This window comes from Danio rerio, chromosome 8 (assembly GCF_049306965.1).
Source record: "Danio rerio strain Tuebingen ecotype United States chromosome 8, GRCz12tu, whole genome shotgun sequence".
NCBI lineage: Eukaryota > Metazoa > Chordata > Actinopteri > Cypriniformes > Danionidae > Danio > Danio rerio.
The window spans coordinates 55227828-55299916 of NC_133183.1; the positions used below are offsets into that span (position 1 = coordinate 55227828).

The 72089-nt window shown below is 38.0% G+C and overlaps 1 protein-coding gene and 2 long non-coding RNA genes across 22 annotated transcripts in view; 1 reads left to right on the top strand and 2 right to left on the bottom strand.

Annotated features, from left to right (window-relative positions):
* Nucleotides 1-13176: 13176 nt before the first annotated feature.
* Nucleotides 13177-52575, top strand: LOC141375921 (uncharacterized). 19 transcript variants are annotated; one of them, XM_073911151.1, is made up of 5 exons: nt 28376-28650; nt 31198-31284; nt 33674-33741; nt 33873-34361; nt 34464-38512. In XM_073911151.1, the coding sequence occupies exons 2-5, from the start codon at nt 31207-31209 to the stop codon at nt 34549-34551; spliced, it is 723 nt and encodes a 240-aa protein (XP_073767252.1). In that variant the 5' UTR covers nt 28376-28650; nt 31198-31206; the 3' UTR covers nt 34552-38512. The 19 variants fall into 19 exon arrangements, 16 of the variants coding, with proteins under 16 accessions (XP_073767238.1, XP_073767236.1, XP_073767250.1 ...); XM_073911150.1 differs by having other exon boundaries at nt 28388-28650; nt 33674-34361; nt 34464-34558; nt 37740-38327; XR_012384740.1 differs by lacking the exons at nt 28376-28650; nt 31198-31284 and adding exons at nt 13177-13319; nt 46765-48009; nt 48885-52575 and having other exon boundaries at nt 33674-34558.
* LOC141375924 (uncharacterized) lies at nt 18585-25117 on the bottom strand. The gene is made up of 3 exons (XR_012384745.1): nt 20686-25117; nt 18831-18996; nt 18585-18721 (listed from the first exon to the last, which is right to left on the bottom strand). It is a non-coding gene; the product is annotated as an uncharacterized lncRNA (long non-coding RNA).
* An 18820-nt stretch (nt 52576-71395) lies between the features above and the next one.
* Nucleotides 71396-72089, bottom strand: part of LOC141375555 (uncharacterized) — a 6212-nt gene continuing 5518 nt past the window's right edge. For both annotated transcript variants that reach the window (XR_012383980.1, XR_012383979.1), the window contains one exon: nt 71396-72089. This exon is cut by the window's right edge and continues 1256 nt beyond it. This is a non-coding gene — a long non-coding RNA (uncharacterized lncRNA).

Genomic DNA, 72089 nt, shown 5'->3' on the forward strand with positions numbered 1-72089 from the left:
CCGTACACTGTTTGCTCCTGCTCCACTCCTTTTCCTCTCTGCCTCTTTTTGGAGACTTCCATCTTTTTCTGCACTCATCCACTAGAGAAAAGACAATAGAAAATGCACAATAAACATAAACACCTAATTTCTGAATAACTTGTTTGCTAGCTGTCTGAGAGAGTGTAGCTGTAGGTAAAATTGCATCACCGACTGTATGTATTGAAACCTAATGACGTTCACTTTATTACGTTTACTTTTTTTACTATAAATGTCTTTTTTCTAAAACACACACACACACATTAGTATTTTAAATATAGTATTTTCTGATAATATATAATATATATATATATGTGTGTGTGTGTATATATATATATATATATATATATATATATATATATATATATATATATGTATGTATATGTATATATATATATATATATATATATATATATATATATATATATATATATATATATGTATGTATATATACACACACACACACACATATATATATATATATATATATATATATATATATATATATATATATATATATATACACACACATATATATATATACATGTGTGTGTGTGTATATATATATATATATATATATATATATATATATATATATATATATATATATATATATGTGTGTGTGTGTGTGTGTGTGTGTGTGTGTAAATAATTTGTAATAGTACAATTTTGCTGCAGCTCTGTCAACACCTATTACCCATTTAATCCAATATAGGTTCTTGTCTGAAATATTCTGAAGCAGCAGTACTGTTTTGTACTGTCATTATAGTTATCATAAGATTCCCGCTTTTTTAATTAAAACATTTTTTAACATTATTGCACATGCTTCTTCATTTTTGCTAAGGAAACAGGGACACGTCGTAAATTATTGGAAATCTGGCGACCTCAATAATCAATGTCTACTCCATTTCGCTTAGGAACAACTGTGGTCGAAACCAAGGTTCAGGTCTGTGTTTTCTGAGATCCACTCAAGCGGTGGACTTCTACATTCCGATTGTTTGCCGCCGAACTGCATTATAGCTCATTACCATAAAGCTGACTTAATTTCAACTCTCCCTGACGCCCACACTAGCAAAGACGCGCTGCGCTGCTTCTTGCCACTGGCTCCCATTGAAAATGAAAGACTTCCGGGTACTTTGACGTTCTTGCCGCATTCGGTGTAAACTTACAGTTACCCTTACAGATTCCTTTGGGGCGTGGATGGCTTTTTCAGGATCCTCTGGGGTGGTCCTCATTTTACCTGGGTACTTTTAGGGTGACCATTTGTGATCCTCTGAGGTGACTATTATTTATAAAATAAGGTAAACGTTATTGTCCCAGGTGAGGGTGAGGGTTGGGGTTGTCTTGGGTTCATAACCTCCACTGCTGTCATCATATTGTAGGGAATTAACCTACTTTAAATGAAGTCAAGATTTTATTAGCTCTTTTTCTTTTTAAGAAATCAAATTCAAAGTTTTAATCAATTTAATTGACTCACATGACTGAATGAAATCCAAAGATTACACTGGTATCATTCATTCAGCAAATAGACTCTGTATTTTACCATTCTCATTCATATATTATTGCCATGGTCAATGATAATTACACAACACTAGAATTGGGTTAAATCTAGCAAAGTACCAAAATCTACAGATTGCGTACTTACAAATTGAAACAAAACCTTAATAGGGTAAACTATGATACATGAAAAAAACTACCTGATAAACAAAAAAAACAAAAAAAAACAACAACGCACACACGGATCGAAATTTTGCAGGATCGCCCAGCCCTAATGTATTTAAGTAGTTTAAAAAATAATAATAATTTTGAGAGGATCATGTGATTATGATTGAACACGGCTGGTTCTTCATTAACTGATGTATGATTTGCCAATCAGACGAATCCTTACCCCCTATAAAGAGCCAGGGTTTCTCACTGCATCCTTTTTGATATGAAGAATCCTCCTTCCACACCTTACTCCTCCATCTTTCCCTTCAAAGGGCTACACTGTGGCACAGTGTTTAACACTGTTGCCTCACAGCAAGAATGTCACCAGTTCTAATTCCTAAAAAAAATCTGTCATCAGCTTTTATCAAAATAAGGAGGGGTTGTCAAGCCCTACCTGGGCTCAGAGCTTCATTCTCGCCCTGCAAATGGGAGGGAGCTCCGGGGTCTCTCTTGGGAATGCATGCCAAACTTGTTTTAATCAATCTTCACCTAAGTGTGAACTCTTAAAAACGCTTGCAAAAGCAAACATTTTAAAATTTATTTTTTTTTTAAATAAATTGAATCAAATATATAAAAATTAATGCTGAAAAGATATATTGTGCAGCCCTAGTGGAAACTTAAAGATAAACATGCAGTGTTACAAAATCCGTAATTTACTTTAAGTGCTAGGGGAAAACTAAAAATAAACACACCTTTTTTTGTAAAAAAATTTTTATTTTAACATATTGCATAAATATAAAAGAGTTAAGTAAACAATTTAAAAAATTAAGTGGAGTTTAGATTATAATGTGAGATAAATACTGCTTAAAAGTGCAGATATGGCAATTTTGCTGCACAAAAAAAGATGCAAAAAAAACAAACAATTTGAACTATTTACAAAATAAATTGACAACAGCACTTTAAAGTATTTCCTTTGCTGTCACTAAAATAATACTTTGTAATAGTAGAATATGGCCAGACTTGTACTCCTCCGACTCCCGTCGCAGCATATCTATATCCGTATGTAACCCCGCCGGTCCCACACCACCCAACCCCCTGAGCTGGGATCGAACCGGCAAGCTTCCACATGGGAGTCAGTTGCTTTACCAAGAAGGCTAAAGACCATGGCCTGTAGCATCTGTCGCTAGAGCACCTTTAGAGGTCAGGAGGGAGGTTTCCTTGCACAGCACTTCACTAGCAGGCCTCTGTTACACGTGCCTCCAAACCTGTTGCTCTCATCACTTTCTTGGGCCAGTTTCTGTTGCAGCTCCATCATGCGTTTCTCCAACTTGACCTCCAACTCCCCCACTTTCAGCTGTAACCAGTCATCCTTTTTCTTCCTTTTTATTTTCTCTGCCATCCCTGGATTTTGGGATAGAGGAGATGGCTGAAGAGAAAGAGGTGGTGACGGTGGCAATGTAGATGAGGACTTCTGGGATAGTGACGATGACTGCGTCGATGTAGATGAGGACTGCGTGGACAGTGGTGATGACTGCTTGGATGTAGAGAAGGACTGTGCGGACTGAGTCGATAATTAGTCGTTGGCTGGAGGTCTCACCAATTTGTGCCAGAATCACTTTTGTCCTGTTATGAGATAAAAATATTGTAAATTTGTAGCGTATTATTCATACAGCTGATGCATTCAGTGTTTATGAACAGAGCTATGAATATGGTTTTCCAATAATGAAAACAATATACAGTTTTTTTTATGCTCTAAAAACTACATACATTTAACTTGATTTTACATGTATATTACCATTGCATACCATTTACACATGCATACATCCTTGTTTAAAAAGAAATGTAATCTTTGGATGTAACAAATGCCATTTACAATGTGGAAAAGTTGCTAATTCTTTCAGTTTAATGCTCGATTAAAATGATATGTAGGATAAAAACAAGGAACATGCTTAAATTATATTTCCTCTTTTTAAATAATCAGAATTTCAAAGTACCTTATATAGCTGGCTAGCTCACATAAAAGAAAGGTTAATAAGCAAGGTGCTATAACATTATTCACCCTAATATTTATGCTTATATTTACTATTTAGCCTCATTAGCTAATTGTATATAGACTGATACGTTAGCTAGCCTAAACATGACAAAGGACTTCAGGAAGGGCATGCTATGTTTACAAATACATTCTTATATTTTCTATGTTGCTTTGCTGGATATATTGCTAGGATAAACCAAATATAATGGATTTTTGTTTTTTACTCATATAGGTTTTAGCATAGCTAACTGCTGGCTTTTGTTGTTAGTACATAAATAGATAGCTAACCTAAACACTACACAGGGGTTCACAAAGAACAAGTTACCTTATCATTGTAGTCTGACTGTATGTCCCGGTGTTTCATGTGAGGTGACGGCCACCAAAGAAAGTAATAAAATGCAGGGAGCTTTTTTTCCTCTAGGATCACCGCAACTCGATCGTGGCCATTTTTCTCTGGAGGCAAACGTATTTATCTCTGGTACTCTTGCATCACCTCATACATTCAGTGACTTCCAAACCTACGTTAGAAGAAATTTCTTTCCATGAATTTGCTTTGTATTCAGCTGATGATGAGTCATACAGATGGCTGTATTTCCTAACCGCTTCTATAATTCTTTCTGTCAGCTGATCCATATTTGTCTTCGTGGAATTTCAGATTTTTAAAAATGTGGGTAGATATGCGCCAGCCGGAAATGTGTGCGATGCTACAGCGGAAATGCAGGTGACGATACCAGACTGACCAAATCCCAGAGCGTACTCTGTGTTGTTGCAACTTGTAGTTACATTTTTTGAGAGGTGCACAAACGCGTGTAGGCTGTGCCAGACCATACCAGTGCGCTTGATTCAGAAGTGTAAATCAGGCTTAAATTTTTAGCACACACAATCTTCAGCTTCTTACAAAACATAAAAGTGTCTGTTTAACTAGGAGAGGAATAAAGTAAACTTTTTAGTTTCTAAACAGTGTGTGCCTGTTGTGAATAGCACACATCACACAAACATTAGTATCTGACATCTCATATGTCATGGGGCCTGTTTCAGTAAGCAGGTTCAACCAACTTGGAGTTTAAACTTGAACTCTGTGTTGATTTACCGAGAGATTAAAAACTCTTGAGTTTTCGGTTTCAGAATAGCTGATCTGCGTTAGGTCAATCAACTTTGAGTAGACCAACTCAGAGTTAAGCTGCGGTCACATTAGAGTTTGAGCATGTAATATTCTGTTGAGCGGCGCTGCGAAAAGGGGTGGGCTTAAACAAGATTATTAGACATTTAAAAAAGCGAGCGATTTTGCTCCATGTTTTAAATTTCTGTCCAGAGATGTCATGTTTTGATCCTCGATTAGTCTCACGCAGTCAAGTGATGCGATTTCACAGGTCAGAGTTCACCAAGCCTGAACTTTGCAACGCAGCCACCTGCGAAACTTGACGCATGACCCTGCGTTTCCGGTCTTGCGCATTCGCTTGCGTATGAATGGAAGTCTATCGCAGTGGTCCCACTGGGCTTTTCCTCCCATAGACTTCCATTCATACGGTCTCGTAGCTTTAAGCACACACACCACGACTATAAAACTATGAGTGACCTTGCCAACAACCTAAAAAAAAAACCATTTCTTACTCCAGCTGACCTTTATATGTTCATGCAAAGTTATAGCAAATATGACCATATATTTTAAAAAGACAACATCTTTGCATTAGTGAAACAGAGATAGTTAGTGCGGGAAAACGGCTGCTCAAGTTAATGCGTAAGTGATAGAGGTTGATATGACATTTATAATGTAAGCAGAACTAAACAATAGCTTTTACAAACAATAAAAATTCCATTAATCTAGATACAGTACATGTCCCTGTCGAAGGTCAGTGAATTTCAGCTAATTATTCATTAAAAAAGGACAAGCCATTCTCGTATGTGACTTTGTTCTTTGTGTGACTGAAATGTAGGCAATAGCTGTTTACATCAAAATATTTTAATTCAATTTATGTGCAAAACTATAATAACAAAGAAAATATGTGCGAATAAAGCAGCGCTTCCATCCAACGAGTCAAAGAGAACAAGATCGTCACTTCCTGATTAAACGGGCACCAAATATCAAAAGTAAAAACAGAATTTACAGTGGTAGAAGAAGCTGCGTCAATCTTTTCTTTATTTAATAAATGTACTTGCGCCTCAGAAGACAATGCTGACACGCAATGAACGCGTGGGGGTGTTTGAAGCCATTAGATGCAGAGAACAGACGCTCTTAACACGCTCCAGATGCTCTGAAGGTCATTAATAAAATAACATTAATATTGAAATGGTTCAGGCATTTTAGAATGAATGATCAAAACACCACTTAAGATGTGTACAGTGCGCTCAGCCTGCTGGTTTGCCCATTCACACACATTTTCATCATGATATGATCTCTTATAACAAACCTTTTTTAATGCACACTAATTTGTTCAGTAAAAGTGTTTCCATTGTAGTTTAGGCACATCTTTTTTTATCGAATAAAGGTTTATCCTCCCCAGTTATGCGAGTGTTTTTTTTTATGCTTATTTTCAAAAGTTATGTGCATCATGACATTTCCATTAATCGTTTTTATGCGCATCTCTAAAATGCTCATTAAAATAGGTGGGTGGAAACGTAAGGCTTAGGCGAGAAATACAGCTTCCTCTTTAAAAAAGGGGAGGAGACCAACAAACAGAGTTTAAAAAATAAAACCTGCTCCTGACCATGTTAGGTTCACAGAGTTACCACAGTAACTGACTCTGAGTTAAAGTTACCTCTCTTTCAGAAACAGTAATGACTTAGCCTGCTTTCTCGAGTTTAACAAACCTGCCATTTTGAAACAGAAAACCCAGTTTCTCTCATGTCAGGGTTATATTACTCTGAGTTTTCACTTCAGGCCCCTGGAAGCTCCAGTCTCTAGACATGTACAATGACATGTTGAAGCGTCTTGTTTTATAATTGTTCTGACACGCGGCTGTGCTGATAAAGTAAATCTGAAGTAAATCGCTGTAATTTATTACAAACACACACTGTTTTAAAACATTTTAAACTTGTAAAACTCACTCTTGATCACATCCTAGCAAACTGAACAAACATTTTATTCTCGGTTGCGTTGCGCACGTCCATCCTGTCTTGTTGATATGATTAGTGATGTTTTATTAACACAATTCGGGAGGAGCACGATCAGTTTTTGATGAGGCTAATTCATCACACACAATCATTCTATTATCCAATCAGCTCAAGAGCAACCCCTATAAATAGTCAAACATTTCATACCTCTGTTTTCTCTTGACTTCACCGTCCCTCCACCACCCTAACTCCACACTATTAAACCCGATGCCTATTTAAATTTGAGAGGAGAGCATTCTGGAGCCGGGCTAGACACTGCACTCGGACCCTATCTCTCTTATCCTGATAAGGAGAATAATATGAGTTACGCCTGGTTTATACTTCTGCGTCAAGTGACTGGCGTAACTCACGGCGCAGGCAACGCACACAGCTGTGCATTTATACTTCTGCGCCCTGTCTCTGTTGGTCTGCATTAACACTTCCGAAACACTAGTTGGCAGTGAGGTGTAAATGTTCCTCTGTGTCGAGTTTCTTCGCTGCTGTTTTGCTTTTCCTGAACACTTCCTGGATGTACAAGTGACTCAAAGTCGCTCAATTTGAGGCAGGAACCGGCGGACGTGCAACAACTTTAACTATGACGTAAACACAAAACATAACTTTCCATCCGGAGCTCCTTCATGGGACTCCACACTTGTAAACAATCGCTCGCGCCATTTGTGCGGCTCTCGGTCCCGCCCAGACTCGTCAGCGATACCAAGCTGACCAATCACAGAGCTTGCGCTACGTGTTGTTGCGACGTGTAGTTAAATTTTTTGAGAGGTGCATGTCAGTGACGCCAACGGCCACGGCGAAGGGCTATGCGTCAGCGCCATAGCATACGTCGGCGTTTGACACAGAAGTATTAATCAGCCTTTAGGGTGTCTTCCCGAGCTCAGAGCCCTCTCCCTAGACAGCATGCCAAATACGCATATTATATTCAGTCAAATATCTGTGAGTGTGAACTTGTGAATAAATGTTACTACAGAGATTGTTAACATGCAGTTGTCAAACAATTCGGTGGGTAGGGAGACCGTACTCCTACGTCAAGTTGCGGTCTGTCTCAAAACCACTCCAATTGGTCCACCATTTTATGTTATTAAATTGAAAATATTTTTTAACATTTTATGTTGTTAAAAAAAAAAAAAAAAAGCACTGGGTGTGTTTATAGTAGATTTTTCACCAAAGGTGCTCTTTAAGTGAAACTGAAACCACAACACAACTGGACACCGTCCCCAAAATTAATACTGAATAATATATACCTGCTAGTGGAAATCCACCACACCCGCTGATGGTGTGCAAAATCCTCTCACTTAACTATTTCAGTCTACTGCTCCCCAAGTCACAATCGATTCAATTCTTTCATTTTTTTTCTCAACTTAGTCCCTTATTAATCTGGGGTCGCTACAGCAGAGTGAACTTATCCAGCATATGTTTTATGCAGCGGATGCCCTTCCAGCTGCAACCCATCTCTGTGAACCTTATTTACACACACACACACTACGGTCAATTTTAGCATACCCAATTTTACTGTACTGTACATGTCTGTGGACTTGCAGGGGAAACCAGAGGAAAACCACACGAACATGGGGAGAACATACAAACTCCACACAGAAAAGGCCAACTGACCCAGCCGAGGCTCGACTTAGTGACCTTATTGCTGTGAGGCGAACTTGCTATCCACTGCGCCACCTTAATTCAATTCAATTTTATTTATTTAGTGCTTTTCACAATATAGATTGTGTTAAAGCAGCTTAACATAGTTCTAGTAAACTCCTGGGGCCTCATGTATCAACACTGCGTACGCCAGGTTTCACGCTCAAGTTTGGATTTACTAGCAATGAAATGAACGTGGGAATGTTCGCAGGTCCACGCCAACTCCATGCCTGGCGTACGCACATTTCCTGTGTGTGTGTGTGTTTTATTTCCATTGGCGACTCCTAGTGGCAATTATGTCAAAATGCACACTACAAAGTATAGCACTAACACATGTGAAAAACATTGCTACTAATGTATAATTGATAAAATGGGTTAATTGCCACAATATTATCATACTAATTATGTGATTTAGAACATATAAAAGCATTTCGAAATGCATACAACCTTTTAAGTCAATGGCAGTGTTGGCCTTATTAAAGGACATTGTCAATGGGCGAATCCGAAGGGAACGCGTTTTTAGAGATCACTCTGATTTTCTGGCCCACGATGATGACTGGCTTATTAGCCGTTTCAGATTTCCAAGAGCTATTGTCTTGGAGCTCTGTGCTGAGTTGGGTCCACATTTGGAAAGAAAGACAGCGAGGAGCCATGCATTACCCGTTCCCTTACAGGTGCTGACAACACTTGGTTTCCTGGCAACTGGTTCTTTCCAAAGGGAACTGGCAGACCACTCAGGGTTAAGCCAGTCATCTTTGAGCCGTGCAATGCCAGCTGTATGGGACGGGATCATCCCCATGTCTAGCAGGTGTATAAGGTATCCTCACCATGCAGTTGACCAAATAAATATTAAAGCGCAATTTGCAGAGATAGTCGGTTTTTCTAATGTAATCGGAGCGATCAACTGCACGCACATTGCTATAAAGGCGCCATCTGAAGACGAATTTGCATATGTGAATCGGAAACATTTCCATTCAATAAATGTGCAAATAATATGTGATGCTCAAACGTGCTTAACAAATATTGTGGCAAGATGGCCTGGGTCAACCCATGATTCATTTATCCTTACAAACAGCACGATTGAGATGAGGCTCCAAGGTGGCAAGGTGCGTGATGGGTGGCTTCTTGGTGAGTGAGGTATTTAAAGATATTATTCTAGCTAAGTTTTTTTTTTTTTTTTGAGCGTGATTATGTAACTGTATATCAGGAAACCATGGTTATTCATTAAAGAAATTGTTGTTAACCCCCCTTAACAACTTACAAACTGGCCAAGAGCGCAGATACAATGATGCCTATTCTCACACTCGGTCAGTTGTAGAGCGGGCAATTGGGCAGCTGAAATGCCGGTGGCGCTGCCTTGATAAGCTATACCGTGGTGGTGCTATACCCCCCTAACAAAGTGTGCCGCATCGTGCTGGCCTGTGGTTTGCTGCACAATGTTGCGCACAGACATGGCATACCTATTGGTGAGGCAGTGGCACCGCCAGATGACCCAGGACCAGTGTGTATACAAGCCAACCAACAAGCCATTCAAGCCCGCCAGCGTGTGCTTGCGGCAATATAAAAAAGGTAATCAGAGACGAAGTTTATTTTTTGACCAATTCTTTTAATGACTGGCTTATGTCTGTGAGTGCATTACTTATGTTTTTAGGTGACTGTTAATATCACCGATGGCCCTATCAATTTGCTGTTGTGACACTCAGAACAGCATGCATCAGGAAACGGCCTGACGGACAGCCTAAGCACTGGGAGTTGCACCGGAGACACTGGGTCCTGATTGCTCAGGAGGGACGAAGTCCGTGCCAGTAGATGTTCCTGCACCATCTAAGTGTAAATAAAAACAAGCACGTTAACTGATATTTGAGTCCATTTCTTATCGGTACACACATATTTATAAATGCAATGGATAGGGGAGTGCGGGGCACAAAGTAACGCGGGGTTGAATGTAACACAGAGTGAAGAAAAAGTTTGGCAAAATTTGGATGAGAAACACCAATTTTTGCAGCATAAAAGTATTTTTTATTATGATCTATCTATCTTTGTGTTATATATTAATATATATATATATATATATATATATATATATATATATATATATATATATATATCTTAAGGGCATATATATCTACATATATGTTTTTTTTGTTTATCTGTGAAAGTGTACGTAAAATCTTACAATGTTGTAATTACCGTCTTCTAGTCTATTTTGAAAGATGTAAGAAACTCCGTGACTGCCAGTTTTGAGGAATACATGACACAACGAGGTTAGTTGTAATAGGATGTTACAATTAAGCCACACACTGTTGGACACCTACTAAACTAACAAAATATATTTTTTTTTAATTTTGAGTGTACTGTTAAACTTTATAATAACATGTTTTTTGTTAGAAAATATTTTTTAAATAGAAAAACATTTATTGCTAATAATGCAAATAAATGCATTTTATAATAATGGATAATAATGCAAATAGTTTTAAATGTGTTTATTCAAAGAAATAAATATACTGTACTGTGCTACTGTATGTAAAATAAAAAAATAAATGAGCCAATTACTGAGGAAATATGGCTACATTTTAAATGTAAACTGAATTTAAATTAATCGTGTGAAATCTTCCTTTTTAAGCATGTGTTACAACTAACCCCCTGTCTGTTGCAATCTGCCCCACAGGTGTAAATGGTAACATTTTTACTCCTGGCACTTTTGGCAATACTGCACAGAAACTATAGTTCTGGCGATCATACTTTCAGTGCTCATTTGTAGGAGAGGCTTTGTTTGTTTGTTGTGTTGTTGGTTAAAAAAATGGTTTGTTTAACCCTATTACTTTGTTCATTATTTGACCAAAAACAAAAAGTGTTAGCCCACTTTGTGCCCCGCTCTCCCCTACATTGCATGTATTGGAAACTTAAATGCAAACTGGTTATTTACCAAAGTTAAGACATAAAATGAGAAGTTACTTACCTTCTTGGGGTTCCTCTAATACATCCGTGTCTCCCACAGATACGGATAATACTCCCGACAATAAAGTGTCTCCCACAATTGAGGCAACTCTCTCCTCAAAGGGTGTTAGTGCAGCATTCCCTGTTCCTCCACCTGTTTGGTCCACACTTTGACAGTGCACTGCTGTTCTCCTTTTAACCTGCATCTTTACATCAGACCATTTCTTTTTTAATTCACTCACAGTGCGATGTTCAGACCCCACTGCGTTAACTGCCTCAGCTAAACTCTCCCACTCTATTTTTTTCCTTTTGTTATTAATTCCGGAGGACAAATTTGCAAATAGCAGTTTTTCCTCTTTCTCTTCTACCTTCGATAGGAGCACCTCCAATTCACTTTCAGTAAAGTTTCTCTTTTTGTTTGCTTTAGTCATTGCTTTTTCGTTTGGTTTTGCCAAAGTGAAGTCATTACCATATTTATAAGGGGGAGGAGGCAGGGAGGGGTTTTGCACTCGTGCACGTGTGCTCAATTTCACCTTAATTCAGATTTACAAAGAGAATATGCGTGGGATTCGGCGTATGCAGTGTTTCTTACATCTGAATTTTTTACTGCGTACGCACATTTACAGCTTTGTGCCTACGCAATGTTTTAGTATGATTTCCATGCAAGTCTACGTATATGAGGTTTCAGATTTGCAGTTCAGTTTAGTGTAGTTTAAACTTCACTTCTGAAAGTTCAAACACTGTAGAGCAAATTCACTGAAGCGCAGCTCCACAAGTCCCAATCCAAGCAAGCTAGTGGCGAGGAAAAAAAACTTTACCAATTGACAAAGTGAAGGGGAAAAAAACTCTAGAGAATCCAGGCTCTGTTGGGCCTGACCATTATTCTTCTGGTCAAACTTCCTGTGTGGAGCTGCAATCTAGGAGCCGAAGGCTGGAGAAGCTGGATGTCAATTGTAGAGAAGTTGCAGGTGTGAGTAGGGTACCGCCGTGAAGTCAGGCTGGCCCACAGGATTAATGTGAGGACTCGTTTGTCTTTCAAGAATCAGTCTCATGGACTCCATTCTTCCATGACCACCACAGCATCAGCTTAGGATACGGCCTGTAAATAGAAATCAAAATCACATGTAATACCCCTCAACCAGCTGACAGTAGCATCACACAAACAGGTCCTACCTTTCAGACGACACCTTGGAGATGACGTCACCCCCCCCCCCATGCTTAATGCAGTTGGCAGCATCACTACATATATAATGGGAGTATATAACACCAAAAAAGGGGGAGATCTGAAAGGTCCAATCAAGTAGCCTTTATTCAATTTCCTCTTGAGAAGGGAGAAAACAACCTCTGGTTTAGTTAAAGCTGACTGCAGATATTTAGCAACATTTGAGCAAGACATAGATGAGAAGATCCTGACCCGAAAACCCAGTAATGAAACCATCTACAAAAGTTGGCTCAGGATGGGAAAATAGATTTTAAGTGTGAATTTGAACATCAATTGGAGCAGAAAGATGGTTGCTCAGAGTTTTTTCTGTGGAGGTGCTTTTCCTCTAGCCAAAAGCATCTTGGGCAAACGGATTTCTGGTGGGTGTCTTTGCAAACATAAGAAAATCTACAATTAGGAAAATGACATACTGCTTTGTTAAAATTATTAAACAATGTTATGTCATTAAGCAGGTTAAGTCAAACTGTACTCTTGAAGGTTCAACACTATGGACAGCAGCAGATTCTTTGAAAAAAGGTTTAAAAAAAAAAAAAGATGCCGAATGACCATAATCAGTCGACACGATGGCGCAGTTGGTAGTGCTGTCGTCTCACTGCAAGAAGGTTGCTTGTTCGAGCTTTGGTTGGGTCAGTTGGCATTTCTATGTGGAGTTTGCATGTTCTCCCAAGGTTTGAGTAGAATGGCTTAATGAAGTTTGCGTCATCGGAGGATCCAGTTTTGGTGAGTTCAGCTGCATAGCAGATGTTGAAGGATCATTAAATCTCAGAGACTTGTGTGTGTGTGTGTATATATATATATATATATGTGTGTGTGTGTGTGTGTGTATATATATATATATATATATATATATATATATATGTGTGTGTGTGTATATATATATACACACACACACACACACATACATACCCATATACCTCAGACTTTAAACTATTTTCAATCGGTACTACTTTACTGATTTTATATGTAAATGTATGCAATGTTTTGGACATGCAATGTAATGGACATGTTTTCTCCTTTTACTCTTCACCTTAACTCATCTTCATCTACCTGGTAGGTCTTTCCTTGTGCTGTTATCCTTCCTAAAACTTTGCACACGTTCCTTTCCTTGTCTTGCACCGGTGTCTTTCTTCATTGTGATCATGCTTCTCTTCCTCACTGCAGGAGAATGAGAAGTTAATAGGTCTTTTCAGTCTATTTGGACCCAAGAAATGGAAAAATGTCATCCTGTTGTAAAAAAGTGCCTTAAGCCGATACAGGGTCAGACAGAGAGGGAGTGAGAGAAGTGCCACAGCTAGGAGTGGGTGTAACGTTAGTCAGACCACGAGTGAAAAATCCAGCGACCACGTTGGGAGCCATTGAGCACTAAGCTGCAGACTGGTGTTTTGCACTTTTAGCATGGCTAGACACTGCTGCTTCTCAAATGTTTGAAACGTTAAACATTTTCCTACACAATGCACATTTTGCACGTCCTGGGTCCTGATCTTTCTTGAGCCAGTCCTTTTACTTTTCATCATGAAGCCATTTAGTCCTAAATCGGCATTTCCCTGACATTGTTTTAGTTTACTTGAGTTAATGTTAACGCTGGCTACAACTGCAAGTCGCCATTACCCCACCTGACCGACCGTGTGTTTGTTAACTGGAATTTAACCAAAATTATCTGCAGTATTCTAACATACAGAGATGGTGAAACAAATTTCCAGGACTTTTCCAAAACATTTCCAGACCTGGAAATTGGCATTTTAAAATTCCATGACTTTTCCAGGTTTTTCATGACAGTATGAACCCTGTGAGGCCGACCGCAACGTGACATAGGGATTGATTGATTGAAAGCCGTGTATTAACATTTCTCTGTAGTAATGTGTTTAGTCATATTCGTGCACAAAGCAGGTGGCATTAAAAGATCTGTTTAGCTCTTAAAAGGTATTTTTGTGCCACGCTTTACAGTTTTAAAAGACATATGTGAAGCCAAGCAAACATTTGGACGTTCGATTACTGTTGAAATGGCCCATTATGGTTAAAGTAATTCCAAATTGAAAATCTAACCCAACGTCTTTTGTCATCTAGCCGTGAATTGCACGTCTTTTCTATACAGTTCCAGCACGTCGAAATATGTCATCTGCTGGACAATTGTGCCTTATTTAGGCTGTTTATAAGACATGTAGCTGCATAATTTAAGTGTTTTAATAGCCTAATTATGTATAACAATTAAACTTAATATTTAAAGCTGAGGAATGCAATCAGGTCTGACTTAGGATGTCTTTATAACGTTTTAATCACGTGTAAACCATAATTATTACATTATTTGAGGATGCAATAGTGTTACAATTTAGCAAATTATTTATTGTGCATATAGTAATATAGTAACAGATTTACATCACTGTTAAACAGACACATCTAAGAAAAGTAAATAAAAACTACATAGTAAAGTTTGAGGACAAACTTTATGGTGGCTTGAAGAGCCGAGTCTGAATGTTTGAAGTGGTTTTAAAGTGTTACTAGTATGATTCTAGCATGAATTAGCATGTTACTAGCATGAATTAACATGTTATTAGCATGATTCTAGCATGAATCAGCATGTTACTAGCATGTTTCTAGCATGAATCAGCATGTTACTAGCATGCTTCTGGCATGAATTAGCATGTTACTAGCGTGTTTTTAACAAGTGTGCTGCAAGCCTGCGTTTGAGTGAAGGTCTCGGCCGTTAGATCGCCCCCTGCGGGCTGGCTGCAGTACAAGTCATAAAGCCCACCTCCTCCGTGTTAATGAAGGAGACTTGAGCCCAAATAAAAAAAATTATTACACTTGCAATAAACTGTCCCGAAAGATGGTTCTGGTCGATTAAGGCACTGGTTATTGTGCTGAAATAGGTGCAGATCTTCATTTTTGTAAACAGTTTGTTTTTAGCAGTAATTTAATGCTGGGCGTGTCATCGTGATTGACAGCTGTGATTGACAGTTTCTCAAAGCAGCGCGTCTGAGCTTCGGCAGGAGACTGAAGTGTTATTATTCGATTTCTGTGTTATTTTACCATGACAAAATGAGTTCAGCAGTAAACTACAGTTTCTGACATACATGATCCTGGTGGAACACTGTTTATTCGCTAAGGTCAGAGCTTTTTTCGGGCTTTATTAGTTTGCTGATACACGCCTATCCACCCAGATAGCAAAATACACTCGGGCCAGTTCTCGCCTGCCGGAGACTTACCCCTCAGAGCTCAGACTGACTACCTCTGCTGGACCTACTCCGGATGCCTGGACTCACGGCCCGATTCCAGCCCGAGTCAATCGAGCCAGATGCGGCGGCCGAGTGAGCCGGCGCTGCCGCATGCGAGCCGGAATCAGCCCGCGACGCCGCGAGTAGGTTATGCGCTGCGGCCCGTAGCTGGCGCGATTGAATATATAAAACCCTCATATTTGTTAACGTTATTACATCCATTTGTGTTGATATGACAGCAAACGCATGCTGAGAAGTTCGGGGGGCGTGGTTGATTTTACATAAAGCGTTTGGTTGGAAGCTCGACTCCGCTCATTTTCGCGGCTCCTCCTCTGGCTCCATCAGACAGTCCTTCTGCGCATGTCAAGGCTCCAATTTCAGCAGTCTTTTGCGACAGTTTGTGCCCGTCAAGCAGGCGTTTTGCCCTCAAGGCGTTCAATGGGAAAAGGGGCTGTCGCGTCGTCCATATTTTTTTACAGTCATTGGTTTTTAACATGAATTAGCATGTTGTTAGCATGATTCTAACATAAATTAGCATTTTACTAGCATGATTCTAACATGAATTAGCATGATTCTAGCATGTAACCCTTATGATTTTCTTTCTTCTGTCAAACACAACATATCTTTGCAACCTGTAGCAACTGACTGGAAGTAGTATGTTTTTCCGACCATGAAAGTCAATGGTTACAGGTTTTTGGCTCTCTTCAAAATATCTGCAGGAGACAGAAAACCATAAAGATTTGGAACCACTTGAACAGCAAATACATTTTCATTCTTGGGTGAACTATGCCTTTAAGTTATGTGATCTATTAAATGCTACTGCTCACATTAAATGTTTTGTTTACTGCTGCTAATATTAAACCAGTCTTTTATAACACATTTATGTAGCAAAACACAGAACTTTTGTTCACCAAAGCAAGGAGAGCTTTTTCGCACTTGCTCAAAAACTCTGTAATAAAACCCTTTACCCAAGCTTTTACATAATGTACCTCATAACTTCACACTATAAACCATACTACTATTAAGCCTAAATCAAATTTATGGTTATCTTAACGTTTATGCCATAATGAAACTACTTTTCTATTTTGGTTTCCACTTAGTGAAACCCATGCCAGATCAAGTTTGAAAGTAGAATGTTGCATTTGAACTAAATAATAAAAAGCATCAGACACAATGTAACATTTTTTGTAACGTTACTGGGTTTTGATGGCAACGTTACTCGGGCATTAAATGTACGAAACCTTCAATATAATGGTATAATCAATTTACAGATCCTCATTAATAACATTACCAATCATTAGTAGAGCTGAAGTGACATCATCAATCCTCCTAAAAAGTATTTACTCATAAGGTCAGAAACTGTGGGTGTGGTTTTGTTGAAAAAACGCAATCCAGGACAGGTTACCCTTTTGCTCATAAGCAGAAAATCAAGATTTTTTTTAGTCAACTTAGTAATTAAAAACAATGTGTATTGGGGAAGTGAAAGTGCATGTAAAAAAAAAGTGGGTTCACAAAGCAATCTGATTACCCTGTACATTAATAGAGGCTCCCGATACTCGAACATTATAGGACACAATATAGTACTTATTCAGTGTATGCCAGACTTACTGTAAGCAGTCAAATATGCAATTACATACCCAAAGAATGAAGTACAATCTATATAATTGTATACACATAAAAACAAAATTTCATATTTTAAGCCTGATTATCTGCAAAAATCTAATGATTTTTATGCCTTTTTATGATTATATATGCGCAAATATTACCAGCCTTTTTATTTTCACAATGTTTTTATAATAAACACCAGACTGTTTTCACAAAAATGTATTTTTTGATAAATATGAACAGACTTTTCACAAAAATGTATTTAATAAATATGAACAGACTTTTCACAAAAATTTATTTTTTAATAAATATGAAGACTTTTCACAAAAGTTTATTTTTTAATAAACAACAGACTATTTACACAATTTTAAAAAATAGTTATTTTCACCACAAAAAATAATTTTATAATAAATAAATATACACCAGACTATTTTTACAAAAATATATTTTTTACAATAAATATATATAAACATACTGTTATTTTCATAAAAATGTATTTTTTTCAATAAATAAACACCAGACTATTTTCACAAAAAAGCATTTCTATATTAAATAAATAAATATAGACTTTTCACAAAATTGTATTTTTAAAATATATATAAATACTGTTTTTTTTTCACAAAAATTTAGTTTTATATTAATTATATATATATATATATATATATATATATATATATATATATATATATATATATATATATATATATGTATATGTGTATATATATATATATACACCAGACTATTTTCACAAAAACATATATTTATAATATATTTAAACACTGTTATTTTCACAAAAAATTAGAATAAATATATATAAACACTATTATTTTCACTAAAACGTGTTTACAATATATAAATAATTAAAACTGTTTTTTTACCAAAATGTTTTTACAATAAATATATAAATAATTAAGACTGTTATTTTCCCCAAAATGTTTTTTTTTTACAATAAATATATAATAAATAAATAATTAGACTGTTATTTTCACCAAAATGTATTTTACAATAAATAATAAATAGACTGTTATTTTCACCAAAATTTACTTTTTAAATATATACAGTAAGGGTAATACTTATTTAATCTGTTACTGTTAACTAAACAAATCAATGTTTTAGTTGTTGCAGATGTGTTGTTTATTCTTAATTCATGTTAACTGATGCATAAACAAACCTTAACTGATACAACTTTATTGAAAAGTGATACATAAGTGTAATATATTACATACTGAAAAACTGCTAAATATAAATTAACAATTACATTTGTCAGAAACTGAAAAACATGACATGCCCTCTGAACTGGCTGAACTAAGCAATTGGGGAAAGTCATTGAAATCACTTTCAAGGGAAACTCAAACTACACTTCATTAAATGTCATCCTTTTGATTTCGATGGCTTTCCCCAATTGCTCAGTTACTTCTGCAATAAACGGCAGTTGGGAGATGAGTTCATCTCCTGACAGTTCAAAGAGTTTAGCTGAAGCTTTCAGCTCACTGAAATCTTCAAGCAAGAGTGTGAGCTCCTCATCAGTTTCATGCAGTCCAATGACTTTGATTATTTTTGTTGTTGGTCCTTGATCAAATCTGGAAAAGAAAAAAAAATTATTCAGGTGTATTTATAAAAATATATGAAACACTAGCTTTGCATATACCTTATTTACTTGATATATTAATTAATAAAGTAAAAAAGTATACTTTAAAGTCACTAATCAACAGGACCGGATTAAGAACTCAGGGGCCCCTGGGCACACTGTCTTGTAAGGACCCCTACCTGGCCGCACCCCTATAGTTGAAATAATAATATAATAATTTTTTTATACAATTAATCTATAATTTCTTGCCCACATATTTAAATAAATTATATATTGTACATGTATATATTAATAGTATACAAAAATGTAACTTATTTTTCAAAGCATTGGAAAAAAATACTAATAAAACATACATACATATATATATATATATATATATATATATATATATATATATATATATATATATATATTTTTTTTTTTTTTTTTTTTTTTTAAAGGGTATTTTTAATACATAACTTTTACAAACGTATAAAGCATTTTAGGGCGAGGCAGTGGCGCAGTAGGTAGTGCTGTCGCCTCACAGCAAGAAGGTCGCTCGGTTGCTGGTTCGAACCTCGGCTCAGTTGGTGTTTCTGTGTGGAATTTGCATGTTTTCCCTGCCTTCACGTGGGTTTCCTCCGGGTGCTCCGGTTTTCCCCACAGTCCAAAGACATGTGGTACAGGTGAATTGGGTAGGCTAAATTGTCCGTAGTGTATGAGTGTGTGTGTGAATGTTTCCCAGAGATGGGTTGCGGCAGGGCATCCGCTGCGTAAAAAACATGCTGGATAAGTTGGCGGTTCATTCTGCTGTGGCGACCCCGAATTAATAAAGGGACTAAGCCGACAACAAAGTGAATGAATGAATGAATGAATAAAGCATATTAATGACATGCCTCTCCAATCCAGTTCTTCAGAACCTTTCTCTCTCTCTCCTTTTTCTGTCTGTCTCTCTGACATGATGAATCCTGTCCATGCTGCGCTGCTGTTAGCCTCCTCCACCTGGTTAATGATAGCTTACTCATCTAAGCTCAGCTTAACTCGCAAGAACTCATCCCAGAGCTTGTTATCGATGACTGATTGGGCATGGACATTTAAAGTTTAGTTATGCTTTGTGCTGTGAGATGTGAGCATGCATCACATAATCAAGTGTGTGCAGTTTACACTCTTGACATCGCCTTTTGAGGGACGCATAAAAAACCCTGTTATGCGCAGATCGTGATTATTTCCGCCGGTGTTTTAACCAATTTTATCTCACAGTTTAATGGCTTGTTTTGGCACTAAAACATATAGTAAACTTGTTTTAAAGTGCTTCACCTCAGATGTTATTCGTTCTTCTTGTTTATGTTGTAGATAACTGACCAACAAAATATACAATATAATTAGGATACATGTTATACATAACGAACATACCGTCAATGAAGAACAACAGTGTTTTAGAAAGTAAAGAAAAATCTTAATGTAGAAAGGTTCTTTGTTGTGGGAAGAAGAAGACAGAGTCGGAGATCAGGTAAGTGAAAATGTTATTATTTTTCAGTGTTTTAAGCACAAGGCTCAAATGTGCTGGTAGTTGCTCAGCTCTCTCTCCCGACTGATCTCTCTCGCACCCTAAAGAAGGTGTCTCTCTGGCCCAATCACTAGAGAAAACAGGTGTTATTAATTATTTCTATTCGGCCACACTGTCCCCACCACATACCCCCACCTGTCTTAGGTTGTGCAACCGTCCGGCCTGCAGCACCCTCAAGCTTATGGGAGAGAACCGCCCACAGATTCAATTAGACGCATCTGTTTGTAAAAGAAAGGGGAGAGCAAGGTTAGGAGTATGCAATAGCGGCCCCCCGCAAAGTGCAGCCTTAATCTTGGTGAAGGCCTGTTGGCACGGCTTCAACTATTGGATGGTATCTGGTTCCCCCTTTTTAGTAAGGTCAGTCAGCGAGTTAACGAGGTCCGAATAATTTGGCATAAGCTGTCTGTTATATCCCGCTAGATGCAAAAACTGTTCTACCTCCTTTTTAGTCTTGGACAGGTTGCAATGGCTGCAGTTTTATCAATTTGGGGCTGCACCTGCCCATGACCCAAGTGGAAGCCCAGATACCTCACCTCCACATGCCCAATCGCGAACTTCCTTGGGTTGGCTGTAAGTCAAGCCCGCCTCAGCGCCGCTAACACCGCCCGCACATGTTGCATATACCTCTGCCAATCATTACTGTATATAATTATATCATCCAGATAAGCAGCAGCATATGCCAAGTGACGGGCCAGTGTTTTATCCATCAAGCGAGGGAACATGGCCGGTGCCCTGAACATCCCAAAAGGAAGCGTCACGAATTGGTGTAAGCCAAACGGCATATTGAAGGTCATTTTTTCACGGGTAAATGAGATACGGGGATCTGCCAATACCCCTTTGTCAGATAAAAATGTTGAATAATAGTGAGCAGCCCCTAACCGGTCAAGAAACTTGTCAACTTGCAGCATTGGATATGCATCAAATTTCGACACAGCATTTAATTAGCGGTAATCCACACAGAACTGGACCGACCCATCTGTCTTGGGTACCAAAACGATCGGACTGGCCCAGTCACTGCGGGATTCTTCTACTACACCCATTTCCAGCATTTTTCTCAATTCTTCCCGAACCACATTTTTTGTGTTCAGGCAAGCGATACGGTCGGGTCCTAAGGACCATGCCCAGTTCGGTCTCAATGTGGTGCTGAATTAAGTTGGTGCACCTGGTTAGGGGGGAAAACACATCTGTAAACTTGGTTTGAAGGTGTCGGATGTTGGTGAGCTGCGCAGGCAAAAGATGATCACCTCCAGTGACCAGAGTGCTTGTCCCATTCCGGCTTTCATTCTCTGATCCCAGATCAGAGTGACAAGTGCACTCTGACAAGAGTAAACAAGGTAAAGTAAAAAGTTGAGAGGATGTAATGATGGGCGAACCTCGGAGTTTGTAAGAACAAACCAAGCGAACCAAACATAATCAAATTCACCCTTCTATTGTCTTTTTAGGGTTGAATTTAGTTCACACCAGTTTAGATGTTGGAAGAGAGTGGATACTTGCGGTCTGTCCGTGATGTCAGAGCTTCCGTTGTTGAGCACGTGGTTCGGATGGTTGTTCCTTTGTTCCTCGTGAGACCTGAAGTGGGGGGAGTCCATAGTTTCAAGTTTGAAGCGGCAAAAAGGGCTAGTTGTCAGGACTATTGATTTACGACGCACTAAACTTAACTAGACTCTTGATAGAAAAATAAAGAAAAGAAGGTGTCGGGGATGTGAAATGTCCGAGCTGTGCGATTAACCCTTTCTGTCTGGGTCTCCACCTGCTTATTTGGAGGTTTCTCTGCTTAGGTCTCGTTCTTAGGTCGTTGCAGATGAAGAGGTTTCAGAGCAGAGAGCTGCAGAGAGAAGAGTTCTTTCTGAAGAAGTTGCAGCGAGTTTGAAGAGGTTGAAGAGCTTGAAAACGTTGCAGGGAGTTTCAGAACAGAGAGCTTTAGAGCCGGGAGAGAGAGAGAGAGGGAGGTTCAAGAGTTGTGGTTCAAAGAGAGAGCGAGAGAGAGTAGAGGAAGAGGCATAGCTTTGGTCCTAAGCTTTATAGAGTGGGTTCGGATCCACCCTCTATGGAAAGTTGACCAATTAAAAGCTAACTTCCTTGAAACATGGGTTTATGGGGCTTTGTCCGAGGCAGCTGAATTTGCATAGGCAAATTTTATGCAAATCGGGACAGAAATGTTAAAGTCTCTTAAAATGTTAATATGTTGCACTCGTATTGAAATAAAATGTGAACATGCTTAACAGAGTTTCCGCAACACTATTTGCCGAGATGTTACAGAGCGCTACTGCTTCCGGGTACTGCGTTGCATAATCCACTAGGACTAATGCAAAGCGGTGCCCACTTGTGGATCTCTCCCCATAATTGGTAAAGAGCGCAGTGGTGCTTTTGGGGTGGCCGGTGGGTTCACCAGTTGACATTCTTGGCATGCAGTGCACCATGTGCTGACATCACCGTGAATGCCCGGCCAAAAGAATTGGGTCATGAGGCTATTTATAGTGGCTACTTGACCTAAATGTCCGTTCATGGGATTAGAGTGAACCGCCTGGAAAAGCATTTCCCGACGGCTCTTTGGTACTAATAATTGGGTTGTATGTTCCTTTGTTTGAGTGTTTTGGGTCACTCGATACACCCTGTCATTAATAATCGCAAAATTTGGATAGGAGAGGAGCCGATCAGCCTGGAGGTCAATCAATCAGGCCTTTATTTATCACATACACTTCCGTATAGTGAAATTGAACCTCCCCGACCATACACAAACATCACTATTTTCAGGGGAAGACAGGTCACAGGAGGTAGCATTTAGCAAAAGGAAGTAAGATACATTTTAGGAGAAGGAGGCAGGAAAAAAAACTCCCTCTCACCTTGCTCTTGAATTAGGGCAGTGTGAGAGCAGGGAGATAAAAAAGCCCCAGCAGTCAAGCACATAAACACAGACATAGACATGACATCGCAACAGGGGATGTGGATATAGTCCGATGAGGGCGGGCAGCCATACGGTCCTGCAGCCAAAGAGCACTGGTCACAGACCTGCCTACCCCCTCCAGTGAGTGAAAACACATGAAGGCGTGGGCTGAGGGGTTAGGTGTTGATTCTGTAGCTGTGTAAGTCTGTAGAGTCTTCTTCTGGAAGGCTTAACATAATGTGGGCATCTAAACTGCTCCAAAACAAGTCTTTAACATCGTCTCACTCTGGGGAAGAAGGCGGCTAAACTGAATGAATTCCTCCACATTTTTTTCCAACGAGCAACCGTTTTGAAATATGGCACAAAGAGCACCTACTGGGTCGATTTTGGCTGCTGTAACCATGGTTAGTCAGTAGTTCTGTCACGTCTGGCATCAAGCAAGGAAAAATCAAAGGTGCGGATCCAGATGCAGCCAAACAAACATTTATTTAAACAAACTAAAACAAAGGAAAGCAACATCTGGTTTTCTGATGTTTTCTGATCCACTAACAGAGCAGGATCTACAAGCCTGTTTCGACCTTACTGACTGGAGTGTTTTTGAAGCTGCTGCAAACGATCTGCATGAGCACACAGAGACTGTAATATCTTATATCAGTTTCTGTGAAGACATGTGCATTCCTACCAGGACTCAACTCGCATACAACAATGACAAACCTTGGTTCATTGTAAAACTTAGACAGCTACGTCAAGCCAAGGAGGTTGCTTACAGGAATGGGGATGTGGCCTTGTGTAAGCAGGCCAAATACACACTGAGTCACAAAAAGGAACTATTCCTAAAAACAAAGGAGTCAGTTCTCTTCCAGCGACTCAGCATCCATGAGGAAAAGTTTAAAAAACATCACAAACTACTGGACAACGAACGACTTGCAAGTGACTTGAATGAGTTTTTTACCCCCCACACCCACTCTGAACTGCTCTTCACACCACCATTAACACCTCCACCCCCTCCATACCTACACTTCAGTTCAGTGAAGAAGACATTGTTATGTATTTGTGTTTTTGTGCTCTGTTTTCTCTGTGTTTTTTCCCTCTCTCTTTCTCGCTCTGTTCTCCCGTATCTGCTCTCATGTATTCTCAGGTTCTGTTCATTGGTCCATTCAGCTGTCAGTCATTCCTCCCCGGTTACGTCACTCTTACGTCACATCCAATGAGCAAAGACCACCCGTGTTAAAAGCGCGCGCCAGACCACTCGCTCGTTCTTGCTTTCTTGCTTGCATTTGTCTCTTTCGCTGTTTCGTCGCTTTTTTTTGTATTTACCGCGTGCGTTTAGAAATAACCCCGTCTAACTGTGTTTTGTTGTTGCTTGTTTCTGTGTGCACGTTATCCGTCCGTTATTCGTACATTGTTCTTAGTTTATCGTTGTTTACGAGGCTTGGACGAAGCGGACAGGTAAGAAGGTCACGTGACATACATTTTGCAACACTCAGGACTGTAGATAGTTAGGACTCGGAAGATCTTCGTGTGTTAATTATACTGTTTTCACATAGTTAGTTAGCTAGATGCTTCTGGGAAGTTAGATTTAGTTTGGGTTTTGTTCTTTTCATTTCTTTAGCGCCGCCCGCGTCCCTTCTGCCAGCTCTCTTGTTTTTCCCGTCTTTATTTGTTTCAGTGTTGTACATATTGTAAATAGTATATTTTTGCTTTACTTACTTTTTCTTTATTTTTGATTAATTCGTTGTTGTTGTTCACTTTGGTATTGTAAATAAAAGCACACATTTTCTGGCATTACTTTGGTTGTCTTTCCACTCATTCACTGTTTATATAAATATATTTTAATTAAATAAATGTCAAACCCCACACCCTAGACTAACATCAGGGGTTTGTAACAGACATGCATCAGGTCTTCCGGAAACAGAACAGAAAAAAAGCACCAGGCCCAGATTTTATAAAACCAGCCTGTTTAAAATCCTGTGCTGACCAACTGGCCCCAATCTTCACCCTGATATTTAACAGATCACTGGAGCTGTGTGAAGTGCCCTCCTGCCTCAAACGCTCCACCATCATCCCTATCCCAAAGAAACCCAAACTTACAGGACTCAATGACTACAGACCGGTGGAGCTGACATCTGTGGTCATGAAGTCCTTTGAAAAACTGGTGCTGGCCCACCTGAAGGACATCACTGAACCCTCACTGGACTCTCTTTAGTTTGCCTACAGAGCAAACAGGGGTGTGGATGATGCAGTCAAAATGGGACTGCATTATGTTCTGTGTTACATTTCATATGTTTTGTGGTGTTTTGTTGTTTGTTTTCTGATTTGCTGATTTCGCTTGGTTTGACTGCGATTGCTGTATGTTAGTTTTCTCTTTATTGAGAGATTGATTTATTAGATAAACTTGTGCTGCTCAGTTTATTGTCTAGTGAGAATTTGAACGATATTTATGAGAATTGGATTCTTGTTTTGCTAGTGGCTAACAGTGTGTACTTTACTAGAATTATAGTAAAGTGAGCAGCTTAGTATAATTATTTTTTAGTTATTTAATGCGGTGTTGCCATATGTGTAATTATGTTTGGGAGTTATGAAGTTTAGTTAAGCTATGTGCTGAAGATTACGGTTGTTTCTGCATTTTTCTTTGATCAGTCAGTTTAGTGGGTTAGGGTTTAGTTAGATCGTTTTTTTTATTGCTATTTATTTCTTTGTTTTGGCAACACTACATTGTTCTTTGTTTAATTAGATATTTAAATAAATACTTTTTGATTCCTTTTACAACGGCTGTGTTTTCTCATTCATCCAGCATCAGTAGACCAAATGATTGTTCTGTTTCATCCATTTAATTATTTAACATCTTAAACATGTAATATCTGCAATACTTAGACAGACCAGGGACCTATGTGAGGATGCCAGCAGTTGGAACTAATGCACCGACTGAACAAGAACAGTCTACATCACAAGTGCAAGGGGCAGCAATGGTTGACTGGCCAGAGAGAGTTGCAGTACCACAAAAATAATTACACTGTGGACAATGCAACCTTTTGAGCAACTTGCTGCACATTTGGATCAACTTTGTGGGGAACAAAGACAACTTGGAATGAACATGTTTTGTAATGTTTTGTGTTTTTTTTTTTTTTTTTTTTTGATGACTCATCGTCAATAGCAAAGCACAAACTAGTCATGATTGTATTTTGTAAAGAAGCTATGTAATCTGCTGGAGCTATGCTTGGCAGCTTTAAGCTATTATTTCAGCCAATATGGCTAAATTCAATGTAAGGTCAATGTAAATAAAGAGCAATGTGGAGATGTTAAAAATTAAAATGGCCAAGGTCCCTGTAAAGGAGCATCGGGAGATTGAGGATCCATTTGCAGCTTTATTGAATCACAACAGAATGGTCGTACAGGCAGAATCAGACAACAACAAACAAGGATGGCGAAGGAGAAACTTAACTCAGAGTCCGTGGGCAGGCGATTGGTTGAGACAGGCGGCATACAGCAGAGAGAATGTTCCGTTAAACTGAGCAGAGGGTCACAAAAGGCAGGCGGCATCAACAATCAAGGAAACGGGAAAAACAGTCCGGGGTCAAAACACAGAATCAGATCACTAACAGAGAAAACCGCTTAGAATTGTATGCGGGGCAAAACAAGACTTCGCAAAGAGTAGTAGCGGAGAGGGAGTATAAATAGTCAATGAGATGGCTTCCAGCTGGCAGGGTAATCAAACGGAAGGGATGCTGGGATATGTAGTGAAACTGAATTAGTAGTCCGGTGATGATGACCTCTGGTGGCGATCGTGGGGAACCACAGAGGTCAGAGATGTTACAGTCCCACAGCAAGTGTTTTCTCATTTACTTGTTTTTAACAATCAAATCCACTTAGATCTGGGCCCCAAAATTTTGAGCAGAACTGATAAAAATCAACCGATTTAGATGTTTTCAAAAACATTTGGAAGTTTATTATGTAGGGGATCAACCTACGTTAAAAGATTGATTAGGAATTTATCAGCTCATTTCAATTAATCAGATCTCGAAATCTGAATCAACTCAATTGAGTCAGACTAAATCAGGTTAAAAGATTCACACTTTATCAACCATTTGTCTAGCAAATAGAAGACATCGTAATTTTACCAATCTTGTTTATATTATTTCCATGGCCAACAATAATAACAAAGTATTGGGTCAACTTTTAGCATGTTAACAAAAATCTACAGTTCGAAGCAATGACTTGGAAGCACCTAAACACGAACACAGTTCTTACAAAATGAGAACAAAGATTTATTGAGCTACACTACGATACATAAACTACTTAATAAGCAAGCAACAATCAGATGCACACACACATACACACAGAGGCAGTTCAGAGGATGCAAAATGAGTTGACAACCATCCCAAATTAATTCTAGTACTTCTTACTAGATTTTAGACTCACACCTGAGAGACCACAACAGCAGAGATTTGGCTTATCTTTAACTGCTAAAGATCAATCTCCACCAGATCAGCAAAAGACATTTTTGCAAATTTGCTGGAAGTCTTGAGTTTACCTCGCCAGGCTGGCCTTGGGAAAGCATGGCACTCCGTATTGGCTGTTGACTCGCTTTGGTGTCGTCTTTGAAATTCACTTGCTCGTGAGTGGCTGTCGTTCTGGGTTACTGTTTGAACCTCAAATTTTTTATTTACACCAATGTATTGCAAATGTCACTAGATTTTATTTAGTACCAGACATCATACATTTCAGACACATACACAAGGTTTTATCTGCTATAAGGGTTAAAACAACACATTGATTAACCTGGTTGGTTGGAATAATCAACAGCGTATGAGGAAAACTATGGCAAATTATTTAAAGACACTGTGGCGAGATGTGATGCTTTCATTTTTTTCAAGTGCCACTAGGGGGCGCTGCTCCGACCTGTCCTTCCTACAGCTTTTCAGACAATACTTCCGGGGTCGGGAAGAAGAGGAAGGTCGGGTAAAGAATAGGAGATGATAAAAGAGGCAGAAAAGGCCAGAGAAGGGAGTTTTTTTTTTTTTTTGGTTTCGGTCCGTGTGTTTGGTGGTGAAGGATTGAAAAAAGAGGAGAAGAAAGGTATAAAGGCGGAGAGCTGTTGATTTCAACGATTGAGTGTGTGAAGACAAAGACTGAGGTGTGGAAGTTATTGTGGACATGGTGACCAGGCAACTTCACTAGCCATTGTGTGCAAAGGGGTCTGGAATTCGCATGAAAAGGTGGACCTGTGCAGATCGACGTTGTTTGCCATGGCTCAGTAACCATAGTTCATTTGTATTCATTCATACACTTGCACACTCCACACACACATTGCAACTCCATTACATAGGCTTTCTTTACTTTTCTTATCTCACGTGTTGCTGTCATATCAGCCACACATTTTTATTGAATTATTAATATTGAATATATTTTTTATTGTTTTACTGTGCTTTGTTGTTTTTTACTGTCTTGTAAGCGCTTTCGGATTATTTTTACAGACTCTCAATCATGCCTTCAACAGATGGAATCTTCAGATGGTGATGGTGATCATCCCTTGAATGAAAATATTTTAACTAAAGTTCACCACCTATAAAACTAATTTTACCATATCATTTTTTGCTGGATACCAGGACATGTTGGACTTTCAGGGAATGAACGAGCTGCAAAAGCTGTTCTAAAACAAGCTGTGAACGAATGTCAAACTTCTCCATCAGAGATGAGACCTTTTATTAACAATTACATTTTAAACAAGTGGCAAGAGGAGTGGGATACTCTGGAAAACAATAAATTACATGAAATCCAGCCTGAAATTACACACAGAGGTATAAGACATTTTAAGAAACGTGCTGATCAAGTCATTTTTACCAGATGTCATATTGGACATACAAGATTAACACAACTTTTTACTCAAAGATGAAGACCCTACCCAATGTTTACACTGTAAAACCCCATGGACCGTAAAACAGTTTACTGGACTGCTCTGCTTTTAATGACTCCAGAAAGACTTTTTATGATGAGAACTCTCTTAAGGACATTTTTAACAAAGTGACACCAGAAAAAGTATTAGAATTTTAAACATGTTTTTACCGGAAAAAATCTTATTTAAAACTGTATATTATATAAACTTTAAACTGTATATTCAATTATTTATTTTTTTACTGTTGATGTTTGTTAATTACTGAAAAGCTCTTGCCATGAAAATAGCCTTAGTAGCTGACATGGCAATAAATAAATAAATGAAATGTAAGCGCTTTCGGTCTTAGAAAAGCGGCCTGTGGTGTGGAATATAAATAATTTATTATTATAAATGTGTTGTAATGATACAATGTTAGCGACATCTTGTCTTCAGCACTTCAGAAAGCAGGGGCCTCATGTATCAACGCTGCGTACGCACAAAAACTTTGCGTACGCCAGGTTTCACGCTCAGAATCGCTCACGTTTGGATTTACTAACAATGAACTGAACGTGGGAATGTGTGCAGGTTCACGGCAGCTTTCTGGCAGGCGTACGCACATTTTTTGTGCGTGTCTGTTTTATTTCCATTGGCGACTCCTAGAGGCAGTTGTGTTAAATTCTTCTCTACAAAGTGTCTGATCCTTGCAATGGCAGCTGTATGAGACGGGTTCATATAGTAGGTATGTAAGATTTCCATACCATACAGTTGACCAGCTAAACATTAAAGCGCAAATTGCAGCAGTCGCCTGTTTTCCCAATGTAATCTGAGCAATCTACCGCACACACATTGCTATAAAGACACTATCTGAAGATGAATTTGCATGCGTGAATCAGAAACATTTCCATTCAATAAATGTGCAAATAAAATATGATGCACAAACTTATTGATGATTCCTACTTGTCTCTCTCTTGATAAATAGTGGGCAAAATCTGATATGTAGCGGGGGAAAAAAGAATAAAGAATTTATCAGACGCTGGATTCGAGCCGAGTTGACGCTCGAATATGTCTGTACATGATCTCATGCTTCTTATGAGGTGCGCCACTGAGACCGCTTAGGCAACTGCAACATTTTTCAGTTATAAACCACACTATTTCTTTTTTAAATGCACTCAGTGCGATGTTCAGACCCAACTGTGTTAACCGTATCAGCTAAACTCCCACTCTATTTTTTTCTTTTGTTGTTAATTCCGGAGAACAAACTTGCAAATAACACCGCTTTTCTCCGGTCTACCTCCGAAAGCAGCACCTCCATTTCACATTCTGTTCAAAGTTTCTCTTTTTGCTTGCTTTTGCCGTTGCTTTTTCGTTGGGTTTTGCCATTAGCATAGTCATTAGCATATTCATAAGGGGGAGGAGGCAGGGAGGGGTTTTGTGCTCGTGCATGTTGCGCTCAGTTTCACGTTCATTCAGATGTACAAAAGAATATGCGTGAGATTCGGCGTACGCAGTGTTTCATACATCTGAATTTTTTTCTGCGTACGCACATTTACAGCTTCGTGCGTACGCAATGTTTTAGTAAGATTTCCACGCAAGTCTTCGTACATGAGGCCCCAGATCTTTTCGTCTAGACAGAATGGTTGGTTGGATTTGGGTCAGACGGAGCAGCTGTAATTGTGGGAAAGCATGGAGGTGTTGCAACATTGCTGAGGCAGGATGTTCCACGCAATATTAAAATCCACTGTTAAAGACATATATTAGAGCTTGCTGCTGTTGATACAATCAATGCTCATGTAAAAATAAAGAGAGTAGGTAATGCTACTTAATCACATTTTGTTTCATCTTTTTCTTCTAACAATTAACATACAGCCTAACAAAAAATTGCTTATTGCAGGTGACAGATATGCTGAAAGGGCTATATAAGCAGTATCATTTTCTCCTAAAGCTTGGAAATGTCGTGGGAAATGTGCTAGAACAAAAGGTATGGAAGCCCACTACTTTAAGAGGAACAAGGTGGCTACCCCATGAAAAGCTCTTAACACAGTGATTAAAAACTAAAGAGCAATATTGACACACATGGAGAACACAGTAGCAGCACAAGGCAAGGCTTATTACCATATAATGTAAAACGAGTTAATCAGAAATTAAACAATTCTAAACTGTTGGTTATCTGATTTTAAATGATGCAAGTTTGTTGGCATTTCAGATGATTTTCAAATGAATAAATTATTTATTTACTCTTCCTCTTCTGGTCATCTGCAAGTGCTGACATGATTGGTTGAGCCAAACAATGCCTTTCAGTACTTAAAGATTCTGAGCAGCTTACATTTATAAGGCTAATGTAAGACATCCTGAGCATCCTTAGCTGGTATTTATTATTATGTTTATGAGGCTGGCTTGTGAAAGCCAACCTATTGAAATCCTGTTTAAACTTAAAGGGGTAGTCCACTACGATATATTTTAAAACTTAGTTCATGTGTAATGTAACTGTGTGAACTTAAACAACATCTCTGAATGTAAGACACTCAAAGTTCATTGCAAAGGGAGACATTGGCTTTTACATAGTAAGCTTAGCAAAGCCTACAGCTCTAAAATTTGGGGACTATAAAACCCTACCCTGAGTACCGACGGCAAATGATTTAGCACTGGCAGTGTAGTGATCAGCGGTAAAGCCAGGAACTTGTGGAAATTAACTTGTGGAAATTATTTTTTCAATATAAACAAATGCTGCAGAGATAACACTAAACTCTGACCCTTTTCTTAAGCTTATCAGAAAGTGGCAATTGAGACAGTGGCCATCTGTCTTTTGTTTATCTGTAAGACAAAGGTGTTAAGAGCCCAGAACTTGCAAAAGAGCTTCTTGATCCAATTAACATTCAACCTCGTTTTAGATGCGAAGACACATGGATCAGAAAACATTTTGACACCTCCCAGTGACCAACTCACAGGATTATCCAATCACAATGCTGGATTTGAAAGGTGACATCATTTCAATCCAGCCTTCCAGAGAAAGTATTAAAATACATTTTCTTAAACAAAGAGAAAGAGTGGTAAAAGTGTGGTTCATGGTGGTTTGCGGGGTTCTGTCCTAGACCTCAGAACTTTTGCTGCGTGATCAAGCAAGGATTTGGTAATTGGATTCACAGTGCTTTTTCTAAGGCGTCTGAAACCATAGCTTCAAGACCACCACCTCCAGAAATCTGCGTGTCCCAGATTTCCAGGAACTCTACCTCCAAAGAAAAGGCGTTGGCGTGTCCCCGACATCAAACCACCACCTACAAAAATCTCCAATTTCTGTGCTTCCAGAATATACTGATTTTAGAGTATTGTATAGTATGGAAGTATGCGGTTGCGGACGCAGCCCAAGATACTTGAACTCCTCCACCTGGGGTAAGAACTTTCCTTCAACCTAGAGATGGCAAACCACCTGGCCTCAGACTAGGTGCTGATTCTCATGCCACCTGTGTCACACTTGGCAATAAACCGCCTCAGTGCATGCTGAAAGTCTTTGTTCGTTTAAGCCAACAGAACAACATTGTCTGCGAATAACAGAGATGAAATCCTGTGGTCCCGAGCCGGACCCCCTCCAGCACAAGCCTGCGCTTTGAAATTCTGTCCATAAAAATTATAAACAATTTGTGACAAAGGGCAGCCCTGCTGGAGTCCAACAAGCACTGGAAACAAGTCTGAGTTATTGCTGGCAATGCGAACCAGACTCCTACTCTATCCATACAGGGACAAGACGGCCCTTAACAGAGCACCTCTTTTGTTTCTGTTATTTGTATTTTGTTCACTTTTTCACTGGAATATATTTTACTAATAAAAGAGTACTTTATTTTCTTCACTGGAGTGGACATTGGCTTCATTTGCAGAACCCATCATGTTACCCTGTGTGGTAAATTATGAATACTGATTTATTCCTTTGAACAATATTACAAAAGATAGTCCTTTAACCAAACTAGCTAAGCAATATAGAGAGGATTCTGGTTTCTTTATATAATTAGGGTATTACATGAAGGAAATCCTTCAGGTCACTGGCTTCACTGTCTCCGTTCGGTCACACACTGTGTGCGCTTGAAGTTTGGACTTGCTATTTACTCGCAATTTAAATCTTAATCATAAAATTCTTCCTCATTCGCTAAGTATTTGTCTCTCCTACTCAGGGTGACCAAACCCTTAATACATTTATACAAACAAAACTGCTTTAAAAACGGTCTGTCCCTCGAGCATCCGCCTGTTGTTTGTAGCTTTAGCCTGCTAGCGCCGCTGGTCAGCTAAAGCTACCGACCTCTTTTCTCATACATGTTTGACTTACTGGCTTTGCTCTTTACCCCGTAAAATGTCGCTTCCGTCTCTGTCCTTGTGTGCAGGAGAAGCATCGATGGAGGCGTTGGAGCTGGAGCTGGAAGAAGTGGAGTCCCAGATTCGCGCGCTGGTGGTGAGAAGGTCGCTGCTACGGGAACAACTTCGTGTTGTACCTAATGCTAAGGCCGTCTCATCACCTAAGGTACGTGGAAATTACAACCACATCATTCCCTCTACCTCAACCCCGCGTCCTTCTCTGTCCAGGCCCAGCGCACCCGGGGCGCGGCTCAGCCAGGCGTCGTTCACGCCGACACCCGGCTACCACGGCGCCTGGGTGCAGCCGCGCAAGGTGCTTACCAGATCCCGGGGCAGAACGTCTCCTCCTGTGTTCGAGATCTCCACGGAGAACCACTTCTCCCCTCTCCGCGAGTCGGGTCCCGATGTGGCCATCATCGGTGACTCGATCGTTCGTCACGTCCGTGCCGCCTCCTCAAAAGGTAATAAAGTACGTACTTTCTGCTTTCCTGGTGCCCGTGTGAGAAATATTTCTACACAGATTCCAACCCTCCTGGGCGCTGCCGAGAGCCCTGGTGCCGTTGTCCTCCACGTGGGGACAAACGACACCGGGCTCCGGCAGTCGGAGATCCTGAAGAAGGACTTCAGGAGCCTGATCGAGACGGTTCGACGCACCTCGCCCGCCACGCAGATCATCGTTTCTGGGCCGCTTCCTACCTACCGCCGAGGAAATGAAAGGTTCAGTAGACTTTTAGCTCTGAATGAATGGCTAATAACATTGTGTAAAGAACAAAAATTGCTCTTTGCTAATAACTGGAATCTTTTCTGGGAGCGTCCTAGGCTCTTCCGTCCTGACGGCCTGCACCACAGTCGAGCCGGAGCTGAACTCCTGTCGGACAACATCTCCAGACTACTTCGCACCATCTGACTAGCAGGTAAAAATTCACACTATAGCCACCTAGACTCTTGTTCACCCCACTTAAACATCAGTAACGCATATCTGGCGAATCCTATAGAGACTGTGTCTGTTCCTCGTATTATTAGATTAAGAAATAAACTTACTGTGTGCTCCAGAAAAAATCTAGTAAGAATCAAACCAGAAAAACCCGTAGAAAGTGAAAATACAAATTTCGTAAAACTTGGTCTCCTAAACATCAGGTCACTTGCACCTAAAGCACTTATCATTAATGAAATAATAACAGAAAACAATCTTAATGCACTCTGTCTCACTGAAACCTGGCTGAAACAAAATGACTATATTAGCTTAAATGAAGCAACTCCTCCAGGATTCTTATATAAACAGGAGGCTCGTCAAACTGGTCGTGGTGGTGGAGTTGCATCAATCTTTAGTGATTTCCTTAATATTAAACAGAGAAACGGACTTATGTTTAGCTCCTTTGAAGTATTATCGCTTAATGTTCAGCTTCCAGATACTATACAAAAACCTATGTTATCTCTCGCTTTAATCACCATATATAGACCCCCAGGACCCTATGTTAAATTTCTAAAAGAATTTTCTGATTTTATTTCTGACTTACTAGTCAAAACTGATAAAATGCTAATTGTAGGTGACTTTAACATCCACATAGATGACGCTAATGATACATTAGGGCTCGCGTTTATGGATTTAATACACTCACTTGGGATAAAGCAAAACGTTGTGGGTCCAACCCATCGCTTAAAGCATACATTAGATCTAATTCTGTCTTATGGAATTGAGGTTATTGACGTAGACATTATACCACAAAGTGATGATATTACAGATCACTACCTCTTACTATATAAGCTGTGTTTACCTGAAATCAGCAAACCCGCTCCAATACTCCGCCCTGGTAGAACTATTGTTCCCTCAACTAAAGATGAATTTATCAATAACTTACCTGATCTCTCTCTATTTCGTAATGCACCCGCAAACTCAAATGATCTTGATGTAGTAACCAGCAGTATGGATGCCATCTTTACTAGCACACTAAATACTGTGGCACCCATCAAATTAAAAAAGGCTAGAGAGATTAAAACTATACCATGGTTTAATAGTCATACTCGTGCGCTCAAAACAGCAACCCGCGCCCTGGAACGTAAATGGAAAAAAACTAATTTAGAGGTCTTTAGAATTGCGTACAAAGACAGTATGTCCAGCTATAGGAGGGCTCTAAAATCTGCCAGGACCGAGCACCTGCGCAAACTGATAGAAAATAATCATAACAATCCTAGATTTTTATTTAACACCATCTCTAAATTAGCTAATAATCGGTCATCCTTGGAACAAACTACTCCACCGCAAATTAGTAGTGATGACTTCATGAATTTTTTCAGTAATAAAATAGAAGGCTTTAGACAGAAAATAGGAGATGCCAAACTTTCTGCACCGGCTTATACTCCAAATCCTGTAAATATCTCATTAAATCATAATAATAACCTACACTGCTTCAAAATCATAGAACATGAAGAGTTAGTAAAAATTATAAATAGCTCTAAACCAGCTACGTGTATGCTGGACTCAATTCCAACAAAATTACTGAAAGAGCTGCTACCTGCTATAGGAGAACCTCTTCTTAACATTATCAACTCTTCTTTATCTATAGGCCATGTTCCAAACTCTTACAAGCTAGCTGTTATTAAGCCTATTATTAAGAAACCTCAACTAGACACCAACAACTTAGCTAACTATAGGCCTATTTCAAATCTTCCATTTATGTCTAAAATACTAGAAAAAGTTGTTCCACTCAATTATGCTCTTTTCTGCAGACGAACAATATTTTTGAAGTGTTTCAGTCAGGTTTCAGGGCTCACCACAGTACAGAAACCGCATTAGTGAAAATAACCAATGATTTACTCTTAGCTGCTGACCGAGGGTGCGTCTCGCTATTAGTTTTACTCGATCTTAGTGCGGCATTTGATACCATTGACCACAATATCCTCATAAATCGCTTAAAGTCTACAGGTGTCCAGGGACAGGCTCTACAATGGTTTAAGTCATACTTAACTGACCGCTACCAGTTTGTGAATCTTAATGGACAGCCTTCACAAATCTGCCCAGTAAAGTATGGGGTGCCTCAAGGATCAGTGTTAGGCCCTTTACTGTTTACAATTTACATGCTACCTCTGGGAGACATTATTAGAAGACATGGGATCAGCTTTCACTGCTATGCAGATGATACTCAATTATATATTTCAACTAAACCTGACGAGACGTCTGAACTTTCTAAACTAACTGAGTGTTTCAAAGACATCAAAGACTGGATGACTGACAATTTTCTTCTCTTAAACTCCGATAAAACAGAATTGTTACTTATTGGGCCTAAATCTTGCACACAGCAGATCTCGCAACTCAATTTACAATTAGAAGGATACAAAGTTAGCTTTAGCTCTAATATAAAAGATCTGGGTGTCATATTTGACAGCAATCTAACTTTTAAAAACCATATATCCCATGTCACAAAAACTGCCTTCTTTCATCTGAGAAATATCGCTAAATTACGAAATATGCTATCCGTCTCAGATGCAGAAAAGCTAGTCCATGCTTTTATGACTTCGAGACTGGATTACTGTAATGCTCTATTTGCTGGCTGCCCAGCATCCTCTATTAACAAACTTCAATTAGTACAAAATGCAGCAGCCAGAGTTCTGACCAGGTCTAGAAAATATGATCATATAACCCCAATTTTATCCTCCTTACACTGGCTGCCTGTTAAGTTTCGTATTGAATTTAAAATATTACTTCTCACCTATAAAGCTCTAAATAATCTAGCTCCTGTTTATCTAACCAACCTTCTGTCTCGCTACAAACCAACTCGCTCTTTAAGATCTCAAAATTCAGGGCTTCTGGTAGTACCTAGAATAGCAAAATCAAGTAAAGGAGGTCGAGCCTTCTCTTTCATGGCTCCTACACTCTGGAATAGCCTTCCTGATAACGTCCGAGGCTCAGACACACTCTCCCAGTTCAAAACTAGATTAAAGACCTATCTGTTTAGTAAAGCATACACTCAATGCATCACCAAGCGGGTTCCACACTGGCTCCTACATCTTGCTTATATACACTATGAACAGCAGCTACGCTAATTATTTTCTTTATTCTCTATTTTCACCTGGGGATACTCATCCCGAGGTCCTCAGATTATGCGGAGTCACTGATTGGATCCAAGACCAGCGACGTGATATTCCCAAGGATTCCATATCCGGGACCAGGCCATATCCTGAGCTGCTGCTGCGCTGATGGTGGTGGGGAGTGGAGAACATGAGTCTGATTCCAGCGACGCTCCAGGGACAGACGAGTCTTCGCTGAGGCCATCTTCCAGCCTAAACCACGACGAATGAAGTTCTGCACTAGACTTTTGGCCAGCGGAGAAATTAAAATGGTCGTGCCCAACTGAGTCTGGTTCTCTCAAGGTTTTTTTTCTTCACTCCCATCAGGTGAAGTTTTTTTTCCCTCTCCGCTGTCGCCACTGCCTCGCATGGTTCAGAATTGGTAGAGCTACGCATCGATGAATTGGCTCTTCAGTGTTTGAACTCTCAGTAATGATTAAATCACACTGAACTGAGCTAAACTGAACTGAACTTAAACACTAAAAACTGAACTACACTGTTCCAGTTACTGAACCACACTGTTCCAGTTACTATGACCATTTATGTGAAGCTGCTTTGACACAATCTACATTGTAAAAGCGCTATACAAATAAAGCTGAATTGAATTGAAATCCAGGACAATATCCATGTTTAAGTCATTAAAACTGCTGTAATTGAAAGGTTAAAATGTAGGCCGTAAAAAGAACTTGTGCACATGATTAAGAGCCACGCTACAACATGCTAGCTATTACAACCCCAAATCAGAAAAAGTTGAGACAGTATGAATAACACAAATAAAAGAAAGTAAGTAGTGATTTCCAAATTTACTTGTATTTCAAGTTTGTCTGGTCAACTTAATTTAATTTGTAAATATGCATCCTTTCTTGTCATTCAGACCTGCAACACATTCCTAAGAAAAGTTGGGATAGGAGCAGTTTAGGGCTAGTAATCAAGTAAATTGGTTAAATGATGATGTGATTTGAGACCGATGATATCAACAGGTGATTGTAATTATGATTTGATTCAAAGGCAGTATCTAAAAAAGGTCTTGTCCAGGGGTGGGCAAACTCGGTTCTGGAGGGCCAGTGTCCTGCACAGTTTAGCTCCAACTCTAATCAAACAAACCTGCTTGTAGTATTCTAGTGATCTTAAAGACACTGATTAGCTTGTTCAGGTGTGTTTGATTAGTGTTGGAGCTAAACTGTGCAGGTCACCGGCCCTCCAGGCCTGAGTTTGCCCATCCCTGGTCTAGTCCTTTAGGAGCATAGATAGGCAGAGGATCGCCAGTTTGCCAGCAAATACATGAGAAAATTAATGAAATGTTTAAAAACAATGTTACTCAAAGAAAGATAGAAAGATGTTTGGATATTTCACCTCCAAACAGCGTAAAGGACAGGGGTGTTAACCTAAAGTCAATCACCATGATTCCGATCTCTCAGGCAGCATTGCATCAAGAAGATTATTCGTTCTTCTGTGATCCCACCTTTAAAACTGAAAAGTGCGTTCAGATTTTAAAAAACAATCCGCTTGTTAAGTGGTGACGCAAGTAATACTGTTTCGTTATAATCATTAGTTTATGATCACTTTTTATTCCTATCACGCAAAAACGTAATTTTATATAAAGTCATAGTGTACACAACAATCTCTGGGCTTGCTGCTTAACAAATGCTAAAATTGTAACAATTTATAAAAAAATGAATCACTTTCTGGCTATTGGATATTAGGCATGGACATATATATTGCAATCGTGATTTTCGAAAGAATTAAATCGCTTTGTAAACGTTTATTATTAGCATTTTATGAGTCTCCCCATTCAGTTGAATAGAGCGCTTGGACCCGGAAGCCGCTTTACGTGATGTCACCCTTAACAAGCGGATATGCTACCTTCTTTTCCAAAGATGCCCATGCATATATTTCAACAAGACAATGCAAAACCACATTCTGCACACATTACAAAATCCTGGCTATGGAGGAAGAGGATACTAAGCAGATAAGACTTCTTTTGCAGGAAGAATGAAAAAATATTACACCTAAAACACTTTCATTACTCTTCAGTCCCTAAACATATTGTAAGTGTTGTGAAAACCAATGGCAACATTACAAAGTGGTAAATGCTTTACTGTTCCTACTTTTTTTAAACTGTGCTGCAAGAACTAAAATTGGAATACATGTTTATTAAAAAAATCATGAGGAGCACATTAAATAATGTTTGTTTTATTGTCTGCAATGAATTAAAAGTCAAAGTAAACTTATAAATATGAATCTGATTTGAGAAAGAATGCAGAAATGCTAGTGTAATGTCTCCACAGTCCAGACCTGAGTATTATATACAGTATAGGCAGTATGAAATTCTGCTGGAGAGACAAAGAAAGATAGAACATGCTAAATCTAAGAAAGAACTCTCAGAAAGGCTCAAAGTTGCTTTATATTAAATGGCACATAATTTCAGTAAAGACTCAACAATAAAGTTCAAGCTGTTGCTTGGTGCTAAAGAGGTCACTTTAAAAAAACTTTTGTTTGCTAGTCTTTTGATTGCAAGTAATTTTGTTCTGAATATTGTGTACATCAGGGGTGTCCACACTCTGTCCTGGAGGGTGAGTGTCCTGGAGAGTTTAGCTCCAACCCTAATTAAAACACACCTGAACAAGCTAGTCAAGCTCTTACTAGGTAAAACTTCCAGGCAGGTGTGTTGAAGCAAGTTGGAGCTAAAGTCAGCAGGACACCGCCCCTCCAGGACCAACTTTGGACACCCCTTGTGTACATATTTCCCACATTTTCTGTTTGTATATTAAAGGTATAGTTTACCAAAAAGTAATGACCAAGACAAAACTTCTGACATCTTAAAAAAAAAAAAAAAAAACTTACCGATCGATGAGATTCCGCTTAACCGATTCATTTGTTCATTAATTAATTTATGAATAGATCATACAATCTAAAAAACAAGTCTGAGCTACTCAAACTTTCCTTTCAGGTTATGCTATAAGAAAAGATGTTGTTTTAAAAAGAAAAAAAAATGGTTCCTAAGACATAATTAGTTATAAAAAAAAGATTTATGTGTGTGGCAACAATGCATCACAGCTAATATTGCACCCCAAGACTGTATATTTGTCATTAACATTTGGAAAATCTTAGCCAATCTTAGTCTCAATAATTTAAATATGAATTGAGAAAATGTGGAAGTAAATGGTAGTTATTATTTGTTTACTGATTCTTTTCTAGGTTTCTACTCGTAGTCTTAACCAGACTGACTCAAATGTCGCTATTTTCCCTGGAGACTGGACATTTAAGCACATTTGATCTAACACAGAGAGGCCACTATGGGATTCTCTTTCAAGCATATTTATTGGTGTCTCATCATGGGATACGCCCCTTCTGTGTATTCCTCAGAAGCCCAATTCCATTACGCCAGCCCCGATTGGCTGGCAAACATGCTGTTTGCATCTGGGAGTGGCTCTCCCTCTGAGTATAAAGATGCACTCCAACTGGGCTTTTCCTCCCATAGACTTCCATTCATACACACGCAAACGCGTCAGACCGGAAACGCAGGGTCATGCGTCAAGTTTAGCTGGTCGCTGCGGTGCAAAATTCAGCTTTGTGAACTCTGACCTGCGAAATTGCATGACTTGACTGCGTGAGACAAGGATCAAAACCTGACCTCTCTGGACAGAAATTTAAAACATGGAGCAATCGCTCGCTTTTTTAAATGTCAAATAAGCTTGTTTAATCCTGCCCCTTTTTGCAGCGCCGCATGACAGAATATTTTTATAATAAAATTATTTTTAGTATACTTTTAGTGATCTGCTTGAGGTAGGTCAATTTATTTTTATGCTTTTGATGAAGTAGCATTCAACTTAAGCTCTTTAGACCATGCGCCTGACGTTTCTCAGTGTTTTGCCGCAATGTCCTTAAATAAATAATTATTTAGGCCTATTTTAATAACTCATTTATTTTTCATTATTCGTTTATTATTATGTACAATAATTGAGACATAAAATGAGATAGTAAAATATAATCAACAACTAACATGTAAATAAAAACAAATGAATCGTCTTTTCTTAGTCGTATCAAAATAGCAAACACTGAACATCTCTCTATATTTAGGTTAGGACCGCTTTATTTATTTAAGACTACTTATTTGTACTGAATGTTTGTTTTTTCATTTAAGTTGTCTTTTATTTCTTCAATTCTATTTTCCAAAACGATTCCTTTTTGCACTTAACAAGTTTACAATAAAGCGTGTTAACAAATTTTAAATGGTTAATGAAGGAATTATAATGCTTTGATTTGTTTAATCTCATTTACAAGCACAGTAGCATATTTAAAGCTGCTGTATAGGCTATTTCTGTCCGTTTGCGGCGGCTTATTCACAAACTGCAGTCATACACTAAAAACAGAGTGGCAGCAATTTCTAACGGCGGCGGTATAAGCTCCGGCGGTAATGGCCACTTTGAACTCTCACCTACTGTAGCTAATATAGAGGAGGCTTAGGCCTGTCTTAGGGTTCTTTAGCACATGTGAATCGATTCAGTTGTTCCGAAACAGAGATTACAATTGTTACATTTTTGCTCTTTGCTCTTGGAGCGGTTCGCTTTCACACTGCAAAGTTTCTAATCGGACCAAAAGAGCTAAAACAAGTCACGTGCGAGTAAACTCTCCTCACGTTGGTCAGAGTGTCAGGGTTTATTTTGCAGCATCCCGCTAAGCAGTCAGGAGAGGTGGTGGTTTGGTGGTGATTGACAGGGTGCGCGCGCGACGTGTCTGAGGAGAGACGCGGTGGGGAGGGGTGAGAAGGGTGCGCGACGATGCCTATTTGAGGACCAGGAGGGAGACGCGAGATTACCGGGAGATCATCACTCGTTTGCGGGCATCCGGAGACTCGCGAAATTTCCCGCCATACTCATAATTATCTCTTCATATAGCCGTAAGCCTATTACATATCCATAAAACACTGTGATATAACTGCGCTCGGATCGGATCGCTTTCTAACTCCAATCAAACCGCTCCAGGGTTTGTTTCAATCGAGCCGAGACCACCTCATTCAAGTGATCTCGGAGCGATTACTTTGGCGCGGAACAGAGCGCGATTGCCCTGTTCACATATGCCAAATGAACCGCGCTAACTGGGCAAACGAGACAAGTTCCGAAACAAAAGTGTAGGTGTGAAAGCACCCTTACTGCTGTAGGGCCACCAAATAAAAGAGGAGCTGCTCTGTCCCTAAATAAAGGCTCATCAGTGGTTGAATTATTTGCTTAAACCACACAATCTGTCACAGTTGTGGTTGTTGTCTGGTAGCTTTGGGTTCTTTTTATGCTTTTTTGTTTTGCATGCAGATGAAGTTCTTTCTGCCTCAACAAACAAGCAGTGTAGGAATTTGTCTGCACTTTTCCATATTTAAACTTCATTATTGTATCACAAAACAATATTTTATTTATATATTTTAATTCTAATGTAGCTGTGCATGGTCCATCTTCAAAGACAAATAAAGTCACGAGCATCACTTTAAACTTTTCTCTACAAATCCTGAACCATGCAAGCCAGTGTCAACAGCGGCGAGGAAAAAATTTCACCAATGGGCAAAAGTTAAGAATTAAAAACCCTAAGTGAAGGTTGGGCATGACCATTTCTCCTATGGCCAAACTTTTTGTGCAGAGCTGCAGTCTAGGCGCCAGAGGCTGGAGAATGCTGGACTTCAGAGAAGACACGTCTGTCCCTGGAGCCTCACAGGAATCAGTCTCGGGCTCTTCACTCCTCCTCCTCCATGATCACCACAGCAGCTGCTCAGGATACGGCCTGGTCCAGGATTATGGAACTCTTAGTATCATCTCGTCTCTGGTCTTGGATCGAATTAGTGGTGCTGCATAGTCCCTGAGGGCCTCGGGATGATTATGCCCAGGTGGAAATGATTATGCTGTTTATAGTGTATATAAACGAGATGCAAAAACCTGCGTGGGGCACATTCATGAATCATACCGCTATGTGATGCACTGTGTATGCTTTGCAAAAAAAAATGTTGCCAGTGTGTCTGAACCTCGGACATTATCAGGAAGGCTATTCCAGAGTGTAGGAGCCATCAATAAGAAGGCTCAACTTCCTTTACTCAACTTTGCTATTCTAGGTTCTACCAGAAGCCGAGTTTTGAGATCTTAGAGAGCAGGTTAAATTGTAGCGAGACAGAAGGTTGGTTAGATAAACATGAGCTAGATTATTTAAATGGCACATAGGTTACCCTTTTATTCATATTTATAAGTCTTTTGTGTTCCCAGAATGTGTCTGTTAAGTTTCAGCTCAAAACACCCATCAGAGTATTTATTATAGCTGGAAAAAGGTTGTTGCTGTGTTTTTTTGCACTGGGCACTGGACTCAATTAAGGCTAGTCATCCCCGCCCACCATTCCCACGTGCCTGTCAGCAACATGCCTCAATCGCCGCCCTCGGCTGCCTCAGGAAGCAGATCTCACTTAAGGTTTGTGAGAAATACTTTTGTAAGAACTTTACCAATCAGTATTTGATGAGTTCTTGCAAACACAGCGCAGACACACACATATCGTAGACACGTAGTGCAGACACACGCACATACATAGTGTAGACACATAGCACAGACACTCACGCACACATAGCATAGACACGCACAAGTTGAAATATATAATTGAGTATCATCTGCATAGCAGTGAAAGCTGATCCCATGTCTTCTAATAATGTCTTCCAGGAGTAGCATATATATTGTAAACAGCAAAGGGCCTAAAACTGATCCTTGAGGCACCCCATACTTTACTGGGCTGACTTGTGAAAGCTGCCCATTAATAATGTTTTTTTTTTTAGCTTTCTCCATAAATAAACACACATGTACCAGTTAATCGTGGTCTTATTAGGCTTAATACCAACTCTAATTCAAAGTTCAGCAAAAAAATTGGACATAAACATGACAAACACTATTTTATTTTTCAACAAAATATTTCACTTCCATGGCCAGGACAGGGTGCTTTCTGCTCCACAACTCATGATGCGATCTAAAGTAAAAACAAAATCAAATTTATTTTCCAAAAAAGACAAAAAAACAAAAACAGAATTAGACATTTTAAAACAAGTTTTGTTGATCTTAGGTACTGTAAACCAGTCATGGAGGAGAATCTGCTCTAGAGGTATCCTCTTGCTGGGATCGACAGGCATTTATGGCTGCATTCTGAAAGACAGGAATACTATTTGACTATTTTTGACTATTACTTTAAACATCCTTTACACTTACTGATTATGGATATCTGAGCCAGCTGGCTTTGTAAGACAATTTTTTTGAATGATTGTTACAATTTTTTTCAAGTTCTAACAAACTTGATAACGACGGTAGATACCACAGCCAATGCTGTATCTTTTCCAGATCAGTGTGGTCCGGCATATATCCACACACACTATAGCGTACAGCAGCACTCCTAGTGAAAACACAGTTGCTGGCCGTGCATAATACTTGCCCGTTTCAAAAAATTCAGGAGGGCAGTACATCTCTGTGACTGGAGGAAGGAGATTTGCATGTCTGAGTTACAAAAGTTTGTTTCTACTGTATTTAGCATCTTAAGCGTCATGACACTAAAGTTTTAATACTATACATACAACTAAAGGTGTTGTATACTTTATTGTGAAACAGGTTCCCGCAGCCGAAGTCAATGAGAGTAACATCCATGGTGTCTGTGTTTATTAACAAGTACTCCAACTTGATATCCCTGTGGAGAACTCCACGTCTGCAGCAGGTCTTAGCTGCCTCAATTACCTGCTGCATCACATGCCGCGCAAACATTTCCTCGAAGATGTTCCCACAGCTCTTCAAAAGTTTTATCAGACTGTGGCATGACAGATGGCGCTGCAGGACCATTACATAATGGTCGGGAAGTTCTTGCCAATCCAGCAACTCAATTATGATGGGTGAGCTGGGACCCTTGTTTGCCAGAATTGTCAGGCCGATCAAAACTTTATGGATTTTATCCTGTGTTTACCAATAGACCACAAGAAGCTGTGGAGACATCTATAACTGAGTCCAGCACTGAAGATGAACATTCAGGATCTTCTGATTCTGAGTCAACTTCTGATTTAGATTGTGGGTCAACTTCTGATTCAGACTCACCAGACCAAAGTCTACACCGCCCTCTAACATTACGTAATAAGATGAGATGAGGCTACGAGAAATGAATGTCGTTCCCTCATAATAGCATCTGGTGGCCACGACAAAAGGATGTCCTTACCTCGACAAAATGATCTAGTGACCACGACATAATATGATGTTCCCACGAGTTTAGGCTATGTTGTGTCCACGACAAACTTAAGTGAACTGACCAGGTCCTCTCCTCTCGGTCCCCTTTTGGATCAGCTAGATAATTAGAGTTTAATCTAAACTCTGCAAGGTCATGGCTCTCCAGGTACTGAGTTCACACTCCTGGCCCAAAAACTGTCTACAGTTTGCATTAGCACAATTATAGCTTGCCTTGTCCTGTTGCATTCTATGAATATGGTCTTCTGAAACGCGTCGGTTTTGGAGACAACTCCAAAATTCCATGCTAACATTATTCCAGTTGACTTAACGGTTAACTTCAGGCTGCCGTGATCGGATGCTATGTAGCAAGTAGCTCAGTCAACTAATGGCTGACTTTGCCACGTCACTTCACAAACGTACAAGTAACGTATGAGTAAAGATGTTGTTATAATGAGAAAAGATCTTGTTCAAACGAGAAAAGATCTTGTTATTATGACATAGCTGAGTGGAAAAAAAAATATGCGTGGCAGCAATGTATCACCGTAGTTTTGAGCACATGGGGTGGCCACTGCTTTTTTAGGGGGTCCGCACACACTGCACTCAAATAATAATTTAAAGAATTTAAGTTTTACTTGCAAAAACAATGCTGAATTCATTTACAAAAACATTATCACAAACAATATATATATATATATAGTTAAAAATATTTACTATTTTCCCAAGTGTAAACTACTACTACTGTAAGAAAATATTAGTATTCGGTACAAACTTTCTGTATTATCTTTGCTTGAACTGGCCCGATCTAATCCTGTTTATATGAATTGAACCTGCTCCCATCCAGGTTTAAGCTACCAGAACTGTTGCTATGACAACAACTCTCAAATCAGTTTGGAAGGACGAAACTATCCTGGATTGGGTCAAATCGTCAATGACCAAATCCAGCTAACTGAGTAATCCACGTACGAAGAACGGACCCCTGGTCCTAAATACAATCTATTGCTGGATTTGCTGTCCTAAAATGCGGATTACTGGTCCGTTGATGTGGATCATGTGGTGACTCTGGTCATTGCATTTTATCCTGTGTTTACCAATAGACCACAAGAAGCTGTGGAGACATCTATAACTGAGTCCAGCACATTCTGGATATTCTGATTCTGAGTCAACTTCTTATTCGGATTCCGAGTCAACTTCTGATTCAGACTCACCTGACCAAAGCACGGGTAGTCAGACTGAAATGAGAAGGGGTCTTAAAAGATAAAGACAGACCTCTGACAGGTCAGAAAAGGAAGAGATCAGTCCACCTCTCTGATTCCTCCAGTGATTCTACTCAAGCATCCTTTCAAGAAACATCCAGAGACAACAAACAGCCTGGACCTTCTTATCAGGCCAACAACACTGAAAATATGACACCTGATATACAAACTTTGGGAAGTCTGGCTGAAATGAGACGGGTTCTTAAAAGACAAAGACAGACCTCTGACAGGCCAGAGGACAGAAAAGGAGATCAGTCCACCTCTGATTCTTCAAGTGATTTTTCTCAAGCATTCTTTCAAGAAACATCCAGAGAAAATGAACAGCCTGGAACTTCTCATCAGGCCAACAAAATCCAATCTTTGAGAAGTCAGGGTGGTCTTAAAAGAGAAAGAGACAACAGTTCAGAGCAGAGAACTGAAAAAGAGGAGCTCAGTCCAGCTGTCTGATACTTCAGATGATTCCCTCAGTTCATCTAAAAGAAATGAACAGCTTGATCCTTCTCACAAAAGCAAAATGAGTCAAGGCATGGAGAGAAAAGAAAAAGAAATGAAAAAACTTCTATCAGGAGGAAAAGAAGGAAATTCGAGCACCTCTCTGATTCCAATACTTCAAGTGTTTTCTTCAGCTCAGTCTCTTCATCCCTTAGAGAAGAGATAACAGATGATGACCAGCTTGGACATTCTCATCAGGTTAGAACAGTGAGACAAAAAAACATTTTAAAGGAAAAAGGCCTTTAGCAAGCTGGAATTTGAAGAGTGGGAATGGAGTTCAGACAACTGCTCAAAGTTAGACTGAAGTGGTTTTCACCAGTTTCACCGTCTCCAAAAATTTGGTAGGTGTATGCTGAATTATTCTTTACTGTTGAGTTGTGAGGGCATTACATGTAATAGTATTGTCAATGCTACTTCTTATTTTAGCAGACATGCGATGTCCAATTTTCTAACTTATACTAGTGCATTTTTTTTTTTATAGGAAAAGGTACATACTTTTAGAAGACAGAAGAGTACACTGTAAAACACAAACAGATAAAGTAACTCAACACATTTGAGAAAACCAATTGCAACAAACCATTTAAGTAAAAAAATAATAATAATTTATATGAGGACTGTGATCTTACTCCATTTAGGTTGAATTAATAAGTGAACCAGCAACCTTTGTTATACTCATTTCAGCATACTATGATTTGGGACATGCTAATTCTAATATTGATGACTATTTAAAATTAATACAGTATTCGAATAGGGACACAACAATAGTCCACGTTTTCAAAACTGTGGCGTCATTATTATTTTGTAAACAAAACATTTCTTTATTGTGTTCTTTTTAGAAAAGGTATATACAATTTGCAGTTCTCTAAGACCTAATTGTATTATGTGGTGGGGCGCCAGGCAGATGCATTCACTAAAAATGCAGCTTGCCCAACATTATGCCCCAAAAAGTTTGCACACAGCACACCTGGGGTGAATAAACCCTATTGGAAAAATCTACCAACTTGCCAAGATAAAAGAGTTGCAGAGAAGTTTGTGTTTGGAAACAGACCATTGTAACACATTGTGTTGTTATTTTTGTTAACACTTTTTACAATGATAGTTTTGTTTGTAAATGCTATTTAATTTAAATATTTACATGAACTTAGTATGAAAAATGTTTTACAGCATGTATTATTCATATTGTAACATTTTCTAATGCAAGTTCTCTCACCTGCAGCTTCTCCACGATAGACGTCCAGCGCTTTCCAGCCTAGACTAGACTAAAGCTCTGTACAAGACGTTTGGCCATAGGAGAAATGGTTGCGCCCAACTGAGCCTGGTTTCTCTTGAGGTTTTTTAATTCTTTACTTTTGCCAATTGGTAAAGTTTCTTTCCTCACTGCTGTCGCCACTGGCTTGCATGGTTCGGGACCTGTGGAGCTGCGCATCGATGGATTTGCTCTTCAGTGTTTGAACGCTCAACAGTGAAAATTAAACCACACTGAACTGAACTAAACTGAATTGTAACACTGAAAACTGAACTGACACAATTTCTATTTATTATAATCTTCAATTTGAAGCTGCTTTGACAGTCTACATTGTAAAAGCGCTATACAAATAAAGATGAATTGATTGCATTATTAAAAGCTCATATATGACCACATTTGCAAGATGTACCATAAGTCTTTGGTGTCTCCAGAATGTGTCAGTAAAGTTTCAGCTCAAAATACCCATCAGATGAATTATTATACAATGCAGTATATGCTCATTTTGAGCCTAAAGCAAAGTGTTGCTGTTTTTGTAGCCTCTGTCTTTAAATGCAAATTAGCTGGTTTACAATTTACAAGCAAAATTCTTTTCAGAAATTTGTTGAAAAATTACAACATAAATATAGTAAAATAACAATATAACTAGGGTCATCCATGCCATCATCAAACAGCAAAATCAGCAAACCACCCGTGGCGCACACACACAAACACTCATGTCATGTTGCAGTATATGTCCGCGTCTAAGCTCCAGCAGTCAGCGGGTGCTTTGAGCACAAAACCCTAGAGAGCAGTGCAAGTGGGACAGTTAATCAAGGATGTACCGCTGGATCGATCTTACTAGAGTTGTTAAACCTGATATTTAATTAATATTGTTTCTATCTTACAACTTTTCGGACTTTTGAATCTATCAGGTAATGTGTCAGTGTTATTACACTGCTTCAATAATACGACAACGACGATGTCATTGTATTGTAGGTTCACGTAATGGGGACAGATCATTACTTCTGAAAAATAATTATGGCGTATGATATGTATTTAAAAAAAATATTACCATTAAGCAAAATTTCATCGATGCCATTGCTTGAATTATAGTATGTCTTTGCTCCACAGTCAAATTCCCTCCCATGCACAGTATAACCCTGTAAAAAGTGACAATTAATAATAATTAAATTATTCAATAGTTGTTTAAGAAATAAACTTATTATTGAACTCAGAAGTTAGTATATGATGCGAAAAAAAGGTAAAAAAAAAATAGCATGTTCGTAACTTGATTGACATTTCATTGATCATCCAATTATATTCATGTTAAGTGAAAGCCCGAACCATCACGTTAGATGCTAATGGGAAAAGCCATGTTGATTTTTTTTTTCTCCGTGAGTGCAAGGAGGCAAACAGCAACGTAAAGGATTAATTGACCCTTCGCTAAGCCCTGTCCTCCTTAGTTACTGTTGCTACACCTATCAGGCTTTTGTGCCCGGCACGGCTTTTACAGTGTGCATGCACCAGTGTCAGACATTCCCAGGGATATGTAATTTATGGCGAACAGGTGAGATATCTGAGAAAGCCAGACAAAAAAGGACTGCAGTATGCATTACTGGGGTATATTCACGACATAAAAGGCAACCGATTAGAGAATAATTCAGTCAAAATTGAAGCTAGCTTGTGACAGTCGTCATTAGAATTCTTTATTATTATATGAGTGACGTCTGATTGGATTACAGCTGTCAGCTGATGCAATGTTATTAAGAGCGCCTTGGATGGAGGTTCACATTAGTGATGGTGAAATGAAGCTTTCTGAACCAGTGAAGCGATCGACTCAATTGTATTGGAAAAAGGTTCGTTACTCGAAGCTTTCTAAATCAGAGCTCGATGAGGACCTCTTCTGGTTAAAGTGTGGGAAAGCACTGTGTTGCCATAATGTCAAATGTTCACAACTGACCAACTCATCCATGTAGTAATACAACAACAGCAATATAAACAAATTACTCAATTACTGTAGTTTTACACATAAGATATATTACATTTCACCACTGATGACTGTAGTAACATCCAAGGTATTCAAAAGTTTATCATATTACAACTAATCCTGTTCCAAGCGGGGATCGAACCAGTGATTCCTGCATGGGAGGCGAATGCTGTAGGAGGAGGCTATGTGAGTGATGTGTTTGGGCGACACTCGCCAGCTGGTCTCTGTTAAACACTATACTACAATATGCAGTGGTTTTCTTTAAAGATAGTTGTAAAAAAATACGCTAATACACTTAAGTATGGTTCAAAACCTTTTAACTATAAATTACTATTGTATTTTAGTTTTATTACTGGTGTGTGAGTCAGGTGCAGTGCTTTGAAACAGTAGAAATGTATGTAATCGACACCTAATCTCTCGCTATACACTTTACTAACCCATAAGGGTGTTTAAACCTTTGAATCAAAATTCGAAGCAGTCACGTGGGTATAGGCGAAAATGAAGCTTCGGACGTCACTGATCACGTGATGATGGCAAAACAAATCAAGCTCCGGTACACTGCTTCACTGCAAGATGTATCTTTTTTTGATACATGCTTTGAAGCCTCGGCGCACAACTTCACATCACTAGTTCACGCTCTCTCTCATTCATTCCTTGTCACGCAGTCAGCATGCAGGTGATTCCGGGTTATGGAGGGGTCATGCAGACTGTGTGTATGTAGCGAGCGTGCTGCGTAAATGTTTTTTCGAGTCCGGTTTGTAACAAAATGTGTGTTTTCATGTTGGTTGGTCTTACTCTGAGGGAGTGGCAATGTTTCTTGAAGTTAGGCGCGGGATCGAAAGTGCGAGTGTATGAGTATGTTTTGATGCAGACATTGAAGCAGCGACATTTGTGAATGAAAGAGTTTATTATTTTGGCGGAGGTTTTGTTTTTGATGCGTAGTAAATGTATCATGCGTTCTGGTTTGTTTGTGGAGTGAGGCGCGAGTTTATTTTTATTTTTGGCGCTCGAGTTGCCTATTTTGTTTTGGGTTTTTCATTTATTTGTTTGAATGTTTGATCCCTGCTGTGATCGGGATTTGTTTGTTGCAGTTTTCTGGGCCCAGTAGCATCAAAGGGTGATCGGGTAAGCAAATGTTTTCTTTTTTGTTCGATTATCTTGTTTTGCTATTTTATAAATGTGTTTGTATGTCCAAATTTTAATTGAGATGGTAGAGTAACCATTTGAAAGTGCAGAGTTTACAATCGTTTCAGCGTGCACGAAATGAAAATCTACTTTAGCATATACGGACTGAGAGACATTTCAAGTGCATTGATTACCCGATTGATTTAGCGTGCACAAATGTAAAATCTACTTTAGCGTATATGAACTGAGAGACATTTCAAGTGCATCGAGTTTACAATTGCTTCAGCGTACACAATTAGAAAATCTACTATGTGAAAACTTGTATAATTGAGTTTTATAATTTCAATCATGTGTGATTGGTTTAGACTTTAAATATCATTAGGTTTGTGGGAATTTGATTAATATTGATTTTTGTATATTCAGAAGTGGTTTACTTGATTTATATCTTTATGGTTGGTTAATTTATCACCCGTTGATTGTTTTTGTAAAAGGTAATTAATGGGTATTGTGCCCAGGCCTGAAAATTTAAGTTTGTTCGGTTTATGAGTTTAACTAAAATCTATTGAAGTTAAAGCTTGTTGTTTTTGTTTTCTTCTTTATTAATATATTGATCTGTTTGTTGATTGAACGTTTGATTTGGTTCACCTGATTAAACCAGGCATCTGTTGAAGCTTAATTTTTCATTTTAGAAACTGTAGTAGGGTTTTTTCAACCCCTGCCGCCCAACCCACTTTATTAGCCAAATACGGCTACAAGCTTAGCCTATCCGCCTCATACACTGACCATTCAACAGCTTAGCTCATGTTCAGCAGGAGAGGTAACATTTAAAAATAATCCAATAATAACTAATTAAACCGTGATTTCTCATTTTTTTGCCAAAAAGCCTGATAAGACTATTGTCATGCAATGAAGTATAGCGTTACTAACCGACGAGGAATCGCACATGACAGTGCTTTTACATAGTTCATTCCAGAGGTGGGAGTAAGTCACACATGTGCAAGTCACAAGCAAGTCTCAATTCATAACCTTCAAGTCTCAAGCAAGTCAATTTTTGTCAGACTCAAGTCAAGTCACTGCTTATTTCAAGTCAAGTCATAGCTTGGTCTAGCAAGTCACTTTCAAGTCAATCTTATTATATCTATATTATTAAAATATTATACTATTAATTAAACAAGACCTTAAATGACAAATCCAATCTTAAAGTGCACAGGTACATTTTTGGGGGGAAAAAATTATTGAATCAAAATTATAATTTTTTCTTTCTTTAAAAAAAAACATGATCATATTAAAAGTAAAGATCATCTTCCTCGAAGACATTTTCAATAACTCCAATAAAAAATGTTTGATTAGTGATATAAATTGCTAAGAATAAACTCTAGAGGCAATTTTGAACCTTTAGATTCCAGATAATATATAAAGCCCATTTCACACACATTACAGTTTTTGAGATCCATGGTCTGAAATGGTTTCTTGTTTTGCCTAACTTAATTCTTCATTTTTTCCCCTATAAATTGTTTTTAAAAATATGCATGCGAGTAAAAAAAATCTGGAATAGCATTTAACAGATTGTTTTAATGCAATGTTTTTTTTGATTAAACTTAACCCCTAACATGTCAAAAACTTAAATGTTAAACATTAGCATACAAATACAATACTATCAGTGCTTATTACAGGTTTGAAATATACTTGCGGTGGTATCCGGATTGAAACACACCATTTACCCACATCACATAAATAGTTATCTCTATGCGACAAACAAAACATAATCAATTTTTTACAATAACTTTATTTATTATGACAATGTTATACACTGTTTATTTTCAATGGGTTAAAGTAAAAAAAAAAAAAAACTTAAAGACATCCTCTTTCTCTGACCTATTGAGGAGCAATGTGCACCGCTGACAGGCCAAATCTGCTTCTCTCTCTTTCGAGTTCAAAGCAAACTTGAATGCAAAAGCATTTTAGACATGTATATAAAATAGCCTATGTATTAGCCTAATGACATTATCAAATTAATAAAATATACAGCGAATGAGAAATAAATGACAGAAAAAGGAATAAAAACAGAATATCTCTAAAATATTTATAAGTAACCATACAAGATTTAAACGTGCAGATTATTTAAAGAAGGCTAATGCTTTGATTACTAATGGTGTAGGTATATTTTGCAGCCAGTTTAAACGAGTAACGAGAGAGGATTTTCCACGACATCGATCGCGGATGTTTGGTTAAATTAGGCGGATACACAACAGTGTAGAAGAATGATAATAACTGTAAAAAAAAAAACTGTAATCTTTAAATCTGTAAAATCTTTGGCGAAGCGCCTTCCATTTTTCATCACCGCAATGTCTGATGGCCGAATAGCAAATGAATTGTTCAAATGAATCTAATAAATCATTTAAAGTGATTCTTCTGAACCAAATAATACAGTCCAGATCCAGGTAATACTGCGCATGCGTGACTTAGAACTTTTGGTTTAGTTTTTAAATGCATAATATATAACAAACGGTTGTGTATTTAACAAAAACAAGTTTTTTTCGAGTCATTTAACTCAAGTCCGAGTCAAGTCTCAAGTCATGACAGCCAAGTCCAAGTCGAGTCTTTTTTGGATATTTTTCAAGCAATGTTTGTGTGCTTTTTATATATTAATAAAAAACAGCTGCTGGTATAGTATATTATTTGCAAGTGCTCAGTTTGTGATCACATCCTTTTTGTTCTGTTGATTTGTAATTTCAAATATTCGTTGCTTGAAACAGTTGTAAATATGAAGTTCAGTAAAGTTAGCAACAGATTTGCAGATTCGTATTTGCTGGATCAATAACTCAAGGCATTATGACCTATTCGTTATTAGTATGACTAACGTTACTGTGGCGAAGGCTTAAACGGAGCAGTGCTCATAATATCGAGCAGGAAAAAAAACAAAACGACAGCTGTGAAATAACCTGCTTTGTTTTTTTGTAGGTAACACAGTTTAGATCTAACAAGGGTAAGAGGTGTGTGATTTATTGCCGTCAGTCTATCACTCAATATGTTAGGAATATCAAAACAAAACCAACTTACCTCCGCTCCTTTAGCGCCCCTCACACAGCTTCATCTACGCAAACATTTCTCCTCTTGGTTTTGAAAAGGGATAATATTCCACCATACCGTCCAAACTTTTAGGATACCGGGTATCAGATTTGCATAATCCATATGCTCACATCGCTTTGGCCAGGTTCACTCGCTCGAAAGCTTGACAGAGCCCCTGCGAGTAGCTACGGTTGCTAAGCTATGATTGGTGGGTGGCAGTTTTGGGGTGTGGCTTAGCAAAGGCGCAATTACAGAAATATACACAATTAAGTATTTTCTTTTTGTTGGATTTTGGTCAGTTTTTTTATTTATGCTGGAAAACTGAACGTTTCAGTACAGAGGATAATCCAAGATGGTGAGTCAATCCACGAGACGAATGCAGATGTGAATCAGTTAAACTGAACCAGGAGCGTGTTAGGTAAAATCCAATTTTTTGCTAAAATGTGCAAGTGGAACAAACTTTTTTATCTTGAAAGACTGCTTAAAGGATTATTTTTTCTTTTGAAGTTGAGCCATTTTTCTTCATTTTTTCCGCTGCGCTGACTTTTCTAGAACTGAACTGAGAATCAAATGTTTTTTGGCGAATTGATTCACTCTCAATTCAACCGAGCTGATAAACTGACCGTGCTGAACTTTGTTATTTGAATTGAAGTGATTGAACAGAACTGTTTGAATTGCGTTATTTGAACTGAATCTAAGGAATAATTCACACGAACTGAATCTTTTCTTTTACCGGATCTCTTACATTTACCGTATTGCATAGCTATTGAACAAAAACTTGTAATTATAATTTTCATGAACGGTTAATTTTTAAACATATTGAAGTTGTAAAAGGTATATTTGAACAGTTTTGGTGTTTTAATTTCCTTCTGTCATTGTGTGTTATAGTTTGGGTGCACCCCCCTGCTGAAAAATCCAGCTTATACCAGCCTAGGCAGGTTGGCTGGTTTTAGCTGGTCAACCAGGCTGGTTTTAGAGGGGTTTTGGCCATTTCCAGGCTGGTTTCCAGCCATTTCCAGCCTCGTCTTAGCTGGTCAGGCTGGAAAATGACCAGCCAAATCCAGCTAAAACCAGCTTGACCAGCCTGGTTTAAGCTGGACATAGCTGGTTTTGGCTGGGCTCCCAGCCTGGCTAGTCTGGTCAAGCTGGTTTTAGCTGGTCATCTCCCAGCCTAACCAGCTAAGACCAGGCTGAAAATGGCTGGAAACCAGCCTGGAAATGGCCAAAACCCCTCTAAAACCAGCCTGGTCAACCAGCTAAAACCAGCCAACCAGTCTAGGCTGGTTTAAGCTGGATTTTTCAGCAGGGCCAGTAGTTGTCAATGAGTAATTTGTGTGCATTGCTAAGAAATTCTACATTATTGTGATTTTAATTCACAAATTGACACAATTGTAAATTAATTGCTCGTTTTGTTTGATTTTATTTTCATTTAGGGCAATGAGGTAGCGCAGTAGGTAGTGCTGTCGCCTCACAGCAAGAAGGTCGCTGGTTCGAGCCTCTGCTTAGTTGGCGTTTCTGTGTGGAGTTTGCAAGTTCTCCCTGTGAAAGATCTGTGATTTGAATCTTTTTGTAAAATTTTGAATAAAGAGGTTCAGTCATACCTGAAGTACACAAAACCAGCAAAGAAGAACATTCACTTTTGGAAAAACTCTTCTAATGGCATTGAGTTCCTTAAGGTTATGGCCAATCATTATTGATCTAATTGATAAGGAAATAAGCAATTTAGTTTTAAAAGCATGCAATATTGTAGGTTTGTGTTTATGAGATCAGTATTGGTGTAAAAAGTTTGTTGTCTTTATGCAAAATGGTCATTTAATGGTTGCATTTGTGCATAAAACTACAGAGGTACACCAGCTAGCATCTGCATACAGAATTTACAAGGTTATACTTTTAAGTTGTTATCTTGGAAGAAATCCAGGGTTATGTATTGCAAATTTTTCCAAGCAGATGGAAAGTATGTCAGCTGACTCATGGCTGATATTAAAGTAAGCAAATGGTACTGCTCTTCCAATATGGTTTGTCAAAAGAAGTGCATAGCCATATGATGTTATGGCTTTGTAGGTAGCATCTATGGGATGTGGATGTTCTTAATGCAGTTTTGCCAAGGTGTCTGCACCACAATTAATAATGGTTGATCTTTACTCAAAGGCTGCAGCTAATGTTTTCCTGCAGCTCGGATTTGACTAGCTTGTCCACACTAATGCAATCTTTTTTTGTCAGGAAAACTGAGTCCATTGATGGTCTTTTTGATTAATCTTATATCCTCAGGTATAACTTAAATCGCAGATTGAATTTGTTCTGCCCAGTCCACACAATTTTTAAATTCTTAAACAATTCTTATGTCTTTATTGAAATATGGCTTGAACAAGATAAGTCTGAGTTCAGGGTCAACACCATTTTTATACCTTTTTCGCTGATGCTCACGTCATGTCCATTGTGTTCTAACATTCCGTTTACCACCGCACCGGTGAAGCTGCCATCTTTAGTGAAGTTTATTCATAAACTAATTTCGAGAGGAGCATGTGCTTATGATTGATAGCACCTGGTCCACATTAGCTAACACTAATTTACCAATCAGACGGCTCCTTAACCACTATAAATAACCAGAGTATCTTACTTCAGCCATCTTTGTCTTGAAGAATCCCCCCTTCCACCCCACATTTTAGTTCATAAAACTATATTACCCTTCATGACAACTTTGAGGGGGGGCTTTTTTTTATAACTCATCTGTGTAGGGGATCAACCTACGTTTTGAGATTGATCAGGGATTTATTAGCTCATTTCAATGAACCAGATTTTGAAGATTTGAATTTGATTCGACTCAATTGAGTCAGATTAAAAGATTCATACTTATTCTGCCATTTGTCCTGCAAATAGAAGACAGCGTATTTTACCAATCCTGTTAATATTATTTACGTGGCCAATGATAATAACATAACATAGGATTGGGTTAACTTTTAGCAAGGTAACAAGATCTACAGCTCGAGGCAATGACTTCGCACATAAACAAGAACACAGTTCTTACAAAATGAGTACAGATTTATTGAGCTACACAACGATACATGAAACTAACTACGTAATAAGTATTTTTGCAATGGCTGCAAAAATTACACACTGTCAAGGTGGTAGCCAGTATATAGTAAATACATGAAACACTTCAATTATACCCTATTAATTGCATTAAAATTGGTGAATTCTTTACTATAGATTAGGGAGGGTAATTTATCAGTTACTTATTATTTATGCAACAATACGTGTAACATGTTATAGTATTCATCTAACAACTATCAAGCATCACTCTACCAGCATACTCGCAGCAAACGTTATTATACCACGGACGCTAAATGATATTACAAACGGCCTAATCTAATATATGCAGATACTCGTATGAATAGTTTTAAACAGCAAAATAACAATTCAATTAAGTAAAAAGAAAGATTGCCTTCAGAGATCTGCTCTGTTTCAGGCTCCTGATGGATGTCTACAGAAGAGACACCTAAAAACAGTCAACATACACAATTCAACCTCAATACATGGCAATAAGCTGAAGTTATAAAACTATGTTAATCATACCGGAGTTCATATTGGAAGATATAGACGTGACAACTGGCCTATGTCCAGGTATCACATCCATCTCGTCGAAGTAATTAAACATACTTTTCGCACCTGCTCCACTATGCCCGAGTTTTCACTTTTCAGCCATGTACTTTTGTTTAAGGCTTTTCCACTTGTTATGCAAAATTGTCCAAGGTTTGTCATACCCTTTTGCAATCATCTCCAGAAATTACAGACATCCTTGAGGTCATCTAGTGAATTTAAAGGTGCAGTAGGTGATCTTTCATTTTAACATAAAAAAACAGAAAAGCTAAAAAAAACATATGAGGCATTATGTAAATTTCAATTGATTGAATAAGTTATATGTATATATATATATATGTATATATATGTGTATATATATATATATAATTATTATTATCTTACCTATTTACTTTTCTACCCCTGGCATCTGTTTATACTTTGTATAACTGAAATAATTTATTTCATTTTATTTTATTTATTTTTATTATGTTCATTACTGTTGTGAGATGTATTCTCTTGTACTATGTTTGTAAATACTACAAAAAAAAAAAAAAAAGATGATCTTTCACAATGCTAACAGTATAGCATGAATCTCTGAATCACACTCCCTCCCCTGCCATCTAGAGCCACGCCTCCTCATGTGTTACAAGCGACTAGTGCTTGTCCGGCAGTGAGCAAGCCAAACTGGTATGCGATTTCAGAATGAATATTACAGTTGCATGGTAAACAATATAGGGAGAGACTAGGCGGAATAGTGCTATTTACTTGTGTTTTGTTGTTAAAATAATTAAAATCTACATTATAGATGCTGTAAAAGGTCCCTTATGAAACTGAAAATAGTCTAATCAATATTTCATAGGAAGATTTTAGTGGCTGAACAACACTTCTGTGAGGATATAACCTGTTTGTAACAACATCTAAAGTTACATCAGCTTTGCATGAAGCTAAAATAGTTAAAACAAAACATTACCTGTCTAAGAGAAATCCTTCAGCCATTGTGTCATCCTTTCTCCAGCATGCTGTTTGAGTGCTGTTGGAATCTACACGCTTACAACAGGGGATTCGTCGGCGGTTTGTCAAAGGAAGGATCAGAAAAGACTAATGATGTGTGAGACTTTGTCAGATCTTGACAGGAACTTTATCAGTCCGTGGATCATGGATCAGTTTCTTCCTCCATTTCAAAAGTGTCGCTTTCAAACGACTACTTCTCCATCATTAAAACCAAGACAAGCATGTTTGTGTGATTCTCTGGTTTAAAGCCTATTGCACAGTGCACACTTTGATTTTTGGACCAATAGTTTTTGAGAAAGTTGAAGAAAAGTACCTCCTCCGCATGTGTACGGAAGATGATTAGAGCTAACAGTGTTCCGTACTGAGAGAATGAGGTCAGTTCTGCTTCAAATTTGGAAATCAAACTGGTCAGCTATTGCATTTTATTAGAAGAAAACAAGAATTAAAGTATCAGGAAAAGTGAGTACCATTTAATATTTGTAAATTTAAGTTTTAATAAGATAGATAACCAGTTGGATTAAACCTAATTGTGATGTCATATTAATTATAGCACGTGCTTTAAGCAATAAACATGGCAAAACTAGTGAATATAGTTACAATATCTTGAAGATGAAACAATGAAGATGAAACACTTGTGCTGGTTCAAATCATTTTAATAATTCTGAACGTTTCGAAACAAATTATCAGATAATTGTGTTTCCAACAATGTCACAATATAAAGGATTAAAGGTATACTAAACTGATTTAAAATACCATAACTAGTAATACATTTACTAACTGCACTAAGATAATTAGTTTGTGTGTGTGTTTCCAACTTTATATTTAACTGACTACCTAGAAGTTAACTTTTAGGTTAAAAATAACAATTACATTCTGTGCGTGTGAGAGACAATGTCATTTTAGTTATATTTTATGTGAACAGGCAACATTTATGGCGAAAGCCAGTCCCTTTCTGGCATCACCTCCACCTCTATACATTCAAGGTGAAACCATAGATGGCAAAGGTCACACTGCACCCACTCATCAATAGAGTCATCCCCTGATCCAGGTGGCACCTAAGGCAGATGGCACAGTGTTCACCGTCATCAGCTTATGGAGGAAGAGCCTGTTTTTTAAGCCTTTTGGCCAGCTGAGCTTTAATTTTTCTGCTTTCTTTTTAGCCATGTCTTCTTTGCGTCTTCTCTTTCCTCCATTTTGTTTTCCTCCACTTCTTTTGACAGCATGTCAAAATATTCTTTGCTGGTGATGACGCGGACTGGCAGTGGAATGAGACGTCTCACCTGTTCCTTCCGCTCCAGGGGTGGACTTAATAGGATATTTGCCAGGCTTTCAGGAATTACACCTGCTGCCACCAGGTAATTTTTGGGAGCCGCTCTGTTACATGTGGGGCAAGGTGTTTCAGTGACAGTGGTTTGAGAGCTGGATGGTATGGTGGGAGCGCAGGATAGTGTAGCGGGAGCACAGGATAGTGCATCAGGAGCGCAGGATGGCGTCGAGACAGCACAAGATGGCGTGGCCGAAGGTGTGGAGCATGTGCTGGATTGTGTGGCATCGCATACTTTTGTAGATGGGAGCAGTCTTATCACCTAATATAATCAACAAGATAAAACTAATTAGCACACTTGTAAAGAAATGCAATTAACTTGGAGGATGAGATATTGAATTATTGTTGAAATTACCTGCGTTATGTCCCCAGCAACCCTAGACAACGGAAAGATGCCTGCTTTTTGAATTCCTGCCTTAATATTTTGGGCTGCGACTGCCGTGGGATAAACATTTGAGCAAAGATGAAAACAGCTTTTTTTCCAACAATGACATCGCCTCGTACCAGACCCATCCTGGAAGACATGGTGGAGAAGGCAGTCCCAGAGGGTTAAAACCCACAATGTCCAGGGGCTGTAGGATGTGCGTTGTATGGGCAGGTAAACTGAGGATTTCAACATTTTTTTCCCTGCAGAACATGATTTCTGATTTTGAGACGTGTGTCTCATGTTGGTCCATGATTAAAACTATATGTCCCTCCTCAGGTGCGTATTTAACAAAATGGCGAAGCGATTTTAAGAACAGCTCTGAATCCATATAGCCTTTTTCCTGGATTTCATAGAGGGCATTTGGGGGGTCCATCCAGCCTATAGGCATTGCTTGGTAGGCAGCTGGGGTATATGATGAAGGGTGGAATGCTTTCCCCATCTGCGTTCATGCAGCAGTGGACCATGGTGTGCTCCCTGGTGATCTGCTGCTGCTGGTAAATGTGCTTTCTTCCCGTCTGGTAAAGGACCTTCTCCCTGAAACGAGGCTTGTCTCCGAAACCAGTATCATTACAGTTAAAAATAAGACGAGGCCTTCTCTTCCAAATTATGCTCTGCATAAAAAGCCTCATATAACTTAAAGCATTCAATGGCCTCTGGTTTAACACTTTGGCTCTGTCCAGGGAATCGGCTGTCCTTGAGGATAGTTCTGGATGGCGGCCCTTAAACCTAGGCCACTACACATCACTTGGTTTCCACTCTAAGTTGACAGTGAGGGTCTTGGTTCGGCCACTTATCTTGATGATCCCAATTGCCAAATTATGACCAGGGATCTGATCACCTGAAAATCATGGTCAGTCATCCAGAAAATGAAGGAAACCAACGCCTCTTCCTCTGCAGGTTCAAGGTGCCAAATTAGGGTGATGGTTGTGGGAATATTTGTATCTTTAATAGCCTTGAAGGGTTGTGTGGGGAATGCCAATTTTTTTTTATGTTGCGCTTAAACTTGCTTCTGCTTTCATTTCCTTTACTGCCTCTTTTAGCTACTCTTTTGTGTACTGTTTAGGTTGTTAATGTGTTTACTAAAATGAAAAAACAATGAACAATTAGTTATTTACTCTTTCTGCAAAAGCGTTATAATTCAAAAACTTTAAATTGCTTTGTTTATTTAATGTAATTGTAACGAGGAGTCTGACACAGACGGATCAATTTGCAGTATATTTATAAAACACAGTTTAATCACAATACGCACTGGCGTGCGAACTCACATCAAACGTAGTTCTATGGGGTCTAAAGGCTGGCGGCTGGCTGTCAAGGAGTGTGATAGCAGGCATGGGTCAGAGGCAGGCGGCATGGGTCAGAGGCGAGATATCAGGCTGGGTTCAGGGAAGGCGGCGTGGATCAAAGTCAAGGTACAATGCAAGGTTCATGGCAGGCGGCAGGCAGACCAAGGTCGAGGAACAGTCCATGTAATACATGGGAGTTCAGGCAAGGAGATAACACTCAGTAATGTCAGCAGGGCAGAACAATTAGTATGATGTGGTGCAGGTGTGTGTAGCAATCAGTGTATGAGCATGACGTAATGGTTTAGAAGTCCGGTGATGGTGTCCTCCGCTGGCCAACGAGGGGAATGACTGGGACCGAGTCGGTGACAGTAATTGACCCTTTAGAAGTATAAACATCATCACTGCGCACAGGAGGAAGAGCAAGCAATGTCTGCTGAGAGTCTCTGGTGGAGAGAAGCGCCAAATGGCCATCACCCACAAGCGAAGTATAAATATTCAAATTTTATAGCATTTATTCAACAAAAGGTAATTTGTTTAACAATCTGTGATACCATAATATTGATTTCATACAGACTGTTCTGTAGGGAAATGCATAAATTTAGTCAAAATGAGCATTTTGCGGTCCCGTTTGTCTCCCCTCCCAAAGGGAAGTTGCATGTTGGGGATCTGTAGAGCTGCGCATCAATGGATTTGCTCTTCAGTGTTTTTCAAATTAAACCCCACTGTGAACTGAGCTAAACTGAACTAAACTTAAACTATGAAAATTGAACTGACAATGTTTCAATTTACTATGATCTTTTATGTGAAGCTGCTTTTGCACAATATACATTGTAAAAGCGCTATACAAATAAAGGTGAATTGAATTGAATCTATGCAAACTGTGTATATGCCTATTAAACCAATGTTGGCAAAGTGTATAGAAAACTTGTTTAGAATAGCTGTTTAATCGTATTCAGATCATAAATGATTACTTGCTCGCCCAGAAAACACGTGTTTACGTGCGTCAAATATAGGCTACAGTACGAGAACCATGTTATCAAAACGTAAATTTTTCACTGTATAACCATTTATGTATTATATATTATTCCCGTATATTGTTTACATACATCAAATGTACATGAATCTGTCTTAATATATTCACACACACACACACAAATATATATATATATATATATACACACACACACACACACATACATACATATATATATAACATTATATATGTACATTATATATGTACATAACAGCAAAGCCAAATGTAATAAGATTGTTTCTGTTTTTACAGTCACCAAATTCTTGTACTCTTTTAATTCCCTAAAACCACTGTTATGTATGTAAAATAGTTAGTTGGCTTACACATTATTCGTGTATTTATGTGCTACAGCATATACTGACAAATCCGTTCTAATCCTGTCATAATATGCAGAAAAAATCCTGGCTGGGGATTCTTTGATGTTCTCCAACAAGGCCTTAGCGGTGAACATTCATAGAAAACAGATTGCCAGGACACTGCTGAATGGGAGTGGTAAAGTTGTTGAATTATATACTTTTGTTTAAAAAATTGTCTTATACAATGGTCTGTCTAAAAACACAATTTGGATTGACATAGGAAGGTGTCTGTTTAGAATGTCTGTTGTCAAAATAATAAAATACATATAATCAAGGCAGTAAAAGCACACAAAAGATATCCGTAAAAATCTTGAAAAACAAACAGAAACCATTCACAAGACTAATAACTGAACAGAAACAGGAGTATAACTAGACGTAAGGTAATTAATAGGACAGGTGAATGACATACTCTTAAGAAAAAGAAGTTGTGTACTTTTCAAGTGAACACAACTGAAAGAACAAAGTAAAGAAAAACAAAGCAAATGCAATTCATTACATTTTAAATGTTATTATTAGAGGTCTATTGCAGAAATAATAACACAAAGCTTCTAGATCAGCGGTTCTCAAACTGTGGTATGCAGGCTTCCTCCTGGTGGTATGTAGAGGAATTGCTGAAAAATTAAAGAAAAAATAAACACTTTGATGACAAGGATTAAACACAGATGATGATCTGGGGGCTGTTCCAGAAAGCAGGTTATTAAAAATATATAAGGCAGCAATGTATTTAAGGACCGGGCAGGAAGCGCACGATTTCCGGGAGATTATCATTCATTTGCGGGCATCCAGGAGTGTCTATGCATTTGAGGGATAGCATGTCTGTAGCTCTGCCTCTGCCCTTGTTTTTTCGGTGCGATGATGCGAACAAAATGGAGACGGTTGGCTGCCTACTTGTAGGCTGCGTCCGAAACCGCCTACTACTCAGTAGGTACTGCATTTAAATTTAAACGTACTACTCAGCCGTTAGAAAAGTACGTTCTATACAGTATGAATGTGAAAAGTATGAATGGAATTCGGACGTACTACATCCGCCATTTTGACATAGTCACGTGACCTACCTGCGTAATTTGCGTCGCTTTACTCCCATTCATGAATTCGGTCGCGGGGCATCATGGGATAGCGCAGCGTGCATGGGATGCGCACTGCAGAATCGCGCCGGAAGTAGTAAGTCATCCGGGTACTTCGCGCATACTGTTTTTGGAATTCTATGTATTCGGACATACTACTCGGCTCACATACTGATTTTAGCGTACTATATAGTATGGAAGTATGCGGTTTCGGACGCAGCCGTAGCTTCTTTTGCATTGTTCAGAAACCTATGGGTGATGTCACTGATACTACATCCTTATCTTTTGCAGTCTATGGTCGGAATGTTTAACTTGGTGCCGTAAAACAGATCTGCCTAAACTGACGCTATTGGCTAACAAAATCACCTCAGCAGTTGCCATCTAAACGAAAAAAAAAAAAATCAAAAGGGCTGATGGCATTTTATTTTTTAATGAAATACTAATTTATATATTTTATCTTTATGTATAATGTAGTAATATTATGTATAATGTTATAATGTATAAGATGAAAGCAAATTGTTGAAAAATTTTTTATTTGATTTTTGGAAATTCTCTAGTGACCTCTACTTTGGGAACCACTGGATTAGGTGATTGATCACTATCATTAACAAAAGAATGAATGCATACTTCCAGTGTTGAGTAATTGCTTGGCACTGCAACTCTGTTTCTCTAAGTGAGTTAAAATAGGTGAGGCACCTTCTGTCAACTTTGCAAGATTTATTTGAAGTTAAAATAAAATTATTACTGCAATACCATTCACTTGTCACCAAAAATGCTGTCCCGACAACTTCCACGGTCCATGCTCAAACACGTCAGCAGCAACTGGAGTTTGCATAACAGTGACACAGCTGTGACAGAATGGGTGTCCCAGAATAAGTACTAGAGTTTGAAGTCAATAGGGGCTTAACTAACTTTTTTATACAGGGTGTTCTAGAAATACAAAAAATATGTATGATTCATGTGATACAGCTTATAATAATATCAAACATTTGAGTCATAATTTTTATCATGTATTAAGAATTTTATATTGTTGTGTTTTGCTTTCAAATTTTAGATTTGTGTGGCATACACAAATTATGTTGCACATTGCGTCTATGTTTATATAATCCACATATGAATATGTTAAATTTATTCATAATGTTATTGTTTTATCCTTTCTTTATGCACAATTAAGCTCCAGTGATTGCCACTCTTGACATGCACACCAAACACCTCTGATGCCTTTTCCAAAATCTTATTCTGTAATTTAGAGAGACAAAAACATAGCCTTGTGCATATGAAAATCATCTTTAGAATGCTTAACCTAAGCTTAAAAAAATGCTAAACGCTAATCATTAATACCAAACAAAATCAGTTACTATCCTTGAGAAAATAGTGGCTCTTTACCCTTTTTGATCCATCCAAAATTTTTGTGAGTGCCTGACAATTGATATGCACAACACCAGGGCGATTCAAACACAATGTTATTTGCCATTGCAGCTGAGTTAAAGAAATAAACAGGATTCCAGTCAAGCCTCACTGTACATGTAATCATTAATAATTTTATTTATTATTATTATAAGATTGTTATTATTATGTGTAGCCTTCAAGATTTTGCTCATAAAATTACACTTACCTTGCTAAGGATATCACATATGGAATTCATGACCTGAATATTTCAAAGACAAACGTGAGACATAAATAAGTCACATAAAAAGTAAAAAAAAACAATACTGAAAAAAAGTAGGCCATGGTGGCTTGTTTTAGTGGTTAGATAGACAGCAAATAGGTCCTAGAAAAAAATCTAGAGTAACAATTTACATGGCTCACTATGAGGATAATCATTTACCTCATCAGAAACCTGGTTGTCCACAATTAAAGTGTTTAAACTGTTCACTTGGAATATTATAAGGCCTCACACTTCCTAATGTGAATGTTGGTCTCTTGTTTTGAAGACACCTGATCTATGCAGTTGAATAAAAATTTATAAATTTAACTTTTTGCAACCAGAAAAATGCATATTTGAAAACAAATAAAGTGTATGTTTATATCAATATGGTGTGAAATAAGTTGATTCTTATAGCTTATGAAGAGGCCACCCCTTCCAACAATTATCAGTGTAACCTGACTAAAATTAACATTTAGAAGTTTAAATTATCCAGTGTTTAGGTGGTGAATAAGTAAACGCCATTATTGTCCACTAGATGGCAGTAGTGAAACAACAGAGTTGAAGCTATCAAAGCGTCCAGTATCAAGAAGAAAGTGACTGTATGTTCGTTCGTGAACTAAGCTATATGCAAGAGAAAGAAATCTTGAATGTAAGGCAAAATAGACATTTTGCTCGTTTCTTTTTTATTTAAAAGAAATTACTTTCAGCAGCACGGGTGAAGTGGTGCTTGTTCCTTAAACGGATTTGTATATTTACCTGTTTCTCCGGTGAGTTTAGAGTATTACTGTGTTGCTAACATGTAATGTGTTTAAGTATTGTTTTAGCAATATACTGTTGTTAGTAATGATATGATCTTTGTGCCTTCATATCACGCTGTTTATATATATATATATATATTTTGAGAAATAAAATCAACTGGAGAGTAAATTGAGTAATATAAATACAAAATGTTATTGCAAAGCTGTAGATAATCTAACTCAGAATGTGATTTAAGATTGTGTAACCTGTTCAAAGAGTAAGTTGTTGTACAATTATGAAATTGGGTTATTTTGAGAGATATTGTTTCCAGATTCGGAAGATAAGAGTTTAGATTTCAATGTAATTTAATCCTTGCCCTGTTATGCAGTTTTTAAAAATTTTATATATATATATATATATATATATATATATATATATATATATAAAWATATATATATATATATATATATATATATATATATATATATATATATATATACCTGATCTGATACGACCACTGGATTCACCACCATTGGACGGAAAGTGCGTGTGCAGAAATGGTTTGTATTTGACGTGTCTTCAATTTTATCTTACGGATAAGCGATGGAGATCTCCTCACATTAAATAAGAAAATAACACACACTACCCGGGTAGAACATTTTTATTTTTTATTTAGTTTTTTTTTGGGGGGGGGGTTTCTATAAGAGCTCTGACTTTTTAAGACATTTATTCTATTTTTCCCAGCTTTTGTCCTAAAACTGATATCGATTTATTTTATTTTTTTCTACTGTAAGGAGACTATTAGATTTGAACTCTGAATTTAAAAGACATTGAAACGTTTGACATCGTCTATACACAAGACATTGATTTTTTGAGTTTAAAAGGGATATTGTGTTTTTGTTGGAATACACTGTGACAGAAGGAAGAAAAGTTGTTTTTGGTTAAGTGATTATTGTTAAGTAAATGCTGGCTATAAATACATATTGAGTAAAGGGAATCAGTGTTTGATATTTACATTCTATCACTCATCCTTGGAAAAAAAAACTAGACCACTACTCTTCATACTAATAATCAAGGGTAAGTGTGTGTTACATCAGCAAATAATATACTGTGATTATTTTTTTTATTGCATTAAATTAAGTGAAATAATACCTTCCATCATGTGCTCATGGCCACACTGGGTCCTTTACATACAGAAGAAACAGAGTTTTAGTGATAGAGCTACTCTGAGGTCATTATTACATATTGCAACATATTAATGTCAATAAGTCTTAGAGGATGACCTGGGGTCAACATATGAATACAGTGTGTATCAATAAAGCAGCAATGATCTGATATCAACATATTAATATATCAATAAATCCGCAAAGATGACCTGAGGTAAACATATTAATAAAATTAATAAATCCGCAATGACCTGAGGTAAAGATATTAATGATATGTATTAATAAATCAGCGATGATGACCTGAGGTAAACATATTAATGAAATTATTAGATCTGCAATGATGACCTGAGGCAAAGATATTAATGATATGTATTAATAAATCAGCGATGATGACCTAAGGTAAACATTAATGAAATGAATAGATCTGCAGTGATGACCTGAGGTAAAGATATTAATGATATGTATTAATAAATTAGCGATGATGACCTGAGGTAAACATATTACTGATGTTAATAAATCAGCAATGATGACCTGAGATAACGTTAAACTATATAATGTATAGTATATAATGTATTATTAAATCAGCGATGGTGACCTCAGGTCAATAAAGAAATGTTAATAAATCAGCGTTGATGGCCTGAGGTAAACAAATAAGTATAAAAAAAACATCAGCAATGATGACCAGAGGTAAACATATTTAACAGAGTGAATAATCTGAATTAATCGATTCTATTTGAATTTTATTGCGAATCACAGTTTAATGTCTCAAATAACATTACTGTATTTTGTTAAACTAGCACTGTTTTGGTTCGCATTTCAGACATTTTGTCTTTAAATGAAATACGTGTCAAGTCATACTAAAACCCCAAACATTCCAAAGACTTACTTTTCGTATATGATGTTTTGTTACAACACATATGTCTGTAATTCACAAGTTGTGTTGCATTAATTAAATTGATTATTTAGGTGTGTTTAATTGTGATACAAAAGACTCTGTATGTCAATGGCCCTTGTAATGTCAACATTACAAAATTTTATTTGACAGATTTTAGACAAGCTGTACAAAAATACAAGTATCACATACATTTTGAAATAAAAACTGTCGAGGCTAAAACGCAAAAAAGCCCTGGGCTTGTTTGTATTGTGGTCCTCGCTGTTAAATAAAACAAACTATGGCTTCAAAATACAGATGATGCATAAAACAAACAGTACTTTCACATTTAAGAACATCTGTGTGTTTCTTTGTTCAGTTAAACACAAAAATTATGAAGAAACATGTAAACCTTTAATGATTTACTTCATTGTACTGGTTTTTACCTAATAAAGATTAATAAAGACATTTGTTACAGATTTGCAGTTTTCTTCAAAAATCTTTTGTGTTAAACAAAAGAAAGAAAACTCGTATTTCTATTTATGTATTCTATATATTTGTGTATGCCGAGCAGTTCAATTACCTAGCTCCATCTCGCTTTATAACCGCTTTGAGGTGGGTCACTGTGACCTCTGTATTCAATTGAAGCTCTTCCAAAGACATGTCACGCCATAGGGAAATCACAAATGCGTTTTCACCACACTGCAGCACAGTCCAGTATAGGCACCTCGCAGTTTTGAACCATAGCCATTCTTGGTACCTGTAAAAACAAGTTTAAAACCAATTTTTGCAATATTATTAAATAAACTCACATTTTTAATTGTCCCTTTGAGGGTCAGGTACCTCCCTCTTGTGTAGAGTTCATGTTCCTCCCCTGTCAGAAGCATTAAGGGGGGATGCGGTATTTGTCAGGTGGCACTAGTAGCAGACTCAAAGTAAGAGAAGCAGTTCTAAAAACTGCACTGAGAAACAAAAAATCCTGACCATATTTGTTGCTAGTTGTGTAATTTTTTATCACATAGGTTAAACCTTCCTGAAAAGATGCCTCAGGGAAGTTCCAGGGCACAGTGTAGCTTTTTTTCGTTGGTTGCAACTACACTTAAATTAACAGTTCTTCGAGCACCACAGCAAATTTGTCCATCTTTAATTGTATAGTTTAGACTACTTGCAGTGTTCCTATGCCCGATGCACTGCATGGTGATGGGCTCTGCACGGCTATAGGGGAAACTAGATTTTGAAGCCATTCTGTTGGTGAAACAAAAGTACAGAGAAACAGAATTTAGTCAAATACAGTTACCATCGCTGCTTGTCAAACTTGTTAACTGAACCAAAAACATGAAAACCTTTCAATAATAATAAATTTTCTTGCTACTGAAACCAGCAAATAAAATGTATTACTTAAGAACAAAAATACTTTCATTAAAGCAATAATTTACCTAAATATTCATTATTATTTATTGTTAGCCTGATTTGCTTTCACTTGGCTTTACAGCTGACAGTACGTGTGTTGTGTTCAACATGTTAGTAGATTTATTGGAAGTGCGTGCGCATGCATGTGGTGCGTGCGCGTGGAAAATAAAAGCGGATGTTGAGTGTGTTCATCTGGACTAATGTGTAGACTGAGTTATTGAGTGTCCATAAAGTTCATACACAATAACGTGCACAGCCTGAAGAGTGAGAGAAACACTAAATAAATAATTCTCTTATCTAAACAACTCAGATTAACATTTCTATATACTCAAAGGACAAAATTACATTTAAACTGGCAGCAAAATATTTGTACACCATTAGAAATGATCAATTAACTCATTTGCCTTATTTCAACTGTCCACAATTTTTATTTTTGTAATTTTTAGAGATCTGTCTGTTTTTATTCCATTTTCTGTCATTTATTTATCATTTGATGTATTTTTTTTATTTAATGTTGACATATTACATATTTTATACATATTTAACATGCTTTGATAATACTGTATAAAATGTCAGCAGCAGGTATTACCTGCCAGTGGGTGCACATGGCTCCTGAATGCAATAAAAGTAAAACAAATAGAAGATTTCTTTTTTTTTATTCCAACAGTCTTTAAACTTCAACCAATTGAAAAGAAACAGTTTATAACAGTGTCATAATAAATAAGTTAGCGTGCTCCTGGTTAGAGAAAGACAAGTTTAAACAGTGACTGAAGCCTGACGCTGAAAGCAACCGCAAGGCCTACCGTACGTATTGACTACTTAAAAATAATGTAAGTAAACCCATTGTGACTTGGAACTGTTAAGTTAACTTCAATTTTTACAATTGTAGAATTTTGCTCACCTTTTTAAATGCAGTTAACTAATCACTTTTAACAGAGTATGGGAAGCTATAGGATGAGATATTTGTACATTAAATTGTTATTGGTTTTACATTAGATTTGTCGGTACCAATGGCACAATTTGTAATTATTCTAACAACAACAATAACAAAGTAAGATCAAGGTTAAAAATAAGTACAGCCACTGAGAATTTGTTGGGAAAACTG

Bases quoted from the DNA above. Each gene is read 5' to 3' on its own strand.
- LOC141375921 (XM_073911135.1), top strand. From the start codon at position 28,643: ATGAAAAGGTGGACCTGTGCAGATCGACGTTGTTTGCCATGGCTCA. The intron at 28,689-33,673 runs GTAACCATAGTT...CCTTGTGTGCAG, and splicing joins ACGTTGTTTGCCATGGCTCA to GAGAAGCATCGATGGAGGCG.